The sequence below is a fragment of the Anabas testudineus genome, chromosome 18, assembly GCF_900324465.2.
Source record: "Anabas testudineus chromosome 18, fAnaTes1.2, whole genome shotgun sequence".
Taxonomy (NCBI): Eukaryota; Metazoa; Chordata; class Actinopteri; order Anabantiformes; family Anabantidae; genus Anabas; species Anabas testudineus.
This window is the reverse complement of record NC_046627.1, coordinates 10,497,331-10,568,434: the sequence shown is the minus strand read 5'-3', so window position 1 is coordinate 10,568,434 and position 71,104 is coordinate 10,497,331. Positions and strand designations below refer to the sequence as shown.

At 37.7% G+C, this 71,104-nt stretch overlaps 3 protein-coding genes and 1 pseudogene across 3 annotated transcripts; all 4 read right to left on the bottom strand.

Annotated features, from left to right (window-relative positions):
* Positions 1-2,519: 2,519 nt before the first annotated feature.
* On the bottom strand, positions 2,520-10,327 carry LOC113168316 (butyrophilin-like protein 2; the record flags this gene model as incomplete). The annotated part of the gene is made up of 5 exons (XM_026369334.1): positions 10,201-10,327; positions 7,399-7,743; positions 6,811-7,098; positions 3,310-3,654; positions 2,520-2,791 (listed from the first exon to the last, which is right to left on the bottom strand). Coding segments are annotated over exons 1-5 (1,377 nt in total), but the record flags the coding sequence as incomplete, so codon positions are not given.
* A 4,980-nt stretch (positions 10,328-15,307) lies between these two features.
* LOC113168314 lies at positions 15,308-16,099 on the bottom strand (annotated as a pseudogene).
* A 4,461-nt stretch (positions 16,100-20,560) lies between these two features.
* LOC113168313 (butyrophilin-like protein 2) lies at positions 20,561-28,692 on the bottom strand. The gene is made up of 7 exons (XM_026369332.1): positions 28,638-28,692; positions 28,203-28,538; positions 27,794-28,106; positions 23,965-23,974; positions 21,975-22,287; positions 21,597-21,878; positions 20,561-21,075 (listed from the first exon to the last, which is right to left on the bottom strand). Exons 1-7 carry the CDS (start codon positions 28,690-28,692, stop codon positions 20,561-20,563), a joined length of 1,824 nt encoding a protein of 607 aa, XP_026225117.1.
* Positions 28,693-33,584: 4,892 nt separating this feature from the next.
* On the bottom strand, positions 33,585-51,735 carry LOC113168312 (butyrophilin-like protein 2). The gene is made up of 6 exons (XM_026369331.1): positions 51,567-51,735; positions 42,786-43,130; positions 42,207-42,494; positions 35,302-35,643; positions 34,921-35,202; positions 33,585-33,601 (listed from the first exon to the last, which is right to left on the bottom strand). Exons 1-6 carry the CDS (start codon positions 51,733-51,735, stop codon positions 33,585-33,587), a joined length of 1,443 nt encoding a protein of 480 aa, XP_026225116.1.
* Positions 51,736-71,104: the final 19,369 nt, after the last annotated feature.

Below are 71,104 nucleotides of genomic sequence, written 5' to 3'. Positions count from 1 at the left end.
AGAAAATCCAGAGATTCCTTCAACCAGTGATGGAAACATCCCGCATTTCACTATTTTGCAATTGGTTGGTTTCACCATTTTGTTTGTGGCTCTGCTGCTGCTTCTTTACTGTTGCAAACACAAAGGTAACTGTGATTTGAACAGAAAAGTCTGTTAATGATCATTAATGATGCATAATTTATATTTGCTTGCTCACATGAATCAAACTTACCACAAAAATCTTTAAGTTAACAATCACCTAAAACTTTGAGCCATTTTTTTTTCTTATAGACTAAATCTTTCATTTTCCATACTTCAGTGAGCTGTTTTTCCTCCACAACTGCACCAGTAATAACACACTCAGGTGAGTCTACAAAATATGTAGTTTCCCATCTTAAGTTACAATTATTATTGTTATTATTATTACCAGTGATAATATTGTCATTATCATATGTAATGTTGTAGAGTCTGAGGAGGGGAACAATGTTCAACAACATATGTTGTTGTTATACCTCGGGAAAAAAGAGGTAATCTTTACACAGCACTTGGCATTTGATTTTATTTATTTTTAGATACAACCTACATAAGAAAACCACAAACAAAAGATTCACTTTGGTAGCTTCTCTAATCTTATTTATTGCCTCTAGTGAAGCCATCATATGTGTGATGTTAGAAGCCTCACGTCATCACCTCGTGCATTATAGTGATTCCAAGATAAAATAACTAGGACTGTATTTGTACTACAGAAATGTTGAAAGTTTTATATTAAAATCTTAGGTAAGTGCACAAAAAATGTTGTTCTACTGAAATCAAGATGTTATCACAGGAGATACACTGTGTGGATAAGTATTGTTTTTTTGTTTTTTTTTTTTTTAATAATGGGATTTTTTTGTTTCTCACAGGTCAGTGAAAAACAAAAAACATCTGCAGAGAGAAGAGTTATAAATCTGCTCTATTGCACAAGTGTGTGCAAAACAAACTATGAAATCATATTCATTGAACTGTTACAGGAAACTAGTGTTTTTCTAATGACCTTGCATTCATACCAAAGCACAGTTTAAATCACATCTTGCATTTATATCGACTCATACACATAAAAATCAAGAAAGCGTGAAGACCACAGTTTAGGGCATTCAGTGTTTTCAAGTATCCTTGTAAAAATGTGTGAACGTGAAAAAAAAGTGACTGAATTCGAATTATTTTGAATTAGAAAATCTGATGCTTTGTGGTCTGTGATTTGTGGGAGTGACTCTGCTGACCTCTGATGAGTTTCATGTGTGTCCATGTGTTGTTCACAATTAACAGTGAACAACACATGGCTTCATACAGAACATCATTGGTCAGTTTGCACCTTTACATACACATTAACCCCTGTTCCTTCTTGTTCTGGTTTTATTCATTCAGGTAGTTCACCCGCAGACTAAAACTAATATGAAAGTACTGACCTGTGTTTTTATTTATTTTCTGTCCTTAGGTACCTGAAGTACAGTTATAATACACCTATTTCCCTACCATCCACATAAGACAAAAAATTAAAAGTTATAAACTGATATGTCTTTAATATTTCTAGTCTAAAGTAAAAACCTCAGTGAATCAAGTTTCCTCTTTCTGCTCTAATTGATTTTTCCCCTTTATTTCTCTCTCTCCAGTTTCTCACTGATTTCTACTTCGTGTTTCTCTACTTCTTTCTTCTTTTATTTCATTTCTAGTATCACCATATCTATTTTCCTCAATACTATCTGAGTATTCTGTTGCAGTGTTTCATGTTCTTGTTTTCTCTTCGTCAGCTGTCGTTTGGTCTCTAATAAGATTTCTTTCAGTTTAATGTATCCCTTCACTCTATCACTTTCTGTTTCTTTGTCCACTGACTGAAGCTTCTTATCAAAGTCTAAATGTTCTTTCTCCATGTCTTTGTTTTGATTTATGAGTTGATCTCTCAGTTTGTTCAGTTCATCACTCTGTTCCTTCAGCATATTGACCAGTTGTTCCAGCCGTTTCTCTTCTTCTTCTTTCTTCTGTAACTCTTCATTAAGTTTTGCTTTTTCCTCCTTTTTCTTGGTTTCTGCCAACAGCTGCTCTTTCTCTCTGAGTCGAGCTTCATGCTCGTGGTGAATCTTTGCCTCTGTGTGGAAAGAGCAGGATTGAATTTAGTTTTAATTAACTTTTGTTTATGCTGTTAACATACATCACAAGGATGTATTTTGCAGAATAAATGTATGAAAGTGAAATCACAACAGAAAGATAAATAAAACAAGATAACTAAGGAAGTCCTATCAAATAATTCAAGAGCAGTTCTAGTACCTTTGATTCTGTTTTGTATCCATTTCCTCAAACCAAAAGTTGCTGCACAAATCGAAACAAGTGCAGTAATTGAGATGATACTGATAGAAGCTGCATAAAATGGTGTGGCAGCCGCATAACATTCAGCTGAGGAAAAAAAAAAAGATGACAAAGTGTTAGTTATATAAAACTACACTTCAGCTGTTTAAACACAAATTATGATTTAATGGTGAAAAAAAATCACCTGTAACTTTAATCTGTGTCTCTCTGATATGGTTGATGTTTCTCTGTTGGACTCTACAGGTGATGTTGTTGCTGTGTCTCTTCTCCACAGTCACTCTGCTGCTGACAGTATAGAGGTCATCAGGACCTCTGACTGTCTCTGTAGGTCCAGCAGAGAGGATCTTTCCCTCAGCGTCCAGCCACAACAGCTCAGGCTCTGGATACCAGCCTTTAGACTCACACTGTAAAACCACTGTTTCACTGTCTTTATCAATCTCCACTAAACTGATTACTGGAGATGAGACAGCACCTGATTAAGAGAGAATGTGAAGATATATAATGGTCTGTTGTAGTTTATTGTATGATAGTTTAAGGTTTTATTATTACATTGCTTTGAGAAAGACAATTTGACAAGATTGTTCCTACAAACCTTCTGATTTAAATTGACTAATGATTTTGTAAAATCCTCTCTGGTTCTGAAACTCTTGATTTTATGGGCTAAGTTTGAAACTAGCAGCATGAAGATGAACAATAGTTTTCTTTAATAATAATGAAATACTTTATTGATCCCCTTGGGGAAATTGTGGGTGGACAGCTGCTAGACGGTATGTCAGCGCTACACGACAGGGTTTCGGTGTCTTGTCCAAGGACACCTCAGAAAGTAGCCAGGAGGAACCGGGAATCGAACCACTCACCCTGTGGTTCGTAGTCGACTGCTTTGCCCCCTGAGCTACTGCCGCCCCACCCTTTACCGTCATTGACGACTTGAGCGCTCCAGTGGAGGTTTAACTATTTGTTGCATGAAGACCTTTAAAGAAGCCCACTTACCAACAACAAGCTCAAAAACAGAGTCTCTGTTCAGTGTGGGAACGTAACATTTGTATTTTCCTCCGTCAGACAGTTTAACTTTGAACAGTTTCAGTGAGATATCTCCATTCTTCAGTTTGTCTGTCAACAGTGATGTTCTTCCTCTGTATGATGGATTCTCATCATCCAGGTTCAGTTTTTGACCAGCACGCCACACAAGCACAAGTCTGGGTTTCAGGTCGGGTCTGGTCCACTCCACAGCCATGGAACGAGCATCCACAGCAGGCTCCAGGTGACATGGTAAAATGATGTGCTCACCAACTACGGCCACTACAGGCTGAGGTGGACCAACCACCTGAGGTTGACCTGGAAGAAACAGTTTGGTTTTATATTCTCATTGAGATCAACTGTATCTGTGATACTGAGGAAATATTTACTGAAGTCTGATACAAATATGACTTTAACAACACAGAATTCTCCATCACCACAATTTATTCAGAGTACATACAGTCATAGGAAATACATATGTTAATAATCAACAGCAGATGATTTGTGTAATGTGCTGCTAAATAATCTCTTTCTGCTTCAGTCACATCACATAGAGCCACTGTGCTGTGTCTAGTAAGAAGAGGTGAAAATTACATATCTGCTCATTTGATGTGTTTTGTGGTGAACTACTGTAACAGTCCATCGCTATTATTCATATTTTAATTAATGTATCTCACTATTGATATACCTCAACTCTCTAGACTTCACACATGTTATTCAGAGATTTCCTTTCAGACACATACATAATTTCTTTCTGTTGACTATTTCCTCAATAATCAACACTCAACATGATGCAGGTTGTAATTTCCTGAATCATTGCATTAGCTGCTACAGACTGTTTGCTGTTCAGTAAATGTATAATACAGTTCATACAGGGTTTTGTGAACTGGAGACGTTTCATCTGCCGTTGTACATCACGACCACTTTGTCAAACTTAAGAATGAAGAGGAAGAGAGTGGTGGGTGTGGTGTCACAGTGAACCCAGTGTTCATCATGTTAATAATTAAACCAGTCCAATGTGCTAAAAACTGCTTTTATCTGAGCTCTGAAAACACATTATTACATTATACTGTAATTGTTACTGTGTTTGTGTGTAAGTTACCTTCAGACCAGTGTGTTAGCAGAAGCAGGACAGCTGTGAAATATAACTGTTCATAAGACATCATGGCATCACAGAGTCCTGAAAATAATTAGACATTAGTTATAAAATGTAATTCTGAAGAATATTCCAATAAATGTTCATTGGAGTGGTGATAAAGTCATGAGAAGACTTAGTTCAAACGCAGATGATACTTTAAATACAAATCAGTCATCAAAAGCAAATCTGTTTTGTTCTTTGCTTTTGTGTTTTCACTTTGACGTTTAAGTCCAGCTGACAAATATAATAAACATCAGTGTTTTTACTGCTATTTTAGTGGCATCGCTTAATGTCACTTAAAACATAGGTAACTTATCTTTGTTTAAAAAAAGCTCAATATCAAGCATTGATATTATCTAAAGACGCTCACGTACCTGTTGCAGGAGTCTAGGAGTTGTCTGAAGGCTGGACTGAAAGTCCTGGGTTCAAAGTCTTCTAACAAAGTCATGTGACACGTAGTCAGAACAAATGAAGGATTATCAGACAGTGGAATTATCTTCTCTATTTTATTTTCTGTGCACACAGCATTGTTTCAACTTTTTTTGTATAACACACGTAAAACATCAGAGATAATATTAAAGTTTCACCAACAATTTGATTCTGATTCATTGTTTAATAAACTGAAAATGAACCAATGATTCTGATTTTTTTTATTTAAACATGAGAAACAGACAGAAGATGTTCATACACATTTTATATACAAAGACAATTCAAATTTGAGTTTACATGATGCATTAAAATAGAATAATAATCATTCAACTAGTAAAAGAAAAACAGGAATGTGTTAAAGTACATTTAAAGAGACATAAACTAATCAAAGTTTGATGATTCATGATGAGTACTTTAATATTTATTTAAAAGCAGGCGATATGACTGTTAAACTAGTTCAAGATTATACCAACATTTTAGGTTTTTAATTCTGATACAGATTAGATTTTTTAATTCTGATTAGATTTTGTTGCAAACATAACAATATTATGATCATCATATGTTTTGAATTAATGAAGCACTGTATTTATTAATGGATTGTGAGTTGTGAGGAGGTGGTTGGGGTGGAAGGAGGGTGTATAATGTGCAGGAATGACAAACTGCAGACTCTAGTTTACCGTGTGTCGTTGGTTTTAAGTAACAAAAGCACTTTAGTTAGAGGTAGTTGGAGGTTTTGAGTAGTAAAAATGTTGCGTGTGTAGTGACTGTGATCTTTCCCAGACTCTAACCAAGAGATGTGACTGTCTAAACCCAAATATATAAAAAACCTTAGTAATGCTGTAGTTACAAATGTGGTACTGCAAAACTGGATTTTGTTTTTTTGTTTTTTTATACAAAGAGTTGTAACAACTTTGTATTTTCTCACCAAAAGTTAAAATTGAGGTGAAATATATCGAAATGACGCATTAGTGTTGTGTTTGTGTCAAATTCAGTTTTGCATGTACTATTAAAACATTTAAAACAGTGTAGCTACAGTGTGTCTATTAAAATTCATTTTTAGTTTAAAGTAAAAACCTCAGTGAGTCAACTTTCCTCTTGTTGCTCTAACTGATTTATTTTTCTTTCTTCCTCTCTCTCTCTCTCTCCAGTTGCTCACTGATTTCTACTTTGTGTTTCTCTACTACTTTCTTCTTCTTCGTCATTTCTTCCATCACCATATCTGTTTTATTCAGTACTGTCTGAGTATTCTGTTGTAGTTGTTCATGTTCTTGTTTTCTCTTCGTCAGCTGTCGTTTCATTTCTAAAGTGATTTCTTTCAGTTTAAGGTATCCCTTCACTCTGTCACTTTCTGTTTCTGTGTCCACTGACTGAAGGTTCTTATCAAAGTCTCCATGTTCTCTCTCCATGTCTTTGTTTTGATGCAAGAGTTCTTCTGTAACTCTTCATAAAGTTTTGCTTTTTCCTCCTTTTTCTTGGTTTCTGCCAACTGCTGCTCTTTCTCTCTGAGTCCAGCTTCACGCTGGTGGTGAATCTTTGCCTCTGTGTGAAATAGAAACAAGGAGCCGGGTTGAATTTAGCTTAACCATGCTTTTGTTTATGCCGTAAACATATATTGCAAACAGAAAGATTATTAAAACAAGATAAATAAGTATGTCCCTGAAAATAATTAAAGAGCTGTTCTAGTACCTTTGATTCTGTTTTGTCTCCATTTCCACAAACCAAAAGTTGCTGCACAAATGAAAATAACTACAATAAACACGAGGAGACCGACACGAGCTGTAGAAATTGATGTGGCAGCATCAATGCATTCAGCTGAAAAAAACAAACAAATAATGCAGTGTTAGTTAATTAAAACCACCTCTTAGCCGTTTAAAGACTAATAATTATTTAATGGGGGAAAAAATCACCTGTAACTTTAATCTGTGTCTCTCTGGTCTGGTTGATGTTTCTCTGTTGGACTCTACAGGTGATGTTGTTGCTGTGTCTCTTCTCCACAGTCACTCTGCTGCTGACAGTATAGAGGTCATCAGGACCTCTGACTGTCTCTGTAGGTCCAGCAGAGAGGATCTTTCCCTCAGCATCAAGCCACAACAGCTCAGGCTCTGGATACCAGCCTTTAGACTCACACTGTAAAACCACTGTTTCACTGTCTTTATCAATCTCCACTAAACTGATGACTGGAGATAAGACAGCACCTGATTACGAGAAAATGTGGAGATATTTAATGATCTGTTGTAGTTTATTGTATGATCGTTTAATATCTTATTAATATGTTGCCTCAAGAAAGACAATTTTACAACATCGTTCCTGATTTAAACTGACTAATGACTTTGTGAAATCTTCTCTGGCTCTGAAACACTTGAATTTATGGTCTAAATTTGAAACTAACAGCATAAAGTTGAATAATAGTTTTGTTCACTACCATTGACGACTTTAGAGCTCCAGGGGAGGTTTAAGTATTTTTTGCATGAAGACCTTTAAAGAAGCCCACTTACCAACAACAAGCTCAAAAACAGAGTCTCTGTTCAGTGTGGGAACGTAACATTTGTATTTTCCTCGGTCAGACAGTCTGACTTTGGACAGTTTCAGTGAGATATCTCCACTTTTCAGTTTGTCTGTCAACAGTGATGTTCTTCCTCTGTATGATGGATTCTCATCATCCAGGTTCAGTTTTTGACCAGCACGCCACACAAGCACAAGTCTGGGTTTCAGGTCAGGTCTGGTCCACTCTACAGCCATGGAACGAGCATCCACAGCAGGCTCCAGGTGACATGGTAAAATGATGTGCTCACCAACTATGGTCACTACAGGCTGAGGTGGACCAACCACCTGAGGTTGACCTGGAAGAAACAGTTTGGTTTTATATTCTCATTGAGATCAACTGTATCTGTGATACTGAGGAAATATTTACCAGGTCTAATGCAAATATGACTTTAACAGCACAGAATTCTGCAGCACCATCTTTTTTCAGAGTAATTACAGTCATAGGAAATACATATGTTAATAATCAACAGCAGATGATTTGTGTAATGTGCTGCTCAATAATCTCCTTCTGCTTCAGTCACATCACATAGAGCCACTGTGCTGTGTCTAGTAAGAGGAGGTGAAAATTACATTTCTGCTTATTTGACTTGTTTTTTGTGTTGAACTACAGTAACAGTTCATCATTGTTATTCATATTTTAATTTATGTATCTCACTCTCCTTTACTGACATGACTCAACTTTATAGATTTCACTGCTGCTTTACTCCGACATTACAATTCACATCATTTTCTTTTTCTTCTACTATTTCCTCAATAATCCAAACTCTACATGATGCAGGTTGTAATTTATTGATTCACTGCATTAGCTCCTGCAGACTGTTCAGTAAACTTATAACACAGTTCAAACAAGGTGTTGAGAACTGGAGATCTTTCATCTGCTGTTGTACATCATGATCATTTTGTGAAACTTAGGTAGAAAGAGGAAGAGAGTGGTGGGTGTGGTGTCACAGTGAACCCAGTGTTTGTCATGTTGATAATTAAACCAGTCCAATGTGCTACAAACTGGTTTTGTCTGAGCTCTGAAAACATATTATACTGGACTTGTTACTGTGTTTGTGTGTAAGTTACCTTCAGACCAGTGTGTTAGTAGAAGCAGGACAGCTGTGAAATATAACTGTTCATAAGACATCATGGCATCACTGAGTCGTGAAAATAATTAGACATTAGTTATAAAATGTTATCCTGAAGAATATTCCAATAAATGTCCATTGGAGTTGTGATAAAGTCATGAGAAGACTAAGTTGAAACGCAGATGATACTTTAAATCATCAAGTCATTAAAAGTAACAATAAACATCAGTGTTTTTACTAATAATATTTTTTGATAATGTTTTAGTGGCACTAACTTACAATGTAGTTTTTTTTTTTAAAGCTCTGTATCAATCATTAATATTCGGGGTTCAAAGTCTTTAAACTAAATAATGTGACATGTAGTCAGAACAAATGAAGGATTATCAGACAGTGGAATTATCTTATCTATTTTAATTTCTGTTCACACAACATTGTTTCAACTTTTTTTCTGTATAACACAACTAAAACATCAGAGATAATATTAAACGTTAACCAACCTTTTGTTTCTGATTCATTTATTTAAACATGAGAAACAGGCAGAAGCTGTTCATTCACATTTTATATACAAAGACAAGACTTTGGGCAATGATTTTTGTTTGTTACTTTTTATTTCTAATTAGTGAGTTGAAGTTTGTATTTTTGTGAATTGATTTATTAGTTGGTATTAGTTGTTTTTGCTGGGTTTTTAGTTCGTGTTTTCCCCGTGTCCCCCATTTTGGACCGGGAGTTATAATAAACCTTTTTTTGTTTGTAATCGTTGGTCCTGTCTATCTGTTCATAACAAAAAAGATCAGGAAAATATATTTTAAAAGACATAAACTAATCAAAGGATGATGATTCATGGTGAGTACTTCAATATTTATTTAAAAACAGCCGATACAACTGTTAAACTAGTTCATTGTTTGAGAGTTGCTTTTTGATTCAGATTAGATTTTGTAGCAAACATAACAATATTATGATCATCATATATTTATACTTTATTTATTAATGGATTGTGAGTTGTGAGGAGGTGGTTGGGGTGGAAGGAGGGTGTATAATGTGCAGGAATGACAAACTGCAGACTCTAGTTTACCGTGTGTCGTTGGTTTTAAGTAACAAAAGCACTTTAGTTAGAGGTAGTTGGAGGTTTTGAGTAGTAAAAATGTTGCGTGTGTAGTGACTGTGATCTTTCCCAGACTCTAACCATGAGCTATGACTGTCTAAACCACACAAATTTAGTGCTGCAAAATTGAATTATTATTATTTGACAAAGAGTTGTAAAAACATTGTATTTTGTCACCAAAAGTTAAAATTGAGGTGAAATATATCAAAATGACGCATTAGTGTTATGTTTGTGTCAGATTCAGTTTTGCATCTAATACTATTTAAAACATACAGTATATAACAGTGTAGCTTTCTATTAAAATGCATTACTAATTTGAGTGAAAACCTTAGTGAATCAAGTTTCCTCTTTCTGCTCTAACTGATTTTTTTCTTTCTTCTTCAATTCCTTACTGATTTCTACTTTGTGTTTCTCTACCTCTTTCTTTTTATTTTCCATTTCTTTCATCACCTTATCTGTTTTATTCAGTACTGTCTGAGTATTCTGTTGTAGTGCTTCATGTTCTTGTTTTCTCTTCGTCAGCTGTCGTTTGATTTCTAATGTGATTTCTTTCAGTTTAAGGTATCCCTTTACTTTGTCACTTTCTGTTTCTTTGTCCACTGACTGAAGCTTCTTATCAAAGTCTACATGTTCTCTCTCCATGTCTTTGTTTTGATGCTCGAGTTGAGTTTTGACTTTGTTCAGTTCATCACTCTGTTCCTTCAGCATATTGACCAGCTGTTCCAGCTGTTTCTCTTCTTCTTCTTTCTTCTGTAACTCTTCATTAAGTTTTGTTTTTTCCTCCTTTTTCTTGCTTTCTGCCAACAGCTGCTCTTTCTCTCTGAGTCCAGCTTCACACTGATGGTGAATCTTTGCCTCTGTGTGGAAATAGAAACAAGGAGCAGGGTTGAATTTAGTTTAAACATGTGCTGTGTATGCAGATATCACAGTGAACAAAACAGCGCACAAGTGAATTTGACACTATAAGTGTTTTGTTTTGATTTTTTTTAACAAGACTGAATTAATATTAAAATTGTGGTAAATATTTGAAATATAATTTCATATATCAATGTAAAATGTTTAATTTTTGTTTATTTTTATAAAATTATACAAATTTAACTTAATTCAATTGAATTTAGGTTCTCACATATGAATTGAAACTATACTCAACAATGCAGTGACTGAGTTCAGTTTCTCACATTAAAATAAAAAAAACTGTTCTAGTACCTTTGATTCTGTTTTGTCTCCATTTCCACAAACCAAAAATTGCTCCACAAATGAAAACTAGTGCAGTGATCAAGATGATACTGACACGAGCTGCAGAAAAAGATGTGGGTGCAAAGCACTCAGCTGAAAAAATAAATAAACAGACAAGATAGTTATGTAAACCTACAGCTCAGCTTTTTTTAAATACTAATAATGATTTAATGGGGGAAAAAAATCACCTTTAACTTTAATCTGTGTCTCTCTGATCTGGTTGATGTTTCTCTGTTGGACTCTACAGGTGATTTTGTTGCTGTGTCTCTTCTCCACAGTCACTCTGCTGCTGACAGTATAGAGGTCATCAGGACCTCTGACTGTCTCTGTAGGTCCAGCAGAGAGGATCTTTCCCTCAGCGTCCAGCCACAACAGCTCAGGCTCTGGATACCAGCCTTTAGACTCACACTTTAAAACCACTATGGTGCTATTTATGTTAATTTCAGCTATGACAGGTGAGGCGACAGAACCTGATGATGTGAAGCAGAATTAGGTTTAGTGAAATATTGTATATTAACATGTAAACATATGTAGGAACATTCTGCAAACATGAAAACATGTCCACTTACCAACAAGAAGCTCAACAGTAGAGGTTTTACCCTGAGAGGGGAAGTAACACCTGTATTGTCCATTATCAGAGCGTTTCAGTGCAGAGAGGCTCAGTGAAAGGTCTCCATGCTTCAGTTTCTCAGTTGACAGTGATGTTCTTCCTCTGTAAGCTGGGTTTTGATTTACCAGGAGGTTTTGACCTTCATGCCACACATGGACAAATCTGGGTTCCAGGTCAAGTCTCCCCCACTCCAGACTTTTAGAAACAACATCTGCTGCAGGTTCCAGGAGACACGGCAGAATAACATCTTCACCAACTAATGCTGTTACTGTCTGAGATGATCCAACCTCCTGAGACTCACCTGGAAAGGTACATGATGTACTTTACTTTATTCTGGTAAAGATAAAAAACAGTTTCATACTGACTTCACCTTCTGCTCATATTTTTGTTTAACATACCTCTACAAGTGTCTGTCAGTAGGAGGAGGATTACAGTGCAGTGAAAAACCGAAGTACTGAAGGACATAAGTGGATATTTGAGAGGAAATCTATTATTTAGAGAAATCATCCTGGAGTCCTGAGTGAAAGCATAGAAAGCATGAAAAACTGAATAAAAAATGATTTTGCTCAGTGTGCTGTAGTTACATACTTTTCATGTTGAATGTAAACATCTGAAAATAACATGCATATGATTTGCTGCACCTGGCACATAGTTATACAAATGACGCCTTATTACAGCTACAGAGCACAAAGGTGTTTTTCATTGTGTCACATGGTGAAAACTAGTTTCACTTACAGAGACACAGTAAAACTTTTAGTAATCAGCGCTGAACATTGTTCCTTTAACAGTAATTTGTTTGTCAGCAGTTAGAAAAACAAACTAAAACTTACTAAGTGTAATGAAAGCGTGAATAAATAATATTACAAAACCTTCCAAACATTAACTACAAATGATGAACACTACAGGAAATAATGGGAAACACAATACAAGACTATCTCATTTGTTTTTTGCTCTACAATATTCACAATAGAGACACATAAGTTAAAAACTAGTGAAAATATGTTTGAAACTGAAATAAAACATTTTAACTTAAGTGAAGGTACATACCTGTTGTAGATCAGCAGCAGTCAGTTCAGTATGAAGCTGTGGGTCAAAGTACCAAATGTAAGAGCAATATAAAAAAAGTACTTTGACCTGTGTTTTACTTTTGTGCAAGAGTTGTGTTCAATTCTGAATTGAATTAAAACATTTGTTGACCGTATTGCTGAAGAATGCTAAAGGTTTACTGAATGAGTACAATACTTTTTAGCTTTTAAAACATTTGCACGTTTTTTCGTTGACCACAAATGTATAATGTATAATAATTATATGATGAGTTAATGAATAACTCAAAATGTCTTTGTATACTGTACGCTAACTCTTTAGTGCTACTGAAAACTAACTTCAAAACACATTAACTTAAGACATGTTTTCAATGGATTTGATGAAAATATTAATAGCACAATTACATTTGCTCTAAAGTAGCAATGTGTATTATTGATGACAGAGCATTTTAACCTTTGCTCGAAACAAAAGAGATCATGATAGACTTTTGGAGAAAGACACCACCTCACATACATCCACGGCTCAGACATAGAGATGGAGGACAGTTTTACTGTAAGTATTTGGGTGGTCACCTAAATAATAAACTATACTGACCCTACAGCACTGATGCCCTGTACAAGAAGGGTCAAAGTCAGCTCCATCTTCTGAGAAGACTGAGGTCCTTTGGACTGTGCAGGTCCCTGCTGAGGACGTTTTATGGCCCTGTGTCAGCCTCAGTTGTTCACTACACTGTTGTCTGCTGGGATGCAGTCAGCACAGAGGGGCAGCTCTGTCCTGGGCTTCTTGTTGGACTCTGTGGAGGAGGTGGGTAAGAGGAGGATGTTAGACAAGCTGACATCCATTATGGACAACACCTCTCACCCTCTGCATCAGACAGTGGAGGCTCTGTGCAGCTCCTTCAACAGCAGAATGATAAATAAAGATTTTTAAAAGTACTTCATAAAAGCAGCAACAATATTTCCCTTCAGTTGATCAGACCTTCAGAAACCATTAACTCTGCAAGTCAATACACTAAGATCTTATTTTTTTAATTTGAATTCAGAGAATTGGTTAATTAATTAAGTATTTATATCAGATACTATCTGCTAGTGAGCAGTCTTACACAAAGCAATTATTAAACATAACAGAGCAAATCAGTAAAGAACCTGTCTGTGTTACAGAAAATATGAAAATAACATTTAGTTTATCAATTGTTATTTCTAATGTAGCTTGAACAAGAAGAGGAGGGTCTTAACATTAGTTTATTCTGATGTTCAGTCAGCAAAAAAGACCACATGGAAGTTACATCAGTCTGCACTAGACAGTGTGAGTAAAGTCTCTCTTTGTATATAATGAGAAAAACAATTTAGAAGTAATTTGCAGAATTAATCATGCGAATCAGATTCTTATGGCTCACAATTAAAATGATTGAAATTATATAGGAGCAATATAAAAATTCACATTCTGATATCCTGCAGTATTCACTTTACATAATAGTTGTGATATATAATTGTCTGTATTTTGTATAAGGCTGTTTTTGTTTTCCTCTTTAGTGACCAGCGAGTTAGTTCTGCTTGCTGTAAAAGTTCAGATATGTTATGGTTGGAAAACAGTAAGTAGTTTCAAATGCATAAACATACAAGTGATTTTGTTTTGTATCATATGTTTATATTACAGGTACAGAAACATACGTCATCTTTATCTTCTCTTCTCTATTATCTCGTGTCTCAGATTCAGATTTACCTCATATTGACCCAAACAGACTGCAGTTCTTTGAATATGACACTATCTCTGTAAAGTGTGAGCAGTCTGGTGGCTCTGCTGACTGGAGAGCGATGAAGGAGCTGAAGAACAATCCAGCAAACACTACTCAATGGGAAACATCCACAGGATCTCTACTTATTCAAGTCGCCTTTGAGTCAGACAGTGGTGAATACTGGTGTGAAAATACAAACGGGACAATGAGCGAAAGCATCAACATCTCAGTCATAGGTATCAGCCAGTAAATAAATGTCTCTTAATTCTGGAAAACATTTGTTTACAGGTCTGTAACATAATGTCAGTAGTTACAGGACATTCTGAGAAACCCACCTGCTTTCTCTCACTTTATATATGAAATGTGATTTTATCTTCTTCATGTTCAGCTGCTTCTGTGGTCCTGGACATTCCAGCTGTTCCCATGATGGAGGGAGATGATGGGATTCTGCACTGCAGGAACAAGAAGATCCACAACTCGCAGCTTGCGGCTTATTTCTATAAAGACGGCCTCCTCATTATGACAGGATATGAAGGAAATCTGCCTATTTTCAATGTGTCCAAATCTCACGAAGGACTGTACAAATGCATCATCTCTGAAGCGGAATCACCAGAGAGTTGGCTGACCGTCACAGGTGAGAGAAAAATAAAAAGTTTTATGTATGACGAAGTAAATTAATAGAGTCACAACATTAGTTTATAGTTCACAGTGACACTTTGAATGTCCACATCTTTGCTCAGCTAAAGAGATCTCAGAGAATCCAGAGAATTCTTCAATTGAAGATGGCGATGTCCCTCATTTCACCATTTTGAAATGTTTGGTTTCACCACATTGTTTGTGGCTCTGCTGCTGTTATTGGTGCTCGGTCTTCTTTACTGTCGCAAACACAAAGGTAACTGTGTTTTGAACAGAATAGTTTGCTAATGATGAATAATGATGCAGAATTTATAGTTGTTCGCTCACATGAATCAAACTTACCACAAAAAAACTTTAAATTGATAGTCACGTAAAATTAATGTGGGTGCAAAGCACTCAGCTAAAAAAAATTAAACAGACAATATAGTTATTTAAAACCACGTCGACTAATAATGATTTCATGGGTTAGACAATCACCTGTAACTTTGATCTTTGTCTCTCTGGTCTGGTTGATGTTGCTCTGTTGGACTCTACAGGTGATGTTGTTGCTGTGTCTCTTCTCCACAGTCACTCTGCTGCTGACAGTATAGAGGTCATCAGGACCTCTGACTGTCTTTGTAGGTCCAGCAGAGAGGATCTTTCCCTCAGCGTCCAGCCACAACAGCTCAGGCTCTGGATACCAGCCTTTAGACTCACACTGTAAAACCACTATGGTGCTATTTATGTTAATTTCATCTATGACAGGTGAGGAGACAGAACCTGATGATGTGAAGCAGAATTAGGTTTAGATAAATATTGTATATTATTATGTAAACATATGTAGGAACATTCTGCAAACATGAAAACATGTCCACTTACCAACAAGAAGCTCAACAGTCGAGGTTTTACCCTGAGAGGGGAAGTAACACCTGTATTGTCCATTATCAACGTGTTTCAGTGCAGAGAGGCTCAGTGAAAGGTCTCCATGCTTCAGTTTCTCAGTAGAGAGTGATGTTCTTCCTCTGTAAGCTGGGTTTTAATTAACAAGGAGGTTTTGACCTTCATGCCACACATGGACAAATCTGGGTTCCAGGTCAAGTCTCCCCCACTCCAGACTTTTAGAAACAACATCTGCTGCAGGTTCCAGGAGACACGGCAGAATAACATCTTCACCAACTAATGCTGTTACTGTCTGAGATGATCCAACCTCCTGAGACTCACCTGGAAACGAACATGACATACTTTACTTTATTCCTCGTAAAGACAACACAACAGTTTCATACTGACTTCACCCTCTGCTCATATTTTTGTTTAACATACCTCTACAAGAGTCTGTCAGTAGGAGGAGGATTACAGTGCAGTGAAAAACCAAAGTACTAAAGGACATGAGTGGATATTTGAGAGGGAATCTATTATTTAGAGAAACCATCCTGGAGTCCTGAGTAAAAAAATAAGAATAGAAAGTATGAAATACTGAATTAAAAATGATATATTAAATTAATTAAGATAAATCACCAATAATACTAAACACAATTTGTCACTAAGTACAGAAGTCATCACACTCACTCAGTTACTATACGATTTTGTTAAGTATACTGTAGCTACATACTTTACATGAATGTGAACATCTGACAATTACATGCATATCATTTTTTGAACATTTGTATGACTGGCATGAAGTTAATCTTATTTTAGTTTTCTGAAAGTAAGATTTATTATCTAAACAACGCCCTACTGCCCTAGTGTGCAGGTCCCTGCTAAGGACTTTTTATGACCCTGTGTCAGCCTCAGTTGTTCACTACACTGTCGTCTGCTGCGACGCAGTCAGCACAGACTAGGACAGGAACAGACTGAACAAGCTGGTCTGGAGGGGGCAGCTCTATCCTGGGCTACTTGTTGGACTCTTTGGAGGAGGTGGGTGAGACACATTTTTCACTTTTCACCCTCTGCATCAGATTGTGGAGGCTCTGTGCAGCTCCTTCAACAGCTGATTGATAAATAAAGATTTATAAAAGTACCTCATATAGGCAGCAACAACATTTCCCTTCAGTTCATAAGACCTTCAGAAACCATTAGCTCTGCAAGTCAAGACACAAAGATCTTATTTTTTAATTTGAATTCAGAGACTTTAGGTATTTATATCAGATACTGTCTGCTAATGAGCAGTCTTACACAAAGCAGTTATAAAACATAACACAGCTGATCAGTAAAGAACCTGTCTGTGTTACAGAAAATATGACGTTTAGTTTAATAATTGTCACGTGTAATGTAGCTTGAACAGGAAGAGCAGGGTCTTAACGTTAGTTTATTCTAATGTTCAGTCAGTCAGTTGGCAAAAAGACCACATGGAGGTTAAATCTGTCTGCACTAGACAGTGTGAGTAAAGTCTCTCTTTGCATATAATAAAAAAAACACTTTAAAACTAATTTGCAGAATTAATCATGTGAATCAGATTCTTATGATGCACAATTAAAATGACTGAAATTATATAGGAGAAATAAAAGAAAATGTACATACTGATAACCTGCAATATTCACTTTACATAATAGTCGTGATATATAATTGTCTGTATTTTGTATGAGGTTGTTTTTATTTTCCTCTTTAGTGACCAGCACGTTACTACTGCTTGCTGTACCAGTTCAGATATGTTATGGTTGGAAAAACAGTAAGTAGTTTTTAACTGCACACAGTGTTTTTTTATGCTTCATACATTTATATTACAGGTACAGAAACATGTCATCTTTAGCAGTCTGGTGGCTCTGCTGACTGGAGAGTGATGAAGAAGCTGAAGAACAATCCAGCAAACGCTACTCAATGGGAAACATCCACAGGATCTCTAGTTATTCTGTCTAGAATCGCCCTTGAGTCAGACAGTGGTGAATACTGGTGTGAAAATACAAACGGGACAGTGAGCGAAAGCATCAACATCTCAGTCACAGGTATCAGCCAGTAAATTAAATGTCTCTTAATTCTGGGAAACATTTGTTTACAGGCCTGTAACTGAATGTCAGTAGTTACAGGACATTCTTACAAACCTACCTACTTTCTCTCACTTTATATATGAAATGTGATTTTATCTTCTTCATGTTCAGCTGGTTCTGTGGTCCTGGACATTCCTGCTGTTCCCATGATGGAGGGAGATGATGGGATTCTGCACTGCAGGAACAAGAAGATCCACAACTCGCAGCTTGCTGCTGATTTCTATAAAGACGGCCTCCTCATCATGACGGGATATGAAGGAAATCTGCCTATTTTCAATGTGTCCAAATCTCATGAAGGACTGTACAAATGTATCATCTCTGAAGCAGAATCACCAGAGTTGGCTGACCGTCAGAAGTGAGAGAGACCTCAGCTTCAGAAGTTACACAGGGTGTGTTAATATAGATTACTGCGGTTTTCTATTGAGGTGTGAGAGACCTGCACTGTGTTTGATTATAAAAACACGTAAAACGTTTTATGTATGGAGTTAAGTTTTTAGTGCACAGTGACACTTTGAACATCCACATTTTCTTCGCTCAGCAAAATAGATCTCAGAGAATCTAGAGATTCCTTCAACTGATGATGGAGACGTCCCTCATTTAACTTTTTTTTCAATTGGTTGGTTTCATCATTTTGTTTGTGGCTTTGCTGCTGGTGCTCGTTCTTCTTTACTGTCGCAAACACAAAGGTAACTGTGATTTGAACAGAATTGTTTGTCAAAGATGAATAATGATGTACGATTTATATTTGCTCGCTCACATGAATCAAACTTATCACAAAAAAACTTATTCAAATATTCACCTAAAACTTTGAGCCATTCTTTTTTCTTATAGACAAAATTTTTCATTTTCCATACTTCAGTGAGCTGTTTTTCCTCTACGACTGCACCAGTAATAACACACTCAGCTGAGTCTACAAAATATGTACTATCGCACCTTCACACTGATTTGATTCCAATTATTATTATTATTATTATTATTATTATTATATTAGTATTATATAATAACAGAGAGGAACAATGTCAGTACAACATAGTGCTGTGTGTTATACCCCAGGAAAAAAGAGTAACCTTGATAAAGTGGTTTGCATTTGACTTTAATTTATTTCTTTGTATTTTGTATCATCTGCAACAACTTTTTCACCTACACATTTAAGTAGAATCATATGAAAGTTTTCCCCCATCATTTTATCCTGCTGATATCAGAGATTATCTTTGAGCTTTTTAGATACAACCACATGAGAAAAACGCTTAAACTTTTGTAGCTTCTCTAATCTTATTTATTGCTTCTAGTGAAGCCATCCAATGTGTGATGTTAGAAGCGTCACGTCATCAGATCGTTGCATTATAGTGATTCCAAGATAAAATAACTAGAACGTAATTTTAGACCTAACTTAGATTAAATCTTAGGTAAATGCACAAATGAGTAAAGAATGTTCTACTGAAATCAAGATGTCATTACACGAGATTTACTGGGTAGATAAATGTTAGAATTATTTATTCAATTAGTTTATTTTTTACTTTTTGTATCATTTGTTGTATTACTAACTTATTAACTAACCTGTAGGCATGTTTTGCTAATTATTTGCTTTTTTATATTCACCCTGTTTTACAAAATCAATTCTTGAGATGAATTTCATTTTTATTCATCACAGGTCAATGAGAGCAAAAAAACTGCAAAAGAGAAGAGTTATAAAGCTGATCTGTGGCAGAAGTGTGTGCAGAAAAAGCAATGAAACCATATTCATTAAACTATTACAGGAAGCTACTGTTTTTTAATGACCTTGCATTTCATACCAAAGCACAGTTTAAATCATATTGCATTTATATTCACTCATGCACTCAAATCACTGGAAGAGGAAGCACAAAGACCACAGTTTAGCACCTTAGTTGAGTGTTGAGTTTGTGTCAGAAAGTATATGGAGTGAACAATACATGACTTAAGACACAGCGTCATCTGAGCTGACGGGGAACCAAACAGGTAGGAACAAAAATGATATTTTATTAAACCACAAGGGCAGGGAACAAACACTAATAAAGTATCAACTTAAAACACTGCGGTAACGCAGGCACAAACTCAAAATAATACTCCAACGAAAGCATACAAAGTACCAACAAAAAAACACCCTCTAATGCGGACAAGAAACCAACAGACAAACTAGACGTACAAAGTAACAACCCAAAGGACACAGCAAAGCCAGGAAAAAACAAACTCCCAAATGAAAACAAGGTCCAACAAATTGAAGTGACGTCCGGAGTGGAGTGGATCCATGAAAAGTGCAATGAACCAGCTAAAAACAGAGGACTGAGAGGTGCTTATAAAACAAAGAGATGCACAACTCGTCAGCCATTAGTCTGGTGAGGTTAGAGTGGAGGAAGAGGAAGTCGATATATGGGCGTGGCAGGAGAGAAACTAAAACCGAACCCACAGACAAGTTTGTACCTTTACAGACACATTAACCCCTCTTCCTTCTTGTTCTGATTTTTTTCATTCAAGTGATTCACTGGCATAATAAGAATAATTTGAAAGCAATGACCTCTGTTTTTCTTTATTTTCAGTCCTTAGGCACCTGTAGTAAAACAAGATAATTCCAGTACAGCTAGTCAGACACTTGACTAACAACAAACTAAACACTAAACTATAACAAACATAACAAAATAAAAAAGTTAAAAACTGATAAAACCTCTTCAATATTTCTAGTCTAAAGTTTAAACCTCAGTGAATCAAGTTTCCTCTTCCTGACTGATTTCTTTCTCTCTCTCCAGTTTCTCACTGATTTCTACTTCGTGTTTCTCTACTTCTTTCTTCTTCTCTTTCATTTCTTCCAGCACCTCATCTGTTTTCCTCAGTAGTGTCTGAGTATTATGTTGCAGTACATCATGTTCTCGTTTTCTCTTCATCAGCTGTTGTTTGGTCTCTAATAAGAGTTCTTTGAGTTTAAGGTATCCCTTCACTCTGTCACTTTCTGTTTCTTTGTCCACTGACTGAAGCTTCGTATCAAACTCTACATTTTCTTTCTTAGTGTCTGTGTGTTGATTTATGAGTTGATCTTTGAGTTTGTTCAGTTCATCACTCTGTTCCATCAGCATATTGACCAGCTGTTCCAGCTGTTTCTGTTCTTCTTCTTTCTTCTGTAACTCTTCATTAAGTTTAGCTTTTTCCTCCTTTATCTTGTTTTCTGCCAACAGCTGCTCTTTCTCTCTGAGTTCAGCTTCACGCTCATGGTGAATCTTTGCCTCTGTGTGGAAATAGAAACAAGTAGCAGGGTTGAATTTGTGCTGTGTATGGAGATATCACAGTGAACAAAACAGCATAATGCAAATTTGACACTATCAACGTTTTTTTTTTCTTTTTTTAAGGACTGAAAGGACAGTTTTAAAAATGTTAAATATAATAAATTTATGTAAAAATGTTTTTATAAAATAATATTAATTCAATGGAATTAAGCTACTCACAAGTAGCTTAATTCGTATTTGAAACTGTAGCCAACAGTGCAGTGATTAAGTTCAGTTTCTCATATTAAAATAAAAAAAACTGTTCTAGTACCTTCGATTCTGTTTTGTCTCCATTTCCACAAACCAAAAATTGCTCCACAAATGAAAACTAGTGCAGTGATCAAGATGATACTGACACGAGCTGCAGAAAAGGATGTGGGTGCAAAGCACTCAGCTGAAAAAATATATAAACAGACAAGATAGTTCTGTAAAACCACAGCTCAGCTGTTTAAACACTAATAATGACTTTAGGGGAAAAAATCACCTGTAACTTCGATCTGTGTCTCTCTGGTCTGGTTGATGTTTCTCTGTTGGACTCTACAGATGATGTTGTTGCTGTGTCTCTTCTCCACAGTCACTCTGCTGCTGACAGTATAGAGGTCATCAGGACCTCTGACTGTCTCTGTAGGTCCAGCAGAGAGGATCTTTCCCTCAGCGTCCAGCCACAACAGCTCAGGCTTTGGATACCAGCCTTTAGACTCACACTGTAAAACCACTATGCTGCTGTTTATGTTAATTTCAACTATGACAGGTGAGGAAACAGAACCTGATGATGTGAAGGAGAAGGTTTAGTGAAATATTGTATTTTATCATGTAAACATATGTAGGAACATTCTGCAAACATGAAAACATGTCCACTTACCAACAAGAAGCTCAACAGTCGAGGTTTTACCCTGAGAGGGGAAGTAACACCTGTATTGTCCATTATCAGAGTGTTTCAGTGCAGAGAGGCTCAGTGAAAGGTCTCCATGCTTCAGTTTCTCAGTGGACAGTGATGTTCTTCCTCTGTAAGCTGAGTTTTGATTAACAAGAAGGTTTTGACCTTCATGCCACACATGGACAAATCTGGGTTCCAGGTCAAGTCTCCCCCACTCCAGACTTTTAGAAACAACATCTGCTGCAGGTTCCAGGAGACACGGCAGAATAACATCTTCACCAACTAATGCTGTTACTGTCTGAGATGATCCAACCTCCTGAGACTCACCTGGAAAGGTACATGACATACTTTACTTTATTCCTCGTAAAGACAACACAACAGTTTCATACTGACTTCACCCTCTGCTCATATTTTTGTTTAACATACCTGTAAGATAGTCTGTCAGTAGGAGGAGGATTATAGTGCATTGAAAAACCAAAGTACTGAAGGACATGAGTGGATATTTGAGAGGGAATCCATTATTCAAAGAAATCATCCTGGAGTCCTGAGTAAAAGAATAAGAATAGAAAGTCTTAAATACTGAATTAAAAACAATATATTAAATGAATCAAGATAAATTATCAGAAATACTAAACATACGTTGTCACTATGTACAAAAGTCATCACACTCACTCGGTACCTATTTGATATTCCTTAATTTACTGTAACTACATACTTTAAATGAATGTGAACATCTGAAAATGACATGCATATGATTTTTTGAACACTTGTATGACTGGCATGAAGTTATTCTTAGTTTAGTATTCTGAAAGTAAGATTCGTTATCTAAACGACGCCCTACTGCACAAGAGTGTTCTTCATTGTGCAACGTGGTAAGAACCAGTTTCATTTAGAGACACAGTAAAACTTTTAGTAATCAGCACCGAACATTGCTCCTTTAACAGTAATTCGTTTGGCACCAGTTAGAAAAAAAACCCAAAAACTTTCTAAATGTAATGAAGGAATAAATAATATTACAAAACCTTCCAAACATTTATTACAAATGAACAACACTACAGGAAATAGTGGCGAAACACAATATATTCGTGTATATTTGTTTTTTTTGTTTTTTTTTTGCTCTTCGATATTCCCATTAGCGACACATTAATTCAAAGGTAATGAACATATGTTCGAAACTGAAATAAAACATTTTAACTTAAAGTAAAGGTACGTACCGGTTGTACATCGGCAGCAGTCAGTTCAGTATGAAGCTGTGGGTCAAAGTGCAAATGTAAGAGCAATATAAAAAAAGTACTTTGACCTGTATTTTACTTTTGTGCAAGAGTTGTGTTCAATTCTAAAATGAATTAAAACATTTGTAGACAGTGTTACTGAAGACTGCTAAAGGTTTACTGAGTGAGTACAATAATACTTTTTAGCTTTTAAAACATTTGCACATCTCCTGTATTGTTAGTTAAAGAAATGAAATCACCATTGTTCTGTATAATAATTATATAGTGAGTTAATGAATAACTCAAAATGTTCTTTGTAAACTGTATGCTAACTGTTTATTGCTACTGAAAACTAACTTCAAAACACATTTTCAATGAATTAGATCAAAATACAATTACAAATTATTAAATACAAATTACATTTGCTCTAAATTAGCAATGTGTTTTAATGATGACAGCATTTTAAATTTTGCTCGAAACAAAAGAGCTCATGAAAGACTTTCGGAGAAAGACACCACCTCACATACACCCAGGGCTCAGACATAGAGATGGGGGACAGTTTTAAGTATTTGGATGGTCACCTAAATAATAAACTATACTGGTCCCACAGCAATGACGCCCTGTATAAGAAGGGTCAAAGTCAGCTCCATCTTCTGAGGAGACTGAGGTCCTTTGGAGTGAGCAGGTCCCTGTTAAGGACATGTTATGACCCTGTGTCAGCCTCAGTTGTTCACTACACTGTCGCCTGCTGATGCAGTCAGCACAGAGGGGCAGCTCTATCCTGGGCTTCTTGTTGGACTCTGTGGAGGAGGTGGGTGAGAGGACTTCAGACAAGCTGACATCCATTATGGACAACACCTCTCACCATCTGCATCAGACAGTGGAGGCTCTGTGCAGCTCCTTCAAAAGCAGAATGATAAATAAAGATTTTTAAAAGTACTTCATAAAGGCAGCAACAACATTTACCTTCAGTTAATAAGACCTTCAGAAACCATTAGCTCTGCAAGTCAAGACACTAAGATCTTGTTTATTTTTTATTTGAATTCAGAGACTTTAGGTATTTATTTCAGATACTGTGTGCTAGTGAACAGTCTTACACAAAACAGTTATTAAACATAACAGAGCTGATCAGTAAAGAACCCGTCTGTGTTACAGAAAATATGACATTTAGTTTAACAATTGTCATGTCTGATGTAGCTTGAACAGGAAGAGCAGGGTCTTAACATTCGTATATTCTGTCATTTGGCAAAAAGACCACATGGAGGTTAAATCTGTCTGCACCAGACAGTGTGAGTAAAGTCTCTCTTTGCATATAATGAAAAAAAAACACTTTTAAACTAATTTGCAGAATTAACCATGTGAATCAGATTCTTATGGCTCACAATTAAAATGATTGAAATTATATAGGAGCAATATAAAAAATCACATTGTGATAACCTGCAGTATGCACTTTACATAATAGTTGTGATATATAATTGTCTGTATTTTGTATAAGGTTGTTTTAATTTTCCTCTTTAGTGATGAGTATTTTACTTCTGCTTGCTGTAAAAGTTCAGATATGTTATGGTTGGAAAAACAGTAAGTAGTTTTAAATGCATAAACATACAAGTGATTTTGTTTTGCAGCATACTTATGTTTAAATTAAAGGTACAGAAACATACATCAGCTTTATTTACCTTCTCTGCTCTCTCATGTCAGATTTACCTCATATTGATCCAAACAGACTGCAGTTCTTTGAATATGACACTATCTCTGTAAAGTGTGAGCTGTCTGGTGGCTCTGCTGACTGGAGAGTGATGAAGAAGCTGAAGAACAATCCAGCAAACGCTACTCAATGGGAAACATCCACAGGATCTCTAATTATTCAAGTCGCCTTTGAGTCAGACAGTGGTGAATACTGGTGTGAAAATACAAACGGGACAATGAGCGAAAGCATCAACATCTCAGTCACAGGTATCAGCCAGTAAATAAAATGTCTCTTAATTCTGGGAAACATTTGTTTACAGGCCTGTAACTGAATGTCAGTAGTTACAGGACAGTCTGAGAAACCTACCTGCTTTCTCTCACCTTATATATGAAATGTGATTTTATCTTCTTCATGTTCAGCTGGTTCTGTGGTCCGGGACATTCCTGCTTTTCCCATGATGGTGGGAGATGATGGGATTCTGCACTGCAGGAACAAGAAGATCCACAACTCGCCATTTGCAGCTGATTTCTATAAAGACGGCCTCCTCATCATGACGGGATATGAAGGAAATCTGCCTATTTTCAATGTGTCCAAATCTCATGAAGGACTGTACAAATGTATCATCTCTGAAGCAGAATCACCAGAGTTGGCTGACCGTCAGAAGTGAGAGAGACCTCAGCTTCAGAAGTTACACAGGGTGTGTTAATATAGATTGCTGCGGTTTTCTAATGAGGTGTGAGAGACCTGCAGTGTTTTGATTAATAAAACACAGAAAACGTTTTTTGTTTTATGACGTAGTAAATTAATAGAGTCAGAAAATTACATTTATAGTGTAAAGTATTTTGGATGTTCACATTTTCTTTGCTCAGCTAAAGAGATCTCAGAAAATCCAGAGATTCCTTCAACTGAGGATGGAGACCTCCCTCGTTTCACCATTTTCCAATTGGTTGGTTTCACCATTTTGTTTGTGGCTCTGCTGCTGCTGTTGGTGCTCGGTCTTCTTTACTGTCGTAAACACAAAGGTATTTGCTTGCTCACATGAATCAAACTTCCATAATCAAAAAATCTTTAAGTCAATAGTCACGTAAAACTTTGAGCCATTTTTTTGTTTCTTATTGACTAAATTTTTTTATTTCTCACACTTCAGTGGGCTGTTTTTCCTCTACGACTGCACCAGTAATAACACACTCAGGTGAGTCTACAGAATATGTAGTTTCGCAACTGATTTGGTTCCAGTTATTATCGCCCCAGGAAAAAAGAGGTAACCTTGATACAGCGGTTTGCATTTGACTTTAATTTATTTCTTTGTATTTTGTATCACCTGTAACAACTTTTTCACCTACACATTTAAATAGAATTCATATGAAGTTTTCCCCCATCATTTCATACTGCTAATAATCAGAGATCATCTTTGAGCTTTTTAGATACAAACCACATGAGAAAAACGCAAACAGAAGCTTCACTTTTGTAGCTTCTCTAATCTTATTTATTGCCCCTAGTGAAGCCATCAAATGTGTGATGTTAGAAGCGTCATCAGATCGTGCATTATAGTGATTCAAAGATAGAATAACTAGAACTGTAATTGTACCAAAGAAATCTCAAAAGCAAAAGTCTTAAATTAAAATCTTAGGTAGTGCACAAATGAGTAAAGAATGTTCTACTGAAATCAAGATGTCATTACACGAGATTTACTGGGTAGATAAATATTAGAATTATTTATTCAATTAGTTTATTTTTTTCCAGTACAACTAGTCAAATATCTGACTAATAAATGACCACACAGTCATAATGCACCTATTTCCTTACCAGCCAAGTAACACATAAAATTAAAAATTATATAACTGACATTTCTAATTCTAATTTCTGATCAAGTTTACTCTTTCTTCTCTAACTGATTTCTTTCTCTTTCTTTCTCTCTCTCAAGTTTCTCACTGATTTCTAGTTTGTGTTTCTCTACTTCTTTCTTCTTTTCTTTCATTTCATTCATCACCTCATCTGTTTTATTCAGTACTGTCTGAGTATTATGTTGCAGTAATTCATGTTCTTGTTTTCTCTTCATCTGCTGTCGTCTGGTTATTAATGTGATTTCTTTCAGTTTAAGGTATCCCTTCGCTCTGTCACTTTCTGTTTCTTTGTCCACTGACTGAAGCTTCTTATCAAACTCTCCATGTTCTCTCTCCATGTCTTTGTTTTGTTGCAAGAGTTGATCTTTGAGTTTGTTCAGTTCATCACTCTGTTTCTTCAGCATATTGACCAGCTGTTCCAGCTGTTTCTCTTCTTCTTCTTTCTTCTGTAACTTGTCATTGAGTTTTGCTTTGTCCTCCTGTTTCTTGGTTTCTGCCAACAGCTGCTCTTTCTCTCTGAGTTCAGCTTCACGCTGATGGTGAATCTTTGCCTCTGAGTGGAAATAGAAACAAGGAGCAGGTTGTATTTAATTTAAACATGTGCTGTGTATGATATTACGGTGAACTAAACAGCATTAAATCAAATTTGACACTATCAAAGTTTTTTGTTTGTTTTTTAACAAGACAAAACAATAACATCTTAAATATTTTAAATATAATATATTTCAGTAAAAGTGTTTTTAAATGTTTTTTTTTTTTTATAAATAATACTAATGTAACTTAATTAAATTTAATTTTAGCTTTCTACAAATATTAGTATTTGAAACACTAGAGCTTCAGTTGCACATAACCAAAGTCCCACAGCTGTTCTAGTACCTTTGATTCTGTTTTGTCTCCATTTCCACAAACCAAAAATTGCTCCACAAATGAAAACTAGTGCAGTGATCAAGATGATACTGACACGAGCTGCAGAGAAAGATGTGGGTGCAAAGCACTCAGCTAAAAAGAAATTAAACAGATAACACAGTGTTAGTTATGTAATCACAGATCAGCTGTTTAAACACTAATAATGACTTTAGGGGGAAAAAATCACCTGTAACTTTAATCTGTGTCTCTCTGATCTGGTTAATGTTGCTCTGTTGGACTCTACAGGTGATGTTGTTGCTGTGTCTCTTCTCCACAGTCACTCTGCTGCTGACAGTATAGAGTTCATCAGGACCTCTGACTGTCTCTGTAGGTCCAGCAGAGAGGATCTTTCCCTCAGCGTCCAGCCACAACAGCTCAGGCTCTGGATACCAACCTTTAGACTCACACTGTAAAACCACTATGCTGCTGTTTATGTTAATTTCAGCTATGACAGGTGAGGAGACAGAACCTGATGATGTGAAACAGAAGGTTTAGTGAAATATTGTATATTAACATGTAAACATATGTAGAAACATTCTGCAAACATGAAAACATGTCCACTTACCAACAAGAAGCTCAACAGTGGAGGTTTTACCCTGAGAGGGGAAGTAACACCTGTATTGTCCATTATCAGCGTGTTTCAGTGCAGAGAGGCTCAGTGAAAGGTCTCCATGCTTCAGTTTCTCAGTGGACAGTGATGTTCTTCCTCTGTAAGCTGGGTTTTGATTAACAAGGAGGTTTTGACCTTCATGCCACACATGGACAAATCTGGGTTCCAGGTCAAGTCTCCCCCACTCCAGACTTTTAGAAACAACATCTGCTGCAGGTTCCAGGAGACACGGCAGAATAACATCTTCACCAATTAATGCTGTCTGAGATGATCCAACCTCCTGAGACTCACCTGGAAAGGTACATGATGTACTTTTCTATTTTACTGGTAAAGACAACACAACAGTTTCACACTGACTTCACCCTCTGCTCATATTTTTGTTTAACATACCTGTAAGATGGAGGAGGATTATAGTGCAGTGAAAAACCAAAGTACTGAAGGACATGAGTGGATATTTGAGAGGGAATCTATTATTTAGAGAAATCATCCTGGAGTTCTGAGTAAAGGAATAAGAATAGAAAGTATGAAATACTGAATTAAATACAATATATTAAATGAATCAAGATAAATTATAAGAAACACTAAAAATGCGTTGTCACTATGTACATAAGTCGTCACACTCACTCAGTCACGAAACGATTTTGTTAAGTTTACTGTAGTTACATACTTTACATGATGAATGTGACCATCTGAAAATGACATGCATATAATTTGTTGAACACTTAAGTTAAGTTAGTAGCTTAGTTTTCTGAAAGTAAGATTCATTATCTAAACGACCCCTTACTACTGCTACAAAGCACAAAGTTGTTCTTCATTGTGCAACGTGGTGAAAACTAGTTTTACTTACAAAGACACAGTAAAACTTTTAATGATCAGCGGTGAACATTGTTTCTTTATCAGTAATTTGTTTGGCAGCAGTTAGAAAAACAAACTAAAACTCACAAAATGTAATGTTCACCTGAATAAAGTATTTTACAAAACACAACTACAAATGAACAACACTACAGGAAATAGTGGGAAACACAATACAGGATTATGTATTTGTTATTTGTTTTTTGCTCTACGATATTCACATTTGAGACACATTAATTCAAAGGTAGTGAAAATACGTTTAAAACTAAAATAAATATTTTAACTTAAGTAAAGTACATACCTGTTGTAGATTAGCAGCAGTCAGTTCAGTATGAAGCTGTGAGTCAAAGTGTAAAATCTAAGAGCAATATAAAAAAAGTACTTTGACCTGTGTTTTACTTTTGTGCAAGAGTTGTGTTCAATTCTAAACAGAATTAAAACATTTGTAGACAGTGTTACTGAAGACTGCTAAAGGTTTACTGACTGAGTACAATAGTAACAGTCGGGTCTAAAGTAACCACAACACTTTTCAGAGAGACGAAGACAATAAAGCACCACAAGGACACTGTTCGGCCTTTTTTACTTGCAAGGGGAGCCAGACCGAGGCCTTAGCATTGTAAGCACTTCACTCAGGAGCTGCCAACTCCGTCGGTCTCCCCTTTGTACAAGCGATTTATTGAAAACTGGGACACGCCCTGTAGTTACAGACGTGGGCGGTGGTATGGTTACAAGGAATACATGATGATTATACTGCAGGTAAAAGAACGTTAAGCATAGGCGTATAGCATCAACACCTGTTCAACACAAAGACTGTTGACCTTTTTCTGGCCTTTCAGTTTACCCAGCAACAGTCAGCAGCCCCAACCCACTTCCTGTTTCTTCGTCTGTGTGCAGGGTGCCGCTTCAGTAAAATATAACATGTTCCTGTTACTGACAGGATTAAATCATTGAACACACATATCCTTCATAATGACAATAAGTAAGAAACAATAAATCAGCCTTATGAGTGACGTAACTTCATAATAAGAAAATCATAAACCAGTCAGTAAATCATATTTTTGCTTTTAAAACATTTGCATGTTTTTCTGTATAAAATATTTCTTGTAGTGTTAGTTAAAGAAATGAAATCACCACTGTTCTGTATAATAATTATATGATATGTTTATGGATAACTCAAAATGTCTTTTTTTCCCTCTTTAGTGCTACTAAAAAACTAACTTCAAAACACATTAACTTGACATAATTTCAATGAATTAGATCCAAATATCAATAGTACAATTACACTTGCTCTAAAGTAGAAATGCATTTTAGTGAGGACAGAGCATTTCAACTTTATTCAAAATAAAAGAGCTCATGATAGACTTTTGGAGAAAGACACCACCTCACATACATCCACGGCTCAGACATAGAGATGGGGGACAGTTTAAAGTATCAGGGTGGTCAAATAAATAATAAACTATACTGGTCCTACAGCACTGATGCCCTGTGCAAGAAGGGTCAAAGTGAGCTCAATCTTCTGAGGAGACCGAGGTCCTTTGGAGTGAACAGGTCCCTGCTGAGGACGTTTTATGATCCTGTGTCAGCCTCAGTTGTTCACTACACTGTCGTCTGCTGGGATGCAGTCAGCACAGAGGGGCAGCTCTGTCCTGAGCTTCTTGTTGAACTCTGTGGAGGAGGTGGGTGAGAGGATGTCAGCTTGTCTGAACATTATCAACAACACCTCTCACCCTCTGCATCAGACAGTGGAGGCGCTGAGCAGCTCCTTCAGCAGCAGAATGATAAATCCTTAGTGTAGATTTTTATAAGTACCTCATATAGGCAGCAACAACATTTTCCTCAGTTGATCAGACCTTCAGAAACCATTAGCTCTGCAAGTCAAGACACTAAGATCTTATTTTTTAATTTAAATTCAGAGAATTGGTTAATTAATTGAGTATTTATATCAGATACTGTCTGCTAGTGAGCAGTTTTACACAAAGCAGTTATTAAACATAACAGAGCACATCAGTAAAGAACCAGTCTGTGTTACAGAAAATATGACATTTAGTTTATCAATTGTTATTTCTAATGTAGAACAAGAAGAGGAGGGTCTTAACATTAGTTTATTCTGATGTTCAGTCAGTCAGCTGGCAAAAAGACCACATGGAGGTTACATTTGTCTGCACCAGACAGTGTGAGTAAAATCTATCTTTGTTACTCCCTTTGTATATAATGAAAAAAACAATTTAAAACTAATTTGCAGAACTAATCATGTGAATCAGATTCTTATGGCTCAAAATTAAAATGATTGAAATTATATAGGAGCAATATAAAAATTCACATTCTGATATCCTACAGTATGCACTTTACTTAATAGTCGTGATATATAATTGTCTGTATTTTGTATGAGGTTGTTTTTATTTTCCTCTTTAGTGACCAGCATGTTAGTTCTGTTTGCTGTACAAGTTCAGATATGTTATGGTTGGAAAAACAATAAGTAGTTTTTAACTGTATACATAAGAAGGGAATTTGTTTTGTATCATAGGTTTATATTACAGGTACAGAAACATACGTCATCTTTATCTTCTCTTCTCTGTTCTCTCATATCAGTATTACCTCATATTGACCCAAACAGACTGCAGTTCTTTGAATATGACACTATCTCTGTAAAGTGTGAGCAGTCTGGTGGCTCTGCTGACTGGAGAGTGAACAATCCAGCAAACGCTACTCAATGGGAAACATCCACAGGATCTCTACTTATTCAAGTCGCCTTTGAGTCAGACAGTGGTGAATACTGGTGTGAAAATACAAACGGGACAATGAGCGAAAGCATCAACATCTCAGTCACAGGTATCAGCCAGTAAATGAAATGTCTCTTAATTCTGGAAAACATTTGTTTACAGGTCTGTAACTGAATGTCAGTAGTTACAGGACATTCTTAGAAACCCACCTGCTTTCTCTCACTTTAAATATGAAATGTGATTTTATCTTCTTCATGTTCAGCTGGTTCTGTGGTCCTGGACATTCCTGCTGTTCCCATGATGGAGGGAGATTATGGGATTCTGCACTGCAGGAACAAGAAGATCCACAACTCACAGCTGATTTCTATAAAGGCGGCCTCCTCATCAGGGATATGAAGGAAATCTGCCCATTTTCAGTGTGTCCAAATCTCACGAAGGACTGTACAAATGTATCATCTCTGAAGCGGAATCACCAGAGAGTTGGCTGACCGTCACAGGTGAGAGAAAAATAAAAGGTTTTATGTATGACGAAGTAAATTAATTGGGTCACAACATTAGTTTATAGTTCACAGTGACACTTTGAATGTCCACATCTTTGCTCAGCTAAAGAGATCTCAGAGAATCCAGAGAATCCTTCAACTGAAGATGGCGATGTCCCTCATTTCACCATTTTGAAATGTTTGGTTTCACCATTTAGTTTGTGGCTCTGCTGCTGTTATTGGTGCTCGGTCTTCTTTACTGTCGCAAACAAGGTAACTGTGATTTGAACAGAATAGTTTGCTAATGATGAATAATGATGCAGAATTTATAGTTGTTCGCTCACATGAATCAAACTTACCACAACAAAACTTTAAGTTGATAGTCACGTAAAACATTTTTTTTGTTGACTCAGTCTTTCATTTCTCACACTTCAGTGAGCTGATTTTCCTCTGCGACTCCACCAGTAATAACACATTCAGGTGAGTCTACAGAATATGTACTACTACTGTCGCACCTTCACACTGATTTGGTTCCAATTCTTCTTCTTCTTATTCTTCTTCTTATTATTATTATTCTTATTATTATTATTACTACTACTAGCAGTGATAATATTGTCATTATGTCATGTGATGATGTAGAGTCTGAGGAGGGGGCAGCACTTTGTATTTGGTTTTAATTTTATTTTGTTTGTATTTTGTGTCTTCTGTTTGAGTACAGACCTGTTGCAACAACTTTTTCACTTACACATTTACTGGTAAGTATTATTTTCATGAATTGATTGTTCCCCATCAATTCATACTGCTGATAATCAGAGATGAGAGAACTGCAATTGTACTACAGAAAGGTCAAAAGCAAGTCTTTAAATAAAATCTTAGGTAAAGGCACAAATGAATAAAGAATGTTGTTTTACTGAAATCAAGATGCATCACACAAGATACACTGTGTAGAAAAATATTGTTGGAATTATTTATTCAAACAAATAAAACTAATGGGATTTTTTTGTTTCTCACAGGTCAATGAGAGCAAAAACATCCACAGAGCAAAGAGTTATAAAGCTGCTCTGTGGTAGAAGTTTATGCAAAAACGTAATAAAAACCATTAAAGTATTACAGGAAGCTACTGTTTTTTAATGACCTTGCATTCACAGCAAAGCACAGTTTAAATCACACTGTATTTATTTTCACTCATGCACTCAGAAATCACTCGAAAAAGACGAAGCACAAAGACCATGTGTCACATCACCGGCATCATGTGTCAGTTTGCTTCCTTTTTGTTCTGGTTTTATTCATTTAGGTGGTTCACCTGCAAAATAAGAATACCATAAAAGTACTGATCTTTGTTTTTATTTATTTTTTGTCGTCTGTAGTAAAACATGTATAAAGGATATTCCAGTACAATTAATCAGACATTTGAACAATAAATGACCAAACAGTCATAATACACCTATTTCTCTACCTTCCACATGACAAACTAAAAGTTATAAACTGATAAAACATCTTAAATAATTCTAGACTAAAGTGAAAACCTCAATGACTCAACTTTCCTCTTGTTGCTCTAACTGATTTATTTCTCTTTCTCTCTCTCTCTCCAGTTGCTTTCTGATTTCTACTTTGTGTTTCTCTACTTCTTTCTTCTTGTACATCATTTCATTCATCACCTCATCTGTTTTATTCAGTACTGTCTGAGTATTCTGTTGTAGTGCTTCATATTCTTGTTTTCTCTTCGTCAGCTGTCGTTTGGTCTCTAATAAGAGTTCTTTCAGTGTAAGGTATCCCTCCACTCTGTCACTTTCTGTTTCTTTGTCCACTGATGGAAACTTCTTATCAAAGTCTCCATATTCTCTCTCCATGTCTTTGTTTTGATGTGTGAGTTTCTCTCTCAGTTTAAACAGTTCATCACTCTGTTCCTTCAGCATCTGAAACAGCTGTTCCAGATGTTTCTCTTCTTCTTCTTTCTTCTGTATCTCTTCATTAAGTTTAGCTCTTTCCTCCTTTTTCATTTTTTCTTCCAACAGCTGCTCTTTCTCTCTGAGTTCAGCTTCACGCTCATGATGAATCTTTGCCTCTGTGTGGAAATAGAAACAAGGAGCAGGGTTGAACTTAGTTTGAACATGTGCTGTGTATGCAGAAATCACAGTGAACAAAAAAAACATACAAGCGAATTTGACACTTTAAATGTTTTTTGTTTGTTTATGTTTTTAAACAAGAAACATGAATTATTAATACATTTTTGTTAAATGTTTGAAACACAATATATATTTATGTTAAACATCTATTTTTAAATATAATTATTTAAATTTAACTTAATTGAATTATATTTAGCTTTTCACAAATATTAGTATTTTAAACTGTAGCCAGTAACCAGTGACTCAGTTTAGTTGCTCACATAAAAAAAAAAATAAAAAAAAACTTTTCTAGTACCTTCGATTCTGTTTTGTCTCCATTTCCACAAACCAAAAATTGCTGCACAAATGAAAACTAGCGCAGTGATCAAGATGATACTGATGCGAGCTGCAGAAATTGATGTGGGTGCAAAGCACTCAGCTAAAAAAAATTAAAACAGACAATATAGTTATTTAAAACCACGTCGACTAATAATGATTTCATGGGTTAGACAATCACCTGTAACTTTAATCTGTGTCTCTCTGGTCTGGTTGATGTTGCTCTGTTGGACTCTACAGGTGATGTTGTTGCTGTGTCTCTTCTCCACAGTCACTCTGCTGCTGACAGTATAGAGGTCATCAGGACCTCTGACTGTCTCTGTAGGTCCAGCAGAGAGGATCTTTCCCTCAGCGTCCAGCCACAACAGATCAGGCTCTGGATACCAGCCTTTAGACTCACACTGTAAAACCACTATGCTGCTGTTTATGTTAATTTCAGCTATGACAGGTGAGGAGACAGAACCTGATGATGTGAAGCAGAATTAGGTTTAGATAAATATTGTATATTAACATGTAAACATATGTAGGAACATTCTGCAAACATGAAAACATGTCCACTTACCAACAAGAAGCTCAACAGTCGATGTTTTACCCTGAGAGGGGAAGTAACACCTGTATTGTCCATTATCAGAGTGTTTCAGTGCAGAGAGGCTCAGTGAAAGGTCTCCATGCTTCAGTTTCTCAGTGGACAGTGATGTTCTTCCTCTGTAAGCTGGGTTTTGATTAACAAGGAGGTTTTGACCTTCATGCCACACATGGACAAATCTGGGTTCCAGGTCAAGTCTCCCCCACTCCAGACTTTTAGAAACAACATCTGCTGCAGGTTCCAGGAGACACGGCAGAATAACATCTTCACCAACTAATGCTGTTACTGTCTGAGATGATCCAGCCTCCTGAGACTCACCTGGAAAGGTACATGACATACTTTACTTTATTCCTCGTAAAGACAACACAACAGTTTAATACTGACTTCACCCTCTGCTCATATTTTTGTTTAACATACCTCTACAAGAGTCTGTCAGTAGGAGGAGGATTATAGTGCATTGAAAAGCCAAAGTACTGAAGGACATAAGTGGATATTTGAGAGGGAATCCATTATTCAAAGAAATCATCCTGGAGTTCTGAGTAAAAGAATAAGAATAGAAAGTATGAAATACTGAATAAAAAACGATATATTAAATTAATTAAGATAAATCACCAATAATACTAAACACAATTTGTCTCTAAGTACAGAAGTCATCACACTCACTCTACTATACGATTTTGTTAAGTTTATTGTAGCTACATACTTTACATGAATGTGAACATCTGACAATTACATGCATATAATTTTTTGAACATTTGTATGACTGGCATGAAGTTAATCTTATTTTAGTTTTCTGAAAGTAAGATTTATTATCTAAACAACGCCCTACTGCACAAGAGTGTTCTTCATTGTGCAACGTGGTGACAACTAGTTTAACTTACAGAGACACAGTAAAACTTTTATTGACCAGCGCCGAACATTGTTCATTTAACAGTAAGTCTTTTGGCACCAGTTAGAAAAAAAACAAAAACTTACTAAATGTAATGAAGGAATGAATAAATAATATTACAAAACCTTCCAAACATTTATTACAAATGAACAACACTACAGGAAATAATGGCGAAACACAATACATTTGTGTATATTTGTTTTTTTGTTTTTTGTTTTTTGGCTCTACGATATTCGCATTAGAGACACAATAATTCAAAAATATTGAAAATATGTTCGAAACTGAAATAAAACATATTAACTTAATTGAAGGTACATACCTGTTGTACATTGGCAGCAGTCAATTCCGTATGAAGCTGTGGGTCAAAGTACCAGTGTGCAATATAAAAAAAGTACTTTGACCTGTGTTTTACTTTTGTGCAGGAGTTGTGTTCAATTCTAAACAGAATTAAAACATTTGTAGACAGTGTTATTGAAGACTGCTAAAGGTTTACTGACTGAGCACAATAATACTTTTTAGCTTTTAAAACATTTGCACATCTCCTGTAGTGTTAGTTTAATAAATGAAATCACCACTGTTCTGTATAATAATTATATGATGAATTCATGGATAAGTCAAATGTTCTTTGTAAACTGTATGCCAACTCTTTTGTGCTACTGGAAACTAACTTCAAAACACATTAACTTAAGACATATTTTCAATGAATTAGATCAAAATATCACAATTACATTTGCTCTAAATTAGCAATGTGTTTTAATGATGACAGCATTTTTTAAATTTTGCTCGAAACAAAAGAGATCATGATAGACTTTCAGAGAAAAAGAGCTCAGACATAGAGATGGGGGACAGTTTTAAGTATCAGGGTGGTCAAATAAATAATAAACTATACGTCTTCTGAGGAGACTGAGCTCCTTCGGAGTGTGCAGGTCCCGGCTAAGGACTTTTTATGACCCTGTGTCAGCCTCAGTTGTTCACTACACTGTCGTCTGCTGGGATGCAGTCAGCACAGACTGGGACAGGAACAGACTGAACAAGCTGGTCTGGAGGGGGGCAGCTCCTTCAACAGCTGATTGATAAATAAAGATTTATGAAAGTACCTCATATAGGCAGCAACAACATTTCCCTCCAGTTCATAAGACCTTCAGAAACCATTAGCTCTGCAAGTCAAGACACAAAGATCTTATTTTTTAATTTGAATTCAGAGACTTTAGGTATTTATATCAGATACTGTCTGCTAATGAGCAGTCTTACACAAAGCAGTTATTAAACATAACACAGCACATCAGTAAAGAACCCGTCTGTGTTACAGAAAATATGACATTTAGTATAACAATTGTCTTATGTAGTTAGACAACCCTTAACGTTAGTTTATTCTAATGTTCAGTCAGTCAGTTGGCAAAAAGACCACATGGAGGTTAAATCTGTCTGCACTAGACAGTGTGAGTAAAGTCTCTCTTTGCATATAATAAAAAAAACACTTTAAAACTAATTTGCAGAATTAATCATGTGAATCAGATTCTTATGACGCACAATTAAAATGACTGAAATTATATAGGAGAAATAAAAGAAAATGTACATACTGATAACCTGCAATATTCACTTTACATAATAGTCGTGATATATAATTGTCTGTATTTTGTATGAGGTTGTTTTTATTTTCCTCTTTAGTGACCAGCACGTTACTTCTGCTTGCTGTACCAGTTCAGATATGTTATGGTTGGAAAAACAGTAAGTAGTTTTTAACTGCACACAGTGTTTTTTTATGCTTCATACATTTATATTACAGGTACAGAAACATGTCATCTTTAGCAGTCTGGTGGCTCTGCTGACTGGAGAGTGATGAAGAAGCTGAAGAACAATCCAGCAAACACTACTCAATGGGAAACATCCACAGGATCTCTAGTTATTCTGTCTAGAATCGCCCTTGAGTCAGACAGTGGTGAATACTGGTGTAAATGGTAAATGTTCTGCACTTATATAGCGCTTTTCTACCTAACTGGTACTCAAAGCGCTTTACACTGTGTCTCATTCACCCATTCACACACCGATGGCAGAGCTGCTATGCAGCTGACCTGACTCACCGGGACAGTGAGCGAAAAGCATCAACATCTCAGTCACAGGTATCAGCCAGTAAATGAAATGTCTCTTAATTCTGGGAAACATTTGTTTACAGGTCTGTGACTGAATGTCAGTAGTTACAGGACATTGTGAGAAACCTACCTGCTTTCTCTCACTTTATATATGAAATGTGATTTTATCTTCTTCATGTTCAGCTGGTTCTGTGGTCCTGGACATTCCTGCTGTTCCCATGATGGAGGGAGATGATGGGATTCTGCACTGCAGGAACAAGAAGATCCACAACTCGCAGCTTGCTGCTGATTTCTATAAAGACGGCCTCCTCATCATGACGGGATATGAAGGAAATCTGCCTATTTTCAATGTGTCTAAATCTCATGAAGGACTGTACAAATGTATCATCTCTGAAGAGGAATCACCAGAGAGTTGGCTGACCGTCAGAAGTGAGAGAGACCTCAGCTTCAGAAGTTATACAGGGTGTGTTAATATAGATTGCTGCGGTTTTCTATTGAGGTGTGAGAGACCTGCAGTGTTTTGATTATAAAAACACGTAAAACGTTTTATGTATGGAGTTAAGTTTTTAGTGCACAGTGACACTTTGAACATCCACATTTTCTTCGCTCAGCAAAATAGATCTCAGAGAATCTAGAGATTCCTTCAACTGATGATGGAGACGTCCCTCATTTAACTTTTTTTTCAATTGGTTGGTTTCATCATTTTGTTTGTGGCTTTGCTGCTGGTGCTCGTTCTTCTTTACTGTCGCAAACACATTATTATTATTATTATTATTATTATTATTATTATTATTATTATTATTATTATTATTATTAGTATTAGTATTATTATTAATACTACTACAGGTGATAATTTTGTCATTATTTTATGTGATGTTGTAGAGTCTGTGGAGAGGAACAGTGTCAGTACAACATATGCTGTTGTTATACCCCAGGAAAAAAGAGGTAACCTTGATAAAGTGGTTTGCATTTGACTTTAATTTTATTTCTTTGTATTTTGTATCATCTGCAACAACTTTTTCACCTACACATTTAAGTAGAATTCATATGAAGTCTTTCCCCCATCATTTCATCCTGCTGATAATCAGAGATTATCTTTGAGCTTTTTAGATACAAACCACATGAGAAAAACGCTTAACTTTTGTAGCTTCTCTAATCTTATTTATTGCTTCTAGTGAAGCCATCCAATGTGTGATGTTAGAAGCGTCACGTCATCAGATCGTGCATTATAGTGATTCCAAGATAAAATAACTAGAACTGTAATTTTAAAACAGAAATGTCAAAAGCAAAAGTCTTAGATTAAAACCTTAGGTAAATGCACAAATGAGTAAAGAATGTTCTACTGAAATCAAGATGTCATTACACGAGATTTACTGGGTAGATAAATGTTAGAATTATTTATTCAATTAGTTTATTTTTTACTTTTGTATCATTTGTTGTATTACTGACTTATTAACCAACCTGTAGGCATGTTTTGCTAATTATTTGCTTTTTTATATTCACCCTGTTTTACAAAATCAATTCTTGAGATGAATTTCATTTTTATTCATCACAGGTCAATGAGAGCAAAACAACTGCAAAAGAGAAGAGTTATAAAGCTGATCTGTGGCAGAGGTGTGTGCAGAAAAAGCAATGAAACCATATTCATTAAACTATTACAGGAAGCTACTGTTTTTTAATGGCCTTGCATTCATACCAAAGCACAGTTTAAATCATATTGCATTTATATTCACTCATGCACTCAAATCACTCGAAGAGGAAGCACAAAGACCACAGTTTAGCACCTTAATTTTTTATGTTAAATGTCCTTGTAAAAAAATGTGTGTGGGAGTGACTTCACTGCGGTCTGATGAGTTTGTGTCAGATAGTACAGTTAACAGTGAACACCACATGACTTCAGACACAGCGTCATCTGAGCTGACGGGGAACCAAACAGGTATGAACCAAAAGGATATTTTATTAAACAACAAGGGCAGGGAACAAACAAACACTAACAAAGTATCAACTTAAAACACTGAGGTAACGCAGGCACAAACTCAAAATAATACTCCAACGAAAACATACAAAGTACCAACAAAAAAACACCCTCTAATGCGGACAAGAAACCAACAGACAAACTAGACGTACAAAGTAACAACCCAAAGGACACAGCAAAGCCAGGAAAAAACAAACTCCCAAATGAAAACAAGGTCCAACAAATTGAAGTGAAGTCCACAGTGGAGTGGATCCATGAAAAGTGTGCAACGAACCAGCTAAAAACCGAGGACTGAGAGGTGCTTATAAAACAAAGAGATACACAACTCGTCAGCCATTAGTCTGGTGAGGTCAGAGTGGAGCAAGAGGAAGTCCATATATGGGCGTGGCAGGAGAGAAACTAAAACCAAACCCACAGACAAGTTTGTACCTTTACAGACACATTAACCCCTCTTCCTTCTTGTTCTGATTTTTTTCATTCAGGTGGTTCACTGGCAGAATAAGAATAATTTGAAAGTATGACCTGTGTTTTTATTTATTTTCAGTCCTTAGGTAGTAAAACAAGATAATTCCAGCACAATTAGTCAGACACTTGACTAACAAGAAACTAAACACTAAACTATAAAAAACATAACACAACAAAAAATTATAAACTGATAAAATGTCTTCAATATTTCTAGTCTAAAGTAAAAACCTCAGTGAATCAAGTTTCCTCTTCCTGATCTAACTGATTTCTTTCCCTCTCTCCAGTTTCTCACTGATTTCTACTTTGAGTTTTTCTACTTCTTTCTTCTTCTCTTTCATTTCATTCATCACCTCATCTGTTTTCCTCAGTACTTCCAGAGTATTATGTTGCAGTCCTTCATGTTCTTGTTTTCTCTTCGTCAGTTGTAGTTTAGTCTCTAATAAGATTTCTTTCAGTCTAAGGTATCCCTTCACTCTGTCACTTTCTGTTTCTTTGTCCACTGACTGAAGCTTCTTATCAAAGTCTAAATGTTCTCTCATCATGTCTCTGTCTTGATGCTGGAGTTGACATCTCAGTTTAATCAGCCCATCACTCAGTTCCATCAGCATATGAACCACCTGTTCCAGCTGTTTCTGTTCTTCTTCTTTCTTCTGTAACTCTTCATTAAGTTTCACTTTCTTCTCCTTTTTCTTGGTTTCTGCCAACAGCTGCTCTTTCTCTCTGAGTCCAGCTTCACGCTGATGGTGAATCTTTGCCTCTGTGTGAAAATAGAAACAAGGTGCAGGGTTGAATTTAGTTTAAATTTACCTTTGTTTATGTTGTAAACATGAACACAAACATGCACTTTGCTGAATGTGAAAGTGAAACTGCAACAGAAAGATTATTAAAACAAGGTAAATAAGTTTATCCTATAAATTAACTGAGGAGCATTTAAAAGAGTTACATAAAAAAATGTCACTCCTTGAATTTTCACTCTTCTCTTCAGAGAGGGGGCTGGAAACAATCCAGGAAACCAGATGTATCCTGCATTACACAAACATGTCACCATATACTCAAATTCTGCTATTTCACATCGAAAGTGATTTTTTTCTTTAACATCAACATTTTCCACTTAATTAACAGATTTGTATAAATCCTGTGTACAATTCATATATGAGTTCAGAAAGTTGCAGCCAAAGATACAGAATCATCTTTGTTTTATTTAGTTCCCTTTTGTTTTAGAATATTAAGAGCAGTTTTAGTACCTTCGATTCTGTTTTGTCTCCATTTCCACAAACCAAAAGTTGCTGCACAAATGAAAATAACTACAGTGATCATGATGAGACCGACACGAGCTGTAGAGATTGATGTGGCAGCCTCAATGCATTCAGCTGAAAAATAAATTTACCACAGTGATAGTTAAGTAAAACCACCTCTTAGCTGTTTAAAGACTGATTATGATTTAATGGTGAAAAAAAATCACCTGTAACTTTAATCTGTGTCTCTCTGGTCTGGTTGATGTTTCTCTGTTGGACTCTACAGGTGATGTTGTTGCTGTGTCTCTTCTCCACAGTCACTCTGCTGCTGACAGTATAGAGGTCATCAGGACCTCTGACTGTCTCTGTAGGTCCAGCAGAGAGGATCTTTCCCTCAGCGTCCAGCCACAACAGCTCAGGCTCTGGATACCAGCCTTTAGACTCACACTGTAAAACCACTGTTCCACTGTCTTTATCAATCTCCACTAAACTAATGACTGGAGATGAGACAGCACCTGATTAAGAGAGAATGTGAAGATATTTAATAGTCTGTTGTAGTTTATTGTTTGATAGTTTAATGTTTTATTAATATGTTGCCTCAAAAAAGACAATTATACAAGATCGTTCCTGATTTAAACTGACTAATGACTTTGTAAAATCCTCTCTGGTTCTGAAACACTTTTATGGGCTAAATTTGAAACTTGCAGCATTTAGTTTAATAATAGTTTGTTTACTACTATTGACGACTTTAGAGCTCCAGGGTTTAACTATTTGTTGGATGAAGACCTTTAAAGAAGCCCACTTACCAACAACAAGCTCAAAAACAGAGTCTCTGTTCATTGTGGGAACGTAACATTTGTATTTTCCTCCGTCAGACAGTTTGACTTTGGACAGTTTCAGTGAGATATCTCCACTCTTCAGTTTGTCTATCAACAGTGATGTTCTTCCTCTGTATGATGGATTCTCATCATCCAGGTTCAGTTTTTGACCAGCACGCCACACAAGCACAAGTCTGGGTTTCAGGTCGGGTCTGGTCCACTCCACAGCCATGGAACGAGCATCCACAGCAGGCTCCAGGTGACATGGTAAAATGATGTGCTCACCAACTATGGCCACTACAGGCTGAGGTGGACCGACCACCTGAGACTGACCTGGAAGAAACTGTTTGGTTTTATATTCTCATTGAGATCAACTGTGTGAGTAAAACAGGCATAAGAATACATGCGTTAATAATCAACAGCGGTTGATTTGTGTAAAGTGCTGCTAAGTAATCTCTTTCTGCTTCAGTCACATCAAATAGAGTCACTGTGCTGTGAGTCATTGAGCTAAGAACCAAGTAAGAGGAGGTGAAAATTACATTTCTGCTCATTTGACTTGTTTTGTGGTGAAGTACTGTAACAGTTCATCATTATTATACATATTTTAATGAACGTATCTCACTCCTCTTTACTGACATGACTCAACTCTCTGGACTTCATACACTTTAATCAGACATTTCCTTTCAGACACAGACATAATTTTCTGCCGTGCCACTCTTCTTCTCGTAACTATTTCCTCAACAGTCCACACTCTACATGATGCAGGTTGTAATTTCCTGAATCACGGCATCAGCTCCTGCAGACTGTTTGCTGTTCAGTAAATTTATAATACAGTTAATACAGGGTGTTGTAAACTGGAGATGTTTCATCTGCTGTTGTACATCACGACCACTTTGTCAAACTTAAGTAGGAAGAGGAAGAGAGTGATGGGTGTGGTGTCACTGTGAACCCAGTGTTCATCATGTTAATAATTAAACCAGTCCAATGTGCTACAAACTGGTTTTGTCTGAGCTCTGAAAACACATTATACTGTACTTGTTACTGTGTTTGTGTGTAAGTTACCTTCAGACCAATGTGTTAGCAGAAGCAGGACAGCTGTGAAATATAACTGTTCATAAGACATCACAGCATCACAGAGTCCTGAAAATAATTAGACATTAGTTATAAAATGTTATCCGGAAGAATATTCCAATAAATGTTCATTGGAGTGGTTATAAAGTCATGAGAAGACTTAGTTCAAACGCAGATGATATTTTAAATCAGTCTTTAAAAGCAAATCTGTTGTGTTCTTTGCTTTTGTGTTTTCACTTTGACGTTTAAGCAGAGCTGACAAATACAATAAACATCAGTGTTCTTACTGCTATTTTAGTGACACTGCTTAATTTATGTTAGGATTATAGTGCAGTAAAAAAACAAAGTACTGAAGAACATGATTGGAGGGAATCCATTAATCAGAGAAACCATCCTGGAGTCCTAAATGAAAGAATAAGTATAAGAAGTATGAAATACTGGATAAAAGCTATTAATAAAAAATAATTAAGAAACATTATTTATTATTTTGCTGTGTATTGTAGCTACATACTTTACATGATGAATGTGAACATCTGAAAAGTACATGAATATCATTTTTTGAACACTTGTTGACTGGCATGAAGTTAATCGTAGCCTAGTTTTCTGCAAGTAAGATTCATTATCTAAACGACACCTTACTACTGCTACAGAGCACAAAGGTTTTCTTCATTGTGCAACATGGTAAGAACTAGTTTCACTTACGATGAAACAGTGATCATCAGTGAAAAATGTTACTTTAACAGTAATTTGTTTGGTTTAGTACAAAAAAATAAAACGCACTGCATGTAATGAAGTCCTGAATAAATAATATTACAAAACTTTCCGAACATCGATCACAAATGATTAAAACCACAGGAAATAATGGGAGACACATTCATTAAAAGCTATTGAAAATAATTTTGAAACTGAAATAAAACATATTAGCTTAGGTAAAGGTACATACCTGTCGTAGATTAGCAGCAGTGCCAAAGTGTAAGAGCAGTAGTACTTTGACCTGGTTCCTAATGTGTTTTCCCTTTGTGCAAGAGTTGTGTATAAAAATAATCGTAAGCTTTTAAAACATGTGAATATTTTTCCCGTTGACCACATCTCCTGTTGTGTTTGTTGGAGAAATGAAATCACCACTGTTCTGTATAATAATTATATGGCGAGTTAATTAATAACTCAAAATGTCTTTGTATACTGCATGCTAACTCTTTGGTGCTACTGAAAACCTATCTTCAAAACACATCAACTTTGGACATGATGTTAATAATTTGGTCAAAATTTTAATAGCACAATTACATTTGCTCAAAAATAGCTTTGTATTTTAGTGATGACAGAGCATTTTAACCTTTGCTCGAAACGAAAGAGATCATGATTGACCAACTCGCACACATCCAGGGCTCGGACATAGAGATGGGGACAGCTTTTAGTATTTGGGTGTTCATCACGTATATAATAAACTAGACTGGTTCCACAACACTGATGCCATGTACAAGAAGGGTCAAAGTTAGCTCCATCTTCTGAGGAGACAGAGGTCCTTTGGAGTGTGCAGGTACCTGTTAAGGACATTTTATGACCCTGTGTCGGCCTCAGTTGTTCACTACACTGTCGTCTGCTGTGATGCAGTCAGCACAGACTGGGACAGGAATAGACTGAACAAGCTGGTCAGAAGGGGGCAGCTCTATCCTGGGTTTGTTGTTGAACTCTGTGGAGGTGGGTGAGAGGAGGACGTGAGCCAAGCTGACATCCTTCATGGACAATACCTCTCACCCTAACCCTTAGACAGTGGAGGCTCTGTGCAGCTCCTTCAGCATCAGAATGATAAATTCTCAGTGTAGCAAGGAGCAATACTGCAGATCTTTCATACCCACCGCAGTAAGACTGTACAACTCAACAGTTTAACTTTATTCTTCTGGTCTTGCTAATCATAACTACACCAGTCACACTGTTTCAATTTGAAATAGATTAATTAATGTATCAAGTAGATATCACTACACAATACTGTAAATATTTTGCAAACATGTTATAAATACCTGCATCATCTTTATATTTACTTCTCTTTCTTGCACCTAAAATGTCTCTGTGTGCTGTGTAACAAGTGAATTTCCCCACTGTGGGATCAATAAAGTTTGATCTTAATGCACATAACGGTATAAATATAGTTATTTTGTATTGTTTTATTTATTTGCTATGTCATCACTACTGTTATTCTCTGCAGTTGCAACACTGCAAACTTCTCCACTACAGGAAAGGTTTATCTTATCAAAGACAATTTGCAGCATACAAAGAAAATGTCTTCACAAATAGTTTTTCAAAACTATTCTACTATAATTACTGACTATTATTAGTCTCACACTAAATATATACTTGCATATCAGGTAATTGAATCCACACATATACAACAAAATAGTTGGTACCTTTCTGTTAAAGAAAGAAAATCCCACAAAGGTCATGAGGTATGTGACATAAAGTGAGAAATTACAATGACCGTATACAAGGGTAGGTAACCCTGGTCCTAGAGACCTGCAGCTCTGCTTGTTCTTCAAACATCTCTGCACCCACAGCTTGTGATGGCAGAACACACCTGATCCAGTTATTTAGCAGTGGGTAGAGCAGAGATAGTTGGAAATGAACTCTCTAGGACCAGGACTGTCTAGTCCTGAAATGAGGAAACAGCTAAGAGGAAAACACAGGCTTCGTCATGCTAGTTAAACAAATGGAGGATCGAGGTAGACAGAGCAACAGGTGTGTAGTCTCTGAGCTCTGTGATCCTCGGGTTAGAGTTGATGATTTAAAAATGACAGTGAATGTGTCATTGAAGTGTATATAGCAGCCAGTGCAGTAGGTTAAAGTAGAGGGGGTTCACCCTGGTGTCTGTGTAGAAGACTTGAAACAGTCTCATGTTGTTTTTCCTAGGAGATGCTTCAACTTATACTGCAGGAGAGACAGCTTTTGGTACATGATGCAGGCCCAAATAACATGTTCTGTGTCCAACAGGTCAATGATCACAGTTACATAATTACTCTACTTCATTTAAAAACATCAGACATAATGCTTCTCTGTAAGCAGACCTTTCAGATTTCAAAGTGAGTAGATCAACTTTCAGTTGAAACTTGACCGGTTTACAGGTTTGTAATATATGGTCCTCTGTACAGCTCCATACAAGAGCCCCAGTATAAAACTCAGATACTTATCTGCATCAGTTCAGTCAAGATCATAAAGCTGTTTGATCAAAGTGTTTCAAATATCAGACTTTGACCAGGTTCATAAAGTGTGTTCCCTTTATGCCTTTATTTGAAGATTTTATTTATTCTGACCACACCTTTTGCTGTGTTGGCTGTTGGGAGTGAAATAACCTCCATCCTGTTTAAATATACAGTTTTTCTGTTTTTGTGTCTGTGTTATTGGAACAGTTAAATTCACATTAGCTTCAATCACTTTTTAATTTTCATGAACAGTACATACTCATTAACACCGATTTCACATAATCTCAAAAGCAGCAGTGAAAGTTTCTTCAAGACCGTTGTTTTCATTATAAAATCAACATTACAATAGAATATTAAGTCTAACTTGTGATGGCATTCTGTCACACGTAAGGAGGGGGACGAGGCAGGAATGAACTGAAACAGGATTTATTACGGAGAAGTACAAAAAACTAGAGAAACTAAGGGGGATGTCAACAGACACTACAAAAACAAAGACAAAGTCACAACAGAAAACTACCAAAATGGTGTGGAACAAAGTAACAAAACAAGACACCAAAGTACAAATCCAAAACCACTGCACGATGGCAGGAAAACACTCACAGAGGAAACAGGTAACAGAGTCCAAAAGTTCAGAGGGGGAAGAATGAAATCAGGCGCAGCAGACCAGGAGTCTACTCGTCTCTGTGAAGATGAAATGTTTCACTTTGACTTTCTTGCTCATCCAGTTATGAACTATTCACCTTCATATTTTCTCTTCTTCCTTCTTCCTTTCTTGCCATGATGTCCTGTGTTTTCTTCTGCTCTTTCTCTGCATCCAGTTGTTGTTTCTTCATGACTTATTTTCTCTTTTCCAGTTTCCACTGATCATTTAATAAATTCTCATTTTCTTTTAAATATCAGAAGTCAGTGGCCTTTTTTTCTCACTCTCTGGTATTCCCTTCTTGACTAACAGGAGTTTATCCTTATTTCTTCTCTCTTTCTCAATCTAATTCCTCCAAGTGCAGTGTGAATGTCGGTTATAACACAAGTCGCACACTGAACTATAACAGCCATAAAGAATTTTCTTCAATTTGAGACTATTAAGCAAAGACTTTACTTTTAAATAAAATGATCACAGTGACTAACTGACCAGTTTTACAATATAATTTTAGAAATAGACCACAAATATTTTGTTCTGATTTATTTAGAAAATTTGTGCTGTGACTTCAGATCCAACGTCTCTGATTCTGGATGTGAACTCTGGTGTCACAGATGTGCAGAATCGTTGTGATCAGTCTCTGTGAAGATGAGCTGTTTCACTTTCTACCTCATCCAGTTGAAAACTATTTACCTCCATAAAGTTCTCCACTTTTCTCCTCCTTTCTTTTACTGTTATCACTATTATCATGGTGTCCTGTGTTTTCTTCTGCAGTTTCTCTACCTCCAGTTGCTGTTTCTCAATGACTTCTTTTCTCTTTTCCAGTTTCCACAGATCATTTATTAGATTCTGATTTTCTCTAAAATATCTTTCTCTGTTGTCAGTGGCCATTTCTCTCTCCCTCTCTGCTATCTTCACCATGTTATCCTCCATTTCTTGATCTAATTTCTCCAAGTGCATCATGAATTGCTGTTTCTTGTTTTCCAGTAACAGTTCCACCACTGAAGAGAAAACTGCTCCCAATGCAGCCAGTTCTTCTTAGTTTCTCTGTGGTTGTTTCTGCAGCTTAGACTTATTTTCAATCAATATCTGCGTTTTTGCTGATAAAATCTTACAACCTGTACACAAAAAAGATTAAAGTTAATTGTAGAAAAGATAAACATTCAAAGAATTTTATAATAATGTATTTTATATTATTATTCTCCTCTTTCAGAAATTTTAATAGTGGAAATACAAATTATCATTTCTCAAACATTTTCTTCAAATGTTTAAGCAAATATAGTATTTATGTTACTTTAACACAGAGTTATTTTGGTGACTCACTGATTGGGATATAGACTCCAATTAAACAGATGAAAGACACCAATGGAAATGATGAGAGAGTAGATCCAAGATTTATCTTGGATCTGGTCAGGAGCTGTAACAAAATTATAATATTCATAAATTAATACAGAGAACAAGATTACAACTTTTAATTAGAGAATATTAACATGATATTAAAAACAAGCCATTCAAAATTGTAATACTGAAATCTGAAAACTGACAAAGGGATTAAGCTACAATAAACCAAATAAGCCTTTAGACTCACACTGTAAAACCACTATGCTGCTGTTTATGTTAATTTCAGCTATGACAGGTGAGAAGACAGAACCTGATGATGTGAAGGAGAAGGTTTAGTAAAATATTGTTTATTATCATGTAAACATATGTAGGAACATTCTGCAAACATGAAAACATGTCCACTTACCAACAAGAAGCTCAACAGTCGAGGTTTTACCCTGAGAGGGGAAGTAACACCTGTATTGTCCATTATCAGAGTGTTTCAGTGCAGAGAGGCTCAGTGAAAGGTCTCCATGCTTCAGTTTCTCAGTGGACAGTGATGTTCTTCCTCTGTAAGCTGGGTTTTGATTAACAAGGAGGTTTTGACCTTCATGCCACACATGGACAAATCTGGGTTCCAGGTCAAGTCTCCCCCACTCCAGACTTTTAGAAACAACATCTGCTGCAGGTTCCAGGAGACACGGCAGAATAACATCTTCACCAACTAATGCTGTTACTGTCTGAGATGATCCAGCCTCCTGAGACTCACCTGGAAAGGTACATGATGTACTTTATTTTTTCCTGGTAAAGACAACACAACAGTTTCATACTGACTTCACTTCTGCTCATTCCTTTGTTTAACATACCTGTAAGATAGTCTGTCAGCAGGAGGAGGATTATAGTGCAGTAAAAAAACAAAGTACATGAGTGGATATTTGAGAGGGAATCCATTATTGAGAGAAATCATCCTGGAGTTCTGAGTAAAAGAATAAGAATAGAAAGTATCAAATACTGAATTAAAAACAAAATATTAAACGAATCAAGATAAATTATAAGAAACACTAAAAATGCGTTGTCACTATGTACATAAGTCATCACACTCACTCAGTTACTACACGATTTTGATAAGTTTACTGTAGCTACATACTTTACATGATGAATGTGACCATCTGAAAATGACATGCATATAATTTTTTGAACACTTGTATGACTGTCATGAAGTTAATCTTAGTTTATTATTCTGAAAGTAAGATTCATTATCTAAACGACGCCTAACTACTGCTACAGAGCACAAAGTTGTTCTTCATTGTGCAACGTGGTGACAACTAGTTTCACTTACATAGACACAGTAAAACTTTTAATGTTTTCCTTTGTGCAAGAGTTGGGTTCAATTCTAAACTGAATTAAAACATTTGTAGACAGTGTTACTGAAGACTGCTAAAGGTTTACTGACTGAGTACAATAGTAACAGTCGGGTCTAAAGTAACCACAAAACTTTTCAGAGAGACGAAGACAATAAAGCACCACAAGGACACTGTTCGGCCTTTTTTACTTGCAAGGGGAGCCAGACCGAGGTCTTAGCATTGTAAGCACTTCACTCAGGAACAGCCAACTCCGTCGGTCTCCCCTTTGTGCAAGCGATTTATTGAAAACTGGGACACGCCCTGTAATTACAGATGTGGGCGGTGGTATGTTTACAATGAATACATGATGATTATACTGCAGGTAAAAGAACGTTAAGCATAGGCGTATAGCATCAACACCTGTTCAACACAAAGACTGTTGACCTTTTTCTGGCCTTTCAGTTTACCCAGCAACAGTCAGCAGCCCCAACCCACTTCCTGTTTCTTCATCTGTGTGCAGGGTGCAGCTTCAGTAAAATATAACATGTTCCTGTTACTGACAGGATTAAATCATTGAACACATATATCCTTCATAATGACAATAAGTAAGAAACAATAAATCAGCCTTATGAGTGACGTAACTTCATAATAAGAAAATCATAAACCAGTCAGTAAATCATATTTTTGCTTTTAAAACATTTGCATGTTTTTCCGTAGAAAATATTTCCTGTAGTGTTAGTTAAAGAAATTAAATCACCACTGTTCTGTATATTAATTATATGATGAGTTTATGAATAACTCAAAATGTCTTTGTATACTGTATGCCAACTCTTTAGTGCTACTGAAAACTAACTTCAAAACACATTAACTTTGGACATGTTTTCAATGATTTAGATCAAAATATTAATAGCACGATTACATTTGCTCTAAAGTAGCAATGTGTTTTATTGATGACAGAGCATTTTAACCTTGAAACAATAGAGCACATGAAAGACTGTCGGAGAAAGACACCACCTCACATACATCCAGGGCTCAGACGTAGAGATGGGGGACAGTTTTAAATGTTTCGGTGGTCAAATAAATAATAAACTATACTGGTCCTACAGCACTGATGCTGTGTACTAGAAGGGTCAAAGTCAGCTCCATCTTCTGAGGAGACTGAGGTCCTTTGGAGTGTGCAGGCCTCTGCTAAGGACTTTTTATTAACCTGTTTCGTTGTTCACTACACTGTCGTCTGCTGGGATGCAGCCAGCACATACTGGGACAGGAACAGACTGAACAAGCGGGTCTGGAGGGGGCAGCTCTGTCCTGGGCTTCTTGTTGGACTCTGTGGAGGAGGTGGGTGAGAGGATGATGTCAGACAAGCTGATATCCATTAAGGACAACACCTCTCACCCTCTGCATCAGACAGTGGAGGCTCTGAGCAGCTCCTTCAGAAGCAGAATGATAAATTATAGAGAATAGATTTTTAAAAGTACCTCATATAGGCAGCAACAACATTTTCCTTGAGTTGATCAGACCTTCAGAAACCATTTGCTCTGCATGAATTCAGAGAATTGGTTAATTAATTACGTATTTATATCAGATACTATCTGCTAGTGAGCAGTCTTACACAAAGCAGTTATTAAACATAACAGAGCTGATCAAGAACCCGTCTGTGTCACAGAAAATATGAAATTTAGTTTAACAACTGTCTGTCTAATGTAGCTTGAACAGGAAGAGGAGTGTCTTAACGTTAGTTTATTCTGATGTTCAGTTAGTCAATTGACAAAAAGACCACATGGAGGTTACATCAGTCTGCACCAGACAGTGTGAGTAAAGTCTCTCTTTGTATATAATGAGAAAAACACTTTAAAACTAATTTACAGAATTAATCATGTGAATCAGATCCTTATGGCGCACACTATAAAAAATATTGAAATGATATAGATGCAATAAAAAAAATAATTCACATTCTGATAACCTGCAGTATGCACTTTACATAATAGTCGTGATATATAATTGTCTGTATTTTGTATGAGGTTGTTTTTATTTTTCTCTTTAGTGACCAGCGCGTTAGTCCTGCTTGCTGTACAAGTTCAGATGTGTTATGGTTGGAAAACAGTAAGTAGTTTTTAACTGTATACATAAACAAGTGATTTTGTTTTGTATCATGCATTTATATTACAGTTACAGAAACATGTCATTTTTATTTTCCCTTCCTTTTATGACACTATCTCTGTGAAGTGTGAGCAGTCTGGTGGCTCTGCTGACTGGAGAGTGATGAAGAAGCTGAAGAACAATCCAGCAAACGCTACTCAATGGGAAACATCCACAGGATCTCTAGTTATTCAAGTGGCCTTTGAGTCAGACAGTGGTGAATACTGGTGTGAAAATACAAACGGGACAATGAGCGAAAGCATCAACATGTTCCCATGATGGAGGGAGATGATTGGATTCTGCACTGCAGGAACAAGAAGATCCACAACTAACAGCTTGCAGTTAATTTCTATGTAGACGGCCTCATCATCATGACAGGACTTGAAAGAAATTAAAACTATTTTCAATGTGTCTAAATCTCATGAAGGACTGTACAAATGCATCATCTCAGAAGCGGAATCACCAGAGAGTTGGCTGACTGTCAGAGGTGAGAGAGACCTCAACGTCAGAGGTGAGAGAAAAATTAAAAGTTTTATGTATGACGTAGAAAATTAATGGAGTTAAGTTTATAGTGCACAGTGACACTTTGAATGTCCACATTTTCTTTGCTCAGCTACAAAGATCTCAAAGGATCCAGAGATTCCTTCAACCGATGATGGAAACGTCCCTCATTTCAGCGTCTTGCAATTTTGGTTGGTTGGTTTCATCATTTTGTTTGTGGCTCTGCTGCTGTTTGTGGTGCTCGGTCTTCTTTACTGTCGCAAACACAAAGGTAACTGTGATTTGAACATAAACATCTGTAATAATAATAATAATAATAATAATAATAATAATAATTATTATTATTATTATTATTATTATTATTATTATTATTATTATTATTATTATTATTATTATAAAAAACATCTGCAGAGCAAAGATTTATAAAGCTGCTCTGTTGCACAAGTGTATGCAAAAAAAGGAACGAAACCATATTCATTGAACTATTACAGGAAACTAGTGTTTTTTTTATGAATTTGCGAAGCATCGTTTGAATCACATCTCGCATTTTTCTTCACTCTTACACACAGAATTCTGTCAAAGAAGAGGAAGCACAATAACCACAGTTTAGCACCTTCAGTGGTTTAAAATGTTCCTGTAAAATTATATATAAAAGTGAAAAGGATTGACTGAATTATGAAAGAAAATCTGATGCTTTGTGGTCTGTGATTTGTGGGAATGACTTCACTGAGCTCTGATGAGTTTGTGTCAGTTATTATAATTAACACCACATGGCTTCACTCGCACAGCATCATCTGAGTTGGCACCATTACAGACACATTAACCTCTGTTCCTTCTTGTTTTGGTTTTATTCATTCAGGTGGTTCACTGGAAGAATGAGAATACTATAAGAGTACTGACCTGTGTTTTTATTTATTTTCTGTCCTTAGGCACCTGTAGTAAAAGATGTAGTAAGAACATTCCAGTACAATTAGTCAGACATCTGACTAATAAATGACCAAACAGTTGTAATACACCTATTTCTCTACCACACCCATTACAAACAAATAAAAAATCATGAACTGATAAAACTTCAATATTTATAGTCTAAAGTGAAAACTGCAGTGAATCAAGTTTCCTCTAACTGGTTTCTTTCTCTTTCTTTCTCTCTCTCCAGTTTCTCACTGATTTCTAGTTTGTGTTTCTCTACTTCTTTCTTCTTCTCTTTCATTTCTAGTATCACTCTATCTATTTTCCTCAATAATGTCTGAGTATTCTGTTGCAGTACTTCATGTTCTTGTTTTCTCTTCGTCAGCTGTCGTTTGGTCTCTAATATGATTTCTTTCAGTTTAAGGTATCCCTTCACTCTGTCACTTTCTGTTTCTTTGTCCACTGATGGAAACTTCTTATCAAAGTCTCCATATTCTCTCTCCAAATCTTGGTTCTGATGTGTCTTGTCTTGTCCCGCCTCAAGGACATTACAGCCCCCCTGCTGGACCCCTTGCAGTTCGCTTACAGGGCCAATAGATCTGTAGATGATGCTGTAAACATGGCTCTCCACTTCCTCCTCCAGCACCTGGACTCCCCAGGGTTCTTTGCCAGGATACTGTTTCTGTTGGACTTCAGCTCTGCCTTCAGCACTATTGTTCCATCTCTGCTCCAAGACAAGCTCTCTCAGCTGAATGTGCCGGACTAATTGTGCAGGTGGATTACAGACTTCCTGACAGACAGTTGACAGTTCTCAAGGCTACGGAAGCATGTCTCGGACTCTAGATTCCCCCAAGGCTGCGTCCTCTCTCCTCTGTTATTCTCCCTGTACACAAACGACAACACATCTGGACACCAGTCCGTCAAACTCCTAAAGCTTGCAGACAACACCATCCTCATTGGCCTCATCTCTGAATGAGATGAGTCAGCCTACAGGTGTCATAGTGCAGCTTGAACAACCCGGAGCTCAATGCCGTCAATACAGTGGAGATAATAGTGGATTTCAGATGAGATCCAGCCCCCCTCCAGCCTGTCATACTCAGTAACAACCCGGTCACCTCTGTCGAGTGGGGCACATCCATAAACAAGGAGCTCAAGTGGTAGCAGTCATCTCTATCACCAGACGGCTCAGCAGAGGCTGGACTTCTTGCGGCAGCTGAAGAAGTAGATAGATAGATAGATAGATAGATAGATAGATAGATAGATAGATAGATACTTTATTGATCCCCAAGGGGAAATTTTGGTGTTGCAGCAGCCATTACACACAAAAACATTTGAACTTTGAGTAACATGATCTACACAACAATACACTAGACACAGTACAAGAATAACACAGAGAATAGACAGTAATACCAACAAAACACACAGTAGGACTTGAATGTAAAGTGGTTAGTTAACATTAAACCATCAGCGTGGACACTGACTCTCTGTCAGGGAGTCATTGTACAGGCTGATGGCTGTTGGCACAAATGACTTCCTGAACCGTTCCTTGTCACAGCGGAGCTGTTTGATAAGCAGGCTGTGGAGAGGATGTGAGCTGTTCTCCATGATGCTCAGCAGTTTGTGCAGCATCCTCCTCTCCACCACCTGCTCTAAAGGTTCCAGAGAAGCCCCCAGCACAGAGCCAGCTTTCCTGATCAGCTTATTCAGTTTCTTAGTGTCGCTGGCTCTGATGCTGCTGCCCCAGCAGACAACAGCAAAGAATATCACACTGGCTACAACAGACTGGTAAAAGATCTGCAGCATCTTGTTGCACACATTAAAGGACCTGAGCTTCCTCAGGAAGTAGAGTCTACTCTATCCCTTCCTGTAAACAGCCTCTGTGTTGAACTTCCAGTCCAGTCTGTTGTCCAGGTGAACTCCCAGGTATTTGTACTTCTCCACCACCTCCACCTTCTCACCCAGAATGGACACAGTGTCAAAGCCAGTTTTCTTCCTCCTGAAGTCCACAACCATCTCCTTGGTCTTGTTAAAATTCAAGGTCAGATGGTTGTTCCCACACCACGTCACAAAGCTGTCCACCAGACCTCTGTACTCTGTCTCCTCCCCACCGCTGATACACCCAACCACTGCAGAGCCATCTGGGAACTTCTGCAGATGGCAGGACTCGGTGTTGTACTGAAAGTCTGAGGTGTACAGGGTGAAGAGGAAAGGTGAGAGGACAGTCCCCTGAGGTGCTCCTGTGCTACTGACCACCCGCTCAGACTGCCGTCATACAAACTGTGGTCTGTCTGTCAGGTAGTCAGTGATCCAGGAGGCTGTGGAGGAGTCTACCTGCATCTTCAGGAGCTTCTCTCTCAGCAGGACAGGCTGGATGGTGTTAAAGGCACTGGAGAAATCAAAGAATGTGATCCTCACAGTGCTGTTGTCTTTGTCCAGGTGTGAGAGAAGCAGGTAGACAATAGCATCATCTACTCCAACCCGGGGACGATAGGCGAACTGCAGTGGGTCTGGTGATGTCTCGACCTGAGGTCTCAAATGAGTCAGAACCAGTCTCTCCAGGACCTTCATGATATGTGAGGTGAGGGCGACTGGTCTGTAATCATTTAGAGCAGAAGGAGATGAGGTTTTTGGAACTGGCGTCAGACATGATGTTTTCCAAACCTTTGGCACCTGCTCCATTCTCAGGCTCAGGTTGAAGAGGTGCTGTAGAATCCCAGAGACCTGCTCAGAACAGGCCTTCAGTACTCTGGGGCTGACACCATCAGGTCCTGCTGCCTTATTCTGGTTCAGCTTCTCCAGCTGCCTCTTCACCTGGCTGCTGGTCACTGACAGATGGGTAGGGGGGGCGGGTTTATGGTAGAGGAAGGAGAGGGGGATGACGGTGGGATCATTTCTTCTGCAAGAGTTCCAGTGACGGGTGTGGTTTTATGACCGTATCTGATGTTCCTAGTAGGATGGGTGTGGGGGGGCAGCAGTGGAGATGCTGTTCTGTCTGTGAGTCTGGCAGAATAAGGGGTGGAGGAGGGTGTAGCAGAGTGTCTGGAGGTGGAGGAGTGAGAGAGGGAGGGCGGTAGTGCTGTAAACCTGTTGAAAAAATGGTTCAGCTCGTTGGCCTTGTCCAGCTTCCCTTCTACCTGGTTCCCCTTCTCCTTGAAGCCAGTGATCTTCTTCATTCCAGACCACACATGCTTCATGTTGTTCTGCTGGAGTTGGTTCTCCAGCTTCCTTCTGTAAGCGTCCTTACTCTGCCTCAGACCCACCCTCAGCTCTCTCTGCACAGACTTCACCTGGTCCTTGTCTCCCTCCATAAAGGCCTTCTTCCTGTTCAGTAGCTCCTTTAATTTGCTAGTGATCCAGGGCTTGTTGTTTGAGAAGCACCTCACTGTCCTGGTTGGGATGACGTTGTCCACACGGAATGATGTCGTCTCCATGTTGGTCACAGAAAACATTCCAGTCTGTGGCTTCAAAGCACCCCTGGAGAGTCTCAATAGCTTCCTGAGACCACTTCCTGACAGTTCTCGTGGTCACTGTCTGCTTTTGAACAATAGGAGTGTAGACGGGGGTGAGGAGCACCAGGTTGTGGTCGGATCTGCCTAAGGGAGGGAGAGCAGTGGAGGTGTATGCATCCTTCACGTTTGCATACAGTAAATCTAAGATCTTATTGTCTCTGGTGGAGCAGTTGACAAACTGGTAAAAAGTGGGGAGAGTTGTGTCCAGAGACGTGTGGTTGAAGTCTCCTGTTATTATTATGAAGGAGTTTGGATGCTGGTTCTGTAAGTTAGCGGTGACTGAGTTAATGACGTCACACGCTACTTCAGGAGCGGCTGACGGGGGAATGTAAGTCGTAATGACAATAACACAGCTAAACTCCCTCGGTAGATAATAGTACAACCTCCCTAAGCAGATGTTGACCAACCTCTACACTGCCATCATTGAATCCATTCTCACCTCCTCCATCACAGTCTGGTTTGCTGCAGCCACTGCCAGGGACGAGGCCAGGCTGCAGAGAATCATACGCTCTGCCGAGAAGGTGATTGGCTGCAGCCTTCAATCTCTCCAGGACTTGTGCATGAGGTGTGAGACATGAAGAGAGAATTCACAGCAGATTACAATGACCTTAGGCAAGGGTAGGGAATTCTGATCCTAGAGACCTGTATCTCTGCTTGTTTTCCAAACATATCTGCACTTACAGCTTCTGATGGGCTGAACACATAGCTGGAAATCAGCAGGACTGTGACTCTCTAGCACTGGGGTTGTCTACTCCTGGAATGGGGAAACATTCTGCTGGTTAAACAAATAGAGGCTCCGGGTAGTTGATGCTGGTAAAGCTGTTTTTGTCATGATTCCAGCCTCGTTGCTGCTTGTGTTTCCCCCATGCTCTTATTTTGACAACTTCCTGTTTCCTCTCCCCAGTCTGATCACATGCACTCACTCTCCGTTGGAGAGCACATGGACAAAACCCCCCAAACAAAGTCCCTCAAACTCACCCTACATCATCTCCTCCCATCTTGTGACTGTTGAATTCATTGCTTTACGATTGTTCTTTTGTTATAAATAAAGTTTGACTATTCATTCCTGTCCTTTCTTATCTCTGGCCATGGAGTCCTTCCTGCAGCTCGTGAAAGTTTGTAGTAATATCTGATTAATTACTTACCACCTCTGTTTGCATAGTGATCAAGTGTTCATTATTCCAAAGCAGGATGTTCAACAGGGACTTGGTTCATGTCTGTTCTAGGTACTGTATACATGGTAGGGTGTAGGATTAGAAATTACAGTACCCAGTTTTTACATACTTTCATAGACAGGGGTCAGAGCAACAGGTGTGTAGTTACTGAGCTCTGCGATCCTTTGTTTATGGTTTGAAAAAGGCAGAGATGGTGCAGAGGTGAATGTGTCAGTGTATATAGCAGCCAGTGTAGTACGTTAAAGTAGACAGCGTTTCACCCTGGTGTCTGTGTAGAAGACTTGAGATAGTCTCAGGTTGTTTTTTTTTCTAAAACACGCTCCAACAGGTGTTTTGGTATGATACAGACCCAAATAACATGTTCTGTGTCCAACCTGATAATGATTACAGTTAAATAATTAATCTTTGTTTTGTAATGAAAACAAAAAAAATTCTTTGCTGCTATTGATGCTATGTGAAATCAGTGTTAATGTGTATGTCTTTTTATTATCATTAAAAAGTTATTGAAGATGTGTTTAAAAAAAACACATGATTGTCATTTCACTCCCAACAACCACCACAGCAAGAGGTGAGACGATATGTGAATAAAATACTTAGATAAAGACAAGAATAAAACCTAGACAAAGTTGTAATTTTTAAACCATGAATGAAATTATGCAAACAAGTAGATTTACATTAAGTCTTTCAGCTTTTGTCCAAAGCGACTTACAAGTGAGGAACAAGGCAAGAAAAACAAAATCTACGTTTCAGAGATGTAAGTACAAAAGAGCAGAAAAGGTTGTCTTGGTTGTTTTGTGCAAAGCCAAGGTGCGGAAGAGTCCTGTTTTCAGCAGTTTTGTATTATGTTACTTATTGAAAGTGAGGTGGCTGAGTGTGCAGAGTTTGGCAGACCTGAATGATTGAGTTTAGATAAGTTGGAGCTGTGGAGTTGACCACTCTGTAGGCATGATACAGAGCTTTGAAGCCACAGGAAGCCAATGCAAAGATCTGAAGAGCGGTGTGACATGAGACCTTTTTGGTTGATTAAAAATGAGGCGTGCTGCTACATTTTGGATCATCTGGAGGGGTTTGGTCGTGGATGCCAGTAACCCCATCAGTAGTGCATTGCAGTAGTCAAGACAAGACATGATCAGCGCCTGCACAATAAATTGGGTCGTGTATGAGTGTAGTAGGGTCTGATCTTTCTGATGTTGTGGTGTTCTTTGAAGGTCAGCTGATCATCGATGATGACCCCCAGATTCCTGGTTGTTCTAGCGGCTTCAATCACCCCAGATCCATTGTTAATGCTGATGTTGTGCTGTGTTGAAGGTCTGTCAGGGAAGGCTAGAAGTTCAGTTTTGGGAATGTTGAGTTGAAGGTGTCTTTTTCTCATCCAGGCAGAGATGTGAGGCGAGACATCCGGCGGAAAGGACAGGAAGAACTTGTGTGGATAGCAGTGATAGTAAAAGCCATGAGAATGGCCAGAAATGGAAGAAGCGAGACCGGTCTGTAGTTCTCCACAAGGGAGGGATCCAGAGAAGGCTTCTTCAACAATGGAGTAATCTGGGCCTGCTTGAATGAGGTGGGAAAGGTGCCTGTTGTGAAATAGTTGTTGATGATCTGTGTAATGGCTGGTATTAGTGTTGGTGCACTAGCTTAAAGAAGAGTGGAGGGGATTGGATCCAGAGAGCAGGTGGTTGGGCAACTCGAAAGGAGGAGGGTGGACACGTTGTCCTTTCACCGTGTTGAAAACATGAAGTGAGATGCGTCATTGGGTAAGATAAGTATCTGAGTTTTATACTGGTGCTCTTACATGGAGCTATATAAACTTCTAAACAGAGGTCAAATTTTAACCTGAAACATAATTTACTCTTCTTGAAATCCCAGAAAAAAACTTTGCACATCATAGAAGCTTCTCTATAAATTTACAGAGACATGTACCATCCTCCACTATAGGTTGGCAAGATTTCTAGGGGAAAAAACAACCTGCGATTGTTTTAAGACTTTATTACTTGTACCTATACTTAATAATAATGTATTACAAAGTATCTTATGCTTATAGATTCAGGCATATATGCAGCATAACCTTTTACATTTTGTGTTTACACATTGACTGGTTTCAGGACTGTATGTGTTTATGTGTTTCATGTTGGATTGTTGGATATAATTATTATACAAAACAGCGATTTGATTTCTTTAACCAATGTTTTAAAAGCTTAAAATTATTATTCTGCTTAGAAAGCAGGCTTTCAGCAACCGAAAGTAATATGGTCTTTGCATGTTTGCTCAAAGGGAAAACACATCATGAACAAGGTCAAAGTACTTGTATATTGCACTCATATTGAAGCCCTTTGACCGAACAGCTTCATTTTGAACTGACTACTGCTGCTCTACAACAGGTATGTGTATATACTTACTTGTAAAAGAAAATTCTATTTCAGTTTCAAACACTTCTTACATAATAGTAGATAGGTTTGTATTGTGTCTCCTATTATTTCCTGTATTGTTGTTCATTTCAGTGTGTTTTGTACAAATATTTATTTTAGTCATTTTAATTCAGCCATTTTCATTACATGCAGGGAGTTTTAGTTTATTTTATGAATTGCTGCCAAATAAATTACTGTTAAAGTAACAATATTCACTGCTGATCGTTCTTGCTGTATCATCATAAGAGCGTTTTTTGTTTGTTTGTTTGTTTTTTCTAATGACCATGATATATGTGAAATACAGTTATGGTGATAAGAACACTGTAGCAACAGCAAATAACAATATTTGTTCATTAAAATAATTCATGTTTAATTTAGAAGTCACTAACACCAACACTTGCACAAAGACAAAACACATTCTGTACCAGGTCAAAGTAACTTTTTTTTTAATTGCAGGTATATTGAGGTACTTTGACCAACTTCATACTGAACTGACTACTGCTAATCTACAACAGGTATGTACCCTCTGTTAAGTAAATATGTTTTATTTAAGTTTCTATGGTACATTCACTAACTTTTAATGAATGAGTTTCTGTATATAGCAGAACAAGGAAGTAAATGTGCTATTTATACTTGCATTTTCTTCTCTTATATTTAAAAAGTATACATATATATATATATATATATATATATATATATATATATATACATATATTGATAAATATTCTTTCTCCCAGGACTCCAGGATGGTTTTTCTAAACAACGATTGCTCCTCCAAATGTCCATTCATTTCCTTCAACATTTTGGTTATTTACTGCACAATGATCCTCCTACTGATTGACTCTTGTACAGGTATTTAAAACAAAGCTATGAATAGAGAATTAAGTTAGTATGAAGCTGAAGCTCTACCAGAAAAAAAGGCTAAATTTTTTTAAATTGCTTGTTTTATGATCTCCTTCACTTATTACATTATTTCTGTTGTGAATGTTGTGTGTTATTTTTTGTATTATTATCTTTTTTGTTCCAGCCTCTCAAGATCCAAGCGACATTGACATTGCCGACTTGGTTTTTGAAGTCTTGTCTTTCCTTACAGTGTGCATTGGCATCATAATAATAATAACAATAATCAGTAAGTATCTTTCATAATCCTGAAAAAATGTGTTTCCTATAGTAATATAGATTAAATTTTTGATTAAATGTTTATTGAAAGAAGAGAACACTATGAAATACATAATTATAAGAGCAGTTTTTTAATCATTTAATGTGTGTTTCCTTTCACATTTAACTTCTTCATCTTTGCCATATTCAGAGAAAATATTGCAGGTGATCCAAGGATTGATTGCATTTCTAACTGAAGTACTGGAACTGTTACTGGGAATCCTTAATCTGTTTCTCACAATGCTTTTGGGACAACTAGATCAAGAAATGGAGAAGAACAAGGAGAAGCTCCACTCAGTTGAATACCAAATAGAAGCGAGTGAGAAAGAAAAGACCACTGATAAAAGAGACAGACATTTAGAAGAAAAACAGAATTTATTGAATTGTCAGTGGAAACTGGAAAGGAGAAAAGAATACCTAGAGAAACAGCTACTAAATGTGGAGAAATTGCAGCAGAAAACAGAAAACCAAAAAAGAAGAAAGTAGAGAAGCGTATGGAGGTGAGGAGTACACAACTGGATGTGATAGAAAATCAAAGTGAAACAGTTCGTCTTCACAGAGACTAATCAGAAAATTTCCTTACATCTTTGAAACCAGAGACCAGAGTTTACATCCAGAGTCAGACATGTTGGAGCTGAAGTCACTGTGAAATTTTCCTGATTAAATCAAATCAAGATCTTTTCTGTTTATTTTATTACAATGAAATTGTAAAATTGATCAGTTTGTATCACTGAGGTAATTTTATGTAAAACTGAATTGTATGCTTAATAATCTTAGCTAACATGAAATGAAGAAATTTCTTTATGGCTGTTTTAGTTCAATGTCAGACATTTGATTTTCTTTCTTTACTTTAATAATTTTAATATCTTTGACGAAATTCTGAATGCTCTCACAATTTAGGCTTAATTTCCTATTGTAATGCTAGTGCTGAATATATGACCTACAAGAAATTTGTAATGTACACAACAAAAAATAATCTTTGAAAGAAATTTCACTGCTGCTATTGAGATTGTTATGTACTGTTAAGTTAAAAAAAAAAGTGATTGACATGTGTTGAACTGTTCAATAACACAGAAAAAAAAATTATGCCTAAATAAATGCTTTATGAACACAGACAAAGTCAAAAATTTCAAGCACTGATGCTATTATATGTAGCTATACAGAGGTCCATATATTTTGACAGTGTGAAAGACAAATCTAGTGTTCTCGTCCAGGGTGTTGAAACTCAAAACTAAACACGGAGCTAACCAGACGTCAAATGAAGAGGATTCACTTCGTCAAAGTGCCGTTTATTTTCTCCTCTTCACTTTAAAGTGCATGTAAGCTTATTTGGGTGTGTGTTTTTGGTAAAAACTGTAAAACACAATACAAAGGAAAACATTCAGTCTTTGAATGCTAGCACCGAAACGTTTACAATCTTAATATATAAATCAAATACAACATCCTATGCTTAATCGTTTTAACACATACATATGCAAATATAAGGTTTATAGTATGAACCATCAAAAATACAAACTTACGGCATTGCGTCAATGGTATTTCTTAGCAGATGGCAATAGATTCACATGACGGTCGCATGTGCCTAGTTTCTCCCGTATCCCGTCGTAAACAGGAAATTACCAACGTGATCCTCCGCAAAACCGGAAGTCACGTCACACATATCGCAAGATTATATAAACTTATAAAATTAGTGAAATATCCTAAAAGAAAACATTTTAATATTCCTATAAACATAATTATAAACGTTTTGGCTGAACACTTTGCATAGAACAAACTTAAATACGAATTTAGGAAATAAGCATAAATTAAAGATTGCCTTAAAGGCAACACACTCCCCGTCTGACCTTTGTAAGGTCACTGAACATCAGAACATATCAAACAGTTATTACTTCAGTCTTTAGACATGAGTAAAACAACCTCTCCTACAGGTCTCAGGAAAGTCTTTGGGTTTCCTCCCTCAGTTGTTTGCAACTCGATTTTCCTGACATGTCCATCCTTACCAGGGAATGTGGCAGTGACTCTGGCCATTGGCCAGCAGTTGCGTGCAACCTGCTTATCCTTTAGTAGGACCAAGTCTCCGACTTGAAAGTTCCTTCGAATTTCCGTCCATTTCTGTCTGCAGCGTGTGCAGATATTCCTTTTTCCAACGAGTCCAGAACTGATTTGCTAGGGTCTGAACTTGTCTCCACTGCTTTGTGTGTAAATCTTTGTCCGAAAACTCCCCTAGTGGAGGAGGAACTCCTGCTTTCTGTGTGAGAAGCATCGACGGAGAAAGAATGAAGGGGTTTTCTGGATCTGAGGACACAGGTGTAAGCGGTCGTCCATTCATAATGGCTGTAACCTCTGCCATCAGCGTGCACAGTACCTCATGTGTCAGTCGAATGTTCTGCTGTAAGAACATTGAGTCGAGGATTCTTCTAGCGATGCCTATCATTCGTTCCCAGGAACCTCCCATGTGAGAGGCATGGGGTGGGTTGAATACCCATGTGCAACCCTGCTCACTCAGGTAACTATGCACCCTTCTGTCCAAACCCAGTTCTTTGCTTGCACCGATGAAGTTAGTGCCACAGTCAGATCGCAACTGCTTTGCTGGGCCTCTGAGTGCGAAGAAACGTCTGAGGGCATTGATGCAGCTGGACGTGTCCATAGACTCGATGACCTTGATGTGGACTGCTCGTGAACTCATGCAACTAAACATGATAGCCCATCTTTTGCTTTCCGCTTTTCCTCCTCTAGTACGTCTGATGTTGACAGACCATGGCCCAAAAACGTCTAGTCATACATATGTGAACGGAGGGCAGACTTGGAGTCTTTCAGGTGGCAGATCCGACATACGTTGCTCTTCTTGTTTTCCCCGCAGTTTGCAGCAAATCACACATTTGTGAAGCACTGAATTAACCAGAGCTTTGCCTCCCAAAATCCACAATCCAGCAGCCCTGATTGCACCTTCTGTCAGATGGCGACCTTGGTGTTTCACTTGCTCGTGGTAATGACGTGTGAGCAGCACAGAGATGTGGTTGCGCTTCGGCAGGATTATTGGGTTCTTTTCCACAGATGTGAGGCCTGAATATTTAAGGCGTCCTCCTAAAACAAGAAGACCATTATCCAGGATTGGATTGAGTGTCCTTAAATAGCTGTTGGTAGGTATCATTTTGTTGGTTTGCAAGGCTGCACATTCCTTGGCAAAAGCTGACATTTGCGTTGCTTTGAAGATAACGTCCTTAGCTTGGTCACGTTCATCTTGAGTGTGGGGTAAGTTACATACAGTATGTGCCATCCTTTGCATTTACTGTTTTGAACTGAGTGATTGTATGATTTGGCAATGTGGATAAGTGATGCTATGCTTCTTACCAATGAGGTGAAGGTAGAGAATCGCTGGAAGCATTCAGATGTTTGCACTTTGCTGTCCAGAAAAGTAGCACAGGTTCGTATTTCTGGTCGAATTTCCACATCTGTTTCTGGTTCGACTAACTCAAATGATGGACTGGGTTGTGTTTCTTCCACAGGTGACTTACAGAGGAAGTCAGGTCCTGTAAACCATGAGGTCTGAGCAAGATGAGATGCCGGCACAGATCTTGAAGCATGGTCAGCAGGGTTCTTCTCTGTATGGATGTAGTTCCATTGTTCTGGCCTTGATGACATCCGAATTCGCTGGACTCTATTGTGGACGTACAAATAGAATCGTTTTGATTCGTTACAGATGTAACCAAGAACCACTTTGCTGTCTGTGTAAAATTTGACAGCATCCACTTTCAGGTCCAGCTCGTCTTGTATGAGATCAGCCATTTCAACTGCTAAGACGGCTGCACACAGTTCAAGTCTTGCGACTGTTGGGGCAGATTGTGGTGCCAGCTTCGCCTTACCCATGATGAATCCCATCTCGACCTGGCCGTGTTCTTGGACTGTTCTTAAGTATGCTACTGCACCTATAGCTTTGACTGAAGCATCTGAGAACACACAGTTCTTTGTATGTTGTTTTACTAGGTGAAGCTGCAGTATACATACGTGGCACGTGAAGCTGTTTCAGATGTTGAAGTGAATTTCTCCAAGCTTCCCATTGGTTTAGCCTGTCTGCAGGCAGTGGTGTGTCCCAGTCAGACTGCTCGGAAGTAAGTTCTCTTAGAATTGCTCTTCCCTGGATTGTGACAGGAGCAATCAGGCCCAGAGGATCAAAAATGCTACTCACAGTAGACAGAACACCTCGACGAATGAATAGCTTGAGATTCGATGGCACTGAGAAGGTGAATGTGTCCGTTCTGATTTCCCACAGAAGACCTAAACTTCGCTGTGTGGGTGTGTCTTTTCCACTGAAATCCAAGTTCTTCACCACTGCACAGTCTTCTGGTGAGAAGGCCTCTGTGACTGCCTGACAGTTTGAAACGAGCTTGTGCAAGCGCAGGTTGGACTCAGCGAGTGAAGCCTGTGTTCGTTTCAGAAGGTCAATTGCTTCAGCTTAAGTTGGCACTGATATTAGGCCATCATCAACATAAAAGTGTCTTTCCACAAACTTAACAGTGTCGTCACCATACCTTTGTGCACCTTCCCTTATGGCTCTTCGCAGCCCATAGACAGCAACTGCAGGCGACGGACTGTTGCCGAAGACATGGACTCACATTCTGTACTCCACAACCTCCTTGTTGATGTCATTATCCTTGTGCCAAAGAAATCGCAAGAAATTTCTGTGGTCTTCATGTACTAGGAAACAGTGAAACATCTGTTGGATGTCAGCAAGAACTGCAACCTTCTCTTTCCTGAACCGCAACAGAACACCTAGGAGACTGTTATTTCGATCAGGACCTTTAAGAAGCACACGGTTGAGTGAGGTGCCAGACCACTGTGCACTGGAATCAAAAACCACTCTGATCTGGTTGGGTTTCTGAGGATGATAAACTCCAAATGTTGGGAGATACCAGCATTCCTCATTTTATTTCAGTTGAGGTGCCACCTCAGCATGTCCATTGGCGAATATCCTTCCCATGAACTCCACATACTGTTGCTGCATTTCTGGTTTCCTTTTCATTGTTCGTTTCAGGGAAGTGAATCGGCTGATTGCTTGCTCTTTTTTATTTGGCAAACGCTGTTTTGGTTCTCTGAAAGGCAATGGCAAAACCCAACTGTTATCTTCGTCTCTGTAGACTTTTTCATCCATTAGTTTTAGGAATACCTTGTCTTCCACTGATGGAGCAGGCTTGTTGTCATGTTCTGTTTGGATGAACACAGACTGTCCTAGTATTTTCTCATTTACAGTGCATCGCTGGTCATAATCATGCCGTGCTTCTCTGGCGTGTATGAAGCTTGTGCAAGGCTGAAATATTGAAGATCGGCCGTTCTCTAGCACATTGGTTTTAAATGTCTTTACCATGAGTTTGTGCACGTTCCCAAGACACACATCTCCTACAACCACCCAGCCAAGGTCCAGACGTTGGGCAAAAGGTGCGTTGTGCGGTCCATTAATCTGCTCTCTGACTTTATGTGCTCTTATGACCAGTAGCAGTAGTATTTTTGCATCTGGATCTAAGTCTGGGATGTGTTTAGCAATGTGTCTTAAATGGGGTTGGTGCATGATTGCACTTGGAGTTGGAATCTCTGAACGGTTGTTCAGGATGTCGTTACATTCCAAGAGTGGAGGGAGACAGATGACGACTTTGCCATCGACTGACTCTATCTGGAATCCCTCAGCCTTTCTGCCTGATGTTTCTGTGACTCCAGAGCAAGTTTTGAGGTAGTAAAAGCATGGACTGCTCTCTATGTTAAACAGTTCAAAGAACTCTGACCTAGCTAATGAGCGATTACTTTGATCATCCAATATTACATAAACTTTAATAGCTTTGTCCTGAGCACCTTTTGGATAAATCTTAGTGAGACATATCTTTGAGCATGAGCGGTTCCACTGACCTGGGCCGCAGACTTCTGTGCAGTTTGTGTTGATGGCATCTGTTTGCTCTTCTCCCTCCCCGCCGTTTTCTTGAGCCGTTGAGGGAGCCTTGACTGTTTGATATGATGAGTCAGGGTGCATTGCTGCATCATGATAGCTACTACTGCATTCAGAACACTTCACAGCTGAAATGGTTTGAAGTGTACTTAGCTGGTTTGGAATTAGTTTTATCTAAAACTAGCAGTCCTCCAGCACTCTCTAATGCATCTGCTTCTGCTATAGCTGCATCAGCCTCTCTCTGTAGATTCAGCACTTCTATCTCTGCATCGATCCTTACCCTTTCCAGCTGATTCTGTGCGTCTCTTGTGAGACTTTCTGCTTCTCTGGCAGCCTTTTCTATCTGAACCTGTGCGTCTCTTGTAAGACTTTCTGCCTCTCTGGCAGCCTTTTCCATCTTTAGCTTAGCTTCTTTGCTAGCGTATGATGCTCGTACTTTGGCAGCTTCTGCTTTAGCTCTAGCGATGGCAGCTGCACTTGCTGTTGACGAACACGTCAAGCCACTCTTGCTGCTTGATGACTTGGAGCTTCGTCTGCTAGCCATTTTGTTGCTTGTAGAAATACGTGAAGTTTATGCCTTTTTACTCTAGTGTTCTCATCCAGGGTGTTGAAACTCTAAACTAAACACGGAGCTAACCAGACGTCAAATGAAGAGGATTCACTTCGTCAAAGTGCCGTTTATTTTCTTCTGTTTACTTTAAAGTGCATGTGAGCTTATTTACGTGTGTGTTTTTGGTAAAAACTCTAAAACACAATACAAAAGAAAACATTCAGTCTTTGAATGCTAGCACCGAAACTTATACAATCTCCATATATATCAAATTCAACATCGTATGCTTAATCGTTTTAACACAATACATATGCAAATATAACGTTTATAGTATGAACCAACAAAAATACAAACTTACGGCATTGCGTCTATGGTATTTCTGAGCAGATGGCAATAGATTCACATGACAGTCGCATGTGCTTAGTTTCTCCTGTATCCCGTCGTAAACAGGCAATTACCAACGTGATCTCCCACAGAACCGGAAGTCACGTAACACATATTGCGAGATTATATAAACTTCTCAAATTAGCCATTTGTCCTTACAGAAAACATTTTAATATTCCTATAAACATAATTATAAACATTTTGGCTGAACACTTTGCATTAAATAAACTTATTAATTAACTTATTTTTACTCTCTGGCTTTTAATTCAGCATGAAGACTCTGTGTTTGTTCCTTTGTTTTATTCTTTTGTTTTTATTGTATCTTATTTATTATTCATTGTTTTAAGTATTGCCTAATTGCTTGTTTTTCTTTTGACTAACTGTGTACAGCACTTTGGTCAGCCAAAGCTGTTTTTAAAGGGCTTTATAAATAAAGTTGAGTTGAGTTGAGTTGAGTTAACTACGAATTCAGGAAAAATAAGCATAAATTAAAGATTGCCCTAAAGGCAACACAGTGACATTTTTCTGGGAAATTCCATACCTCCTTCAGTTCAACACGGTATCCCTTTTCAATGGCCTTGTTATTTTCCGGAGAAACCCACACACCAAACAGAGCTCGCTCTTCATCGCTATGGCTACAAGGCCCTGCCTGATAATTCTCATTCACGCATGTGTGGCAGAGCGTGAAGACCAACTTACCACGAGATGTCCTGTACGGTAACACAAGGTGGAACAACCCTCTCGGCGTGTAGACTTTAGCTTGTATGAGCCCAAAATAGTGACTCGGGGGCTGATAATTTGAGGATGACCGATTGGGTACGGAAACCTGCAAAGAACATCGGGGTATAACGATGTAAAATCCACGTGAAAGCACTACCATCATAGTCATCATCATCGTCATCTTCATCATCACTAACTTTTACCGGCTTTTGCTTTGTATCACTTTTGACACTCGGTGTAGACTTTTGCTTTTTATTACTTTTCTTTTTCTTTTTCTCCTCGAGAGGCTGAATGTAACATTTATGAGTTTCTTTTGTCTCTTTTTCATCATACTCTTTTACCCTGACCAGGTGAGGTTCTCCTCCAGATGAAAACCAAGAAATTTGGTGCTCTTGACGATCTCCACTGACGCTCCATCGATGATCAGTGGAGAGTGGCCACTCTGTGCTCTTCTAAAGTCAACAACCATCTCTTTAGTTTTCCCAACGTTCAGAGACAGGTTGTTGGCCTTGCAGCAGGCTGAGAGCTGATGTACCTCCTCTCTTTACGCTGACTCGTCGTTCTTGCTGATGAGACCCACCACAGTCGTGTCATCAGCGAACTTGATGATCTGATTCGAGCTGTGCATCGCTACACAGTCGTGAGTCAGCAGAGTGAACAGCAGTGGACTGAGCACACAGCCCTGAGGGGCCCCGGTGTTCAGTGTGGTGGTACTGGAGACGCTCTTCCCGATCCGGACTGACTGGGGTCTCTGACTGGGGAATGATGGTGTTGAATGCTGAGCTGAAGTCTATGAACAGCATTCGAACATATGTGTCTTTGTTGTCCAGATGGCTGAGGGCCAGGTGGAGAGTAGTGGTAATGGCATCATCCGTGGAACAATTTGGACGATATGCAAACTGCAGAGGGTCCAGTGAGGGTGGAAGCTGGGACTTGATGTGCCCCATGACCAGCCTCTCGAAGCACTTCATGATGATGTGTGTGAGTGCAACAGGGCGGTAGTCGTTGAGGCAGGAGACAGTAGACGTCTTCGGCACTGGCACGATGGTCGTTGACTTGAGGCATGTAGGAACAACGGCGCTGCTCAGGGAGATGTTGAAGATGTCAGTGAAGACATCCACGAGCTGATCTGCGCATTCCCTGAGGACCCTGCCAGGAACGTTGTCAGGACCAGCAGCCTTCCGTGGCTTGATTCTGCGTAGAGTCTTCCTCACGTCGGCTGTGGAGAGACAGAGTACCTGATCATTTGAGGGAAGGGTGGATTTCTTAGTTACCGTGTTATTCTTTACCTGTACCTCAAATCGGGCGTAGAAGTCATTCAGCACATCTGGGAGGGAGGCGTCGCTGTCACAGACGGGTGGAG

What these genes read in the sequence shown, in the direction of transcription:
- LOC113168313 (XM_026369332.1), bottom strand. Translation starts at nt 28,692, where the DNA reads ATGTCCTTCAGTACTTTGGTTTTTCACTGCACTATAATCCTCCTCCAT. An exon ending in CACTGTTGAGCTTCTTGTTG is followed by an intron (nt 28,107 to 28,202) that starts GTAAGTGGACAT and finishes TCACATCATCAG; the next exon opens with GTTCTGTCTCCTCACCTGTC. An exon ending in GACTGTTGAGCTTCTTGTTG is followed by an intron (nt 21,879 to 21,974) that starts GTAAGTGGACAT and finishes TCACATCATCAG; the next exon opens with GTTCTGTTTCCTCACCTGTC.
- LOC113168312 (XM_026369331.1), bottom strand. Translation starts at nt 51,735, where the DNA reads ATGGATATCAGCTTGTCTGACATCATCCTCTCACCCACCTCCTCCACA. An exon ending in TGTAGTGAACAACGAAACAG is followed by an intron (nt 43,131 to 51,566) that starts GTTAATAAAAAG and finishes AGTTTCTTCCAG; the next exon opens with GTCAGTCTCAGGTGGTCGGT. An exon ending in GACACAGATTAAAGTTACAG is followed by an intron (nt 35,644 to 42,206) that starts GTGATTTTTTTT and finishes GTACCTTTCCAG; the next exon opens with GTGAGTCTCAGGAGGCTGGA.